A 70863-nucleotide genomic window follows, 5' to 3' on the forward strand; every position below is an offset into this window, starting at 1 on the left:
CCTCCCAGTAATGCCGCCCCTCGGTGAAGGCCTCTCGGCCCAGCACACATGGCCACGAGTCAAATCTCTCTGGATTCTCAGGCAGCTTCTGACGTGAATCCTCCAGTCGAACAGATTTTGCGTCTTCGTACAGAAAAAGGTGAGGGTGGGCTGTGTCTGGATCCAGAGTCACATCAACTAGAGAAGAGAGTGTGACGGTCAGTGGCAGTCAGTCACAGGACCTGTCCTCCCTCCTCCAAAGAAACAGCAGTGGGATAACTTGGTGGTCTCCTGTGCAGGTCTGGAGACCTGTCTGGCCTCCCAGGTGCCTGCTCCCTCTGATCAGCAGCCACAGTATGGTTAAGAGCTGACTGTCCCCAAGGAGACACTGTAGGAAGGGACTGGCATCCTAGCCATCTTCCAGGGTTCTGCTGGGGGCTCAAGGAAAGTGTCACGGCCATGTGCCATTGAGGTCCCCTTCCTAGCCTCCTCACTAAGTGAATGTTAATGTTAATGTTCTCAAGTCCACGTCTCACAGGACCCTGAATTCCTGGAGTGGGACCTGGAGAAGTCCTGAGTCACTGACCTGCATGCAATGCCGCCTTTTTCCAATCTGCAAAGAAAGAGAGACTATCAGCAACTGGTTTTGAACAAGAGCGAGAAAACTGGATGAAATCACAAGAGGCAGAACTTACTGAGCTCTTCCAGGAGTTTCTCTGGAAAACAAACAAAAGCACCTCAGTGGCTTTTTATAATGGACTTGAGGGAGGGGATGGGACTGGTACAGGGGACCCATAAAGAAGGAACTGTTTAACTTACAACCGACTACCTGACTACTGAAATACCACCGGCAACCCTACAACAGGGCTTTGTTCTGTTTTGTTTTCTGAGAAGTAATCAGGATGTTCCTACTGGCTTGAGATCAGATCTTCCATGATAAGATCCTTACTGGGAAATTGAGTTAGAGGTGGGGTTGGGCAGAGGAAGGGTGGTAAGTAAATTCAGGTCTCAAATGCCAGTTGGAACGGTTTGACTCTGCCTGTGACCCAAACTTCTCTTCATTGTAGGTATCTATGACTTCAGAAGCCTTAACATTTCTTCTGACTTTGGGAATTCTAGAATCGAGGGTCTTCCTGTTGGAAGTTGTCCTAATGGGTGGGCGTGGACCCAACCTTCCTCTGAAGCACCCCTGGCGAGCAGCCCATTTAGGATCTAGGACTTGCCTGTAGAGCTGGATTTGCTCCTCCTCTCTCTGGGTCTCTCCTGGTACAATCTCCAGATGAAAAATATGGATCCAGTGGTGAGCAGCCCTAAGACCACAAGGATGGCCGCCACAGACACCATCCAGGGAGTCAGCCTGGGGGAGATGGGAGCTGAAACAAAGTCCCCAGAGGAACATTGGCCGAAAGCAGAGCAGGTTCCACTCGTCTCCTGATGCCAGATGGAGGCGGAAGAGGAGACAGAGTGGGTCCCCTCTATCTCTGCCATGGCACAAACAACCCCTCCAACGCCTCTCTAAGCTTTTCAGGAAGTTTTGATCTTGGGCAAGAGAGAGCAGAGAAGGAGAAGAAGAACCGAGTCGTTTGGGGTCAGGACATGTGGGCTAAAGGGTTGTGTGGACCAAGCTGTGCTATTATAGAATTCCTACTTTACTGTCAATGCAGAGGGGGAGTCAAGGGGATGCGGGAGGGAAATAAGGAAGGAGAAGGGTCACTTCTGTGTGTGACAGAGTGAGACTCATTGGCTGAAAAGTAAGAAAGCGTTCCTGCCTGGGGCAGACCTGGCATCCAGGGACTAGTGGCAGGTTGTGCTTCTGAGGCCCCTGGAAGCCTTGAGGAGCCCTGGACGGGAGGGCAAGGGTGGAAAGGGTGAGACCAGAAAAGTAGTCTCCTTATTTACTCAAGGCGAGAATAAGGAAGGCCGCAGGCACGGAGCTTCTCCATCTCAAGTAGATCTCCCAAAATGGAAAGCCTGAGACTACATGAAAGACAGGTAGAATTTGTGACTTCTGAATTTTTATTCTTCTGAAGAGGCTGGTGGGGCTCCTTCGAGTCAGTGGGCAAACACTCAGATGGGAAAGTGGGCAGCTCCACCAGGAAGTCACATCGGGGCAGGTGCCAGGTCAGGGAGCCCCGAGGCTGTGTCCACACAGGAGTCAGCACTGGTTCTACTCACCTGGAATGGAAACCCCTACTTCCTTCTCCTGGCCAAGAAGGAGGTTCCGGATGCAGCAGGACACACTGTCCATGGAGCTGTCCCTGAGGGTCACTGAGGCTGCCACAGTGAACAGGCCTTCCTCGTCAGGACTCCTGGACTCTGACGTGGTCGGGAACTCCTCTCCCTTGGCAGATCTCCACTGCACCTGGGGCTCTGGATACCACCCCACGGAGGTGCACTCCAGCCGGACCTCGCCACTCTCCTGAACTTCCATGGTGATGTGAGGCTCGGAGCCCAGAGCTGAGGAGGGAGAAGCTGGCTTAATCTCTCAGTGGTGCCTTCTGCAGACTCACAATTCCAGTTTGAGAAAGAGAGAAAGAGGCCAAGTGGATTGGGAGTTCCTCTCCACATTTCACTACACCAGGAGACTGAGGTGTCAGTGAAAGGAATTTCATTCACCTTATCAGAGGAGGGTATCTTATTAGCATCTAGTTTTCGAAGTGTGAGCAGGAAGGAGCTCAATGGGCAGACCTGGGGGAGCTTTTCAGCCAGCAGGAACTGCCCCACAGGCAGCTTGGGCCTGGACTGGGAGCTCCAGATCTGCAAAAGAGCTCCTTGGTTAGCAGTATTACAAGAAGGGTCTGGGAAGAGAGAACTAGCACTGGAATATTTAAAGATGGATGAAAGTGGTGTTCTGCAGGAGAAAGGAGGCTCACAGTTGACTGTGGATCAAAGCTTAAGCTTCTTTACCCATGATGCTGATTCAGGAATTTTCTTAAATTGCTCCAACCTCACCTTTCCCCACAAAATTATGCCTTAACAAAAACCAACATAAAGCTGTTTTTCCTACCTCTCTAGCTTAATTCTTAAAAAAAAAAAAAAAAAAAAAAAAAAAAAAAAAAACAATTCCACAGGGTACAGAAAAAAACAGAGCTCCAAAGAAGTAACTTGAAATACATGTCCATGACTGTCTATATTCTGAATTTGTGTGTTTAGTAAGAATGTGTATTTTTGTCTTGAAAGGGACTACCACTAGTATCAGATCCTCACAGATATCTGACCCTTATAAAAGGTAACAACAGTTTTATGGCATCAAATATGTGGGCTTTGAGCACCATCCTTAAACTTTAAGATAGTCTTCCCTAAAAATGAAATGAGAGCTGGGTGTGGTGGCTCAAGCCTGTGATCCCATGGACTGGGGAGCCTGAGGCAGGAGGATTGCAAGTTCAAGGCCAGTCTCAACAAATAAAAATTTGAAAAGGGCTGGGGATGTGTTTAAGTGGCTTAGTGTCCCTAGTACAAAAAAAAAAAAAAAAGAGTTATACATGATACATATGAGAATATATTTGTGTATTACGCATTTAGATTAGTTCAAGACATGGTCATAATATCTTACGAGGATATCCTAATTTTGCTCTTATAATTGACAAAGCAGTTTTTCATGTGTTGTCTAATTTCATTTCATTCTTGCAAAATCATGTGGAATAAATGCTTCCTCAGTTTTACAGTAAATCAGGAAGATTTCCTTGATGCAATCACCACTGGTGAGTGGAAAGTCAGACCTCAGTGCTTACTGTCCTCCAGAAAGCTAACCACTCTCCTTGGTATTTCACCCAGAATTTGGGCTTGAAGAAAAAAAAAGAAAGAAAGAAACTTCTGCAGATATATGAAGAGTGTCAGCAAAAGGCCATGCTCGAGGATCTTAGGAAACCAGTCCTTGGAGACTAATCCACAAAGCAGCCTCAAGTATATGGGATGCTCACTGCAGCCTTAGATAATGATGAAAAATAGACACATCTTCAAAATCTGATTCTGGGAGCTGGTCGAGTAATGACGGTGTCCTCATATGACAGAATGCTATGGCCATTACACCCTGGGTGCTTAGCCTGTCGCTGAAGGAGGGGGCAGCAGGCGGCTGAATACAGGGGAGGGCATTCCGCTTGCTGTCCCCTACAGCTCATGCCCCCCCCCCCCCCCCCCGGCCTGCCGACCCCGCACCTGGAAGGAACCGCGTGGCTCCGAAGTAACCCGCTCCGCTTTAGGGAATCAGGCTCACCACGGGGGACCCGGGCCGTCACCCCGCTGCCTCTCACCTGCCACTCGGAGGTGCACTATGGCCTCGTCGTAGCTGGCGTTGTCCCTGAAAAAGCAGCGGTACTCGCCCTCGTCCGAGGCGCGGACGCCCCGGATCCGCAGGGCCGCGCGCCCCGCGGCGATGTCGTCGCGCCGCAGCGCCACCCTGCCGCGGTACTCTGGCATCAGCTCCTGGTCGGGCCGCAGCGCCACCCTGCCGCGGTACTCTGGCATCAGCTCCTGCTCCCGCTCCTGCGGCGCCTGGTACAGGAACACGGCGGGCGACGGCGTCCGTCGGAACCACCGCAGCTCCAGGTGCTCGGCGCTCACGTTGGGGGAGAGGTGACAGGGCAGCTCGGCGTCTGCTCCCACCATGGCCAGGATGGGCTCCGGGGGCCCCATCACTTCAAAGTGAGCTGTCAAAGCGAGCGGAGTCAGAGCGATGAGACTGGGGGCGACGCAGCCCAGGCTGCTGTTGAAGGTCAGGGGCCCTGCAGCGCCCCCATGCCCTCGACAAGCTGAGCAGGTCCATCCAGCCCGCTGGACATGGCTTGGGAGAACCAGATGGTGTCATGTACAGGTACTGGGACGTTCCAACCCTGCAGGACACAGAGCGAGGAGCAGGGAGACCTACCTGAATCCAGCTTGGGCAGCTGCAGGAGCACGAGGGTGAGCAGACACCCGGGGAGGCGGGATTTCCGGACCACTGCCATCGCTGACCTTTCTGCGGCTGCAGGGTGCTGATGCACTCATCCAGGAGCTTCGGCCTGGAGAAGAATGTTCAGGAAAAAACTGTGGGTGGGCAGACCCTGTGCTCCACAGCCCCCCACAAACCAAGGCTGGAGAGGTCGCAGCTGAAGCCCGCTGTGCCTCCTCTCGCCATCAGCACCTGCCTGCACACCTCCCTAAGCTTGGTCAAGCACCGCAGGGACAACAGTCTGGGTCCTGTGGTCCCCAGACTCACCTCGTATTAAGAAGGGACTTGTGATTCATAGAGCCCTTCAATAAGTTGAGTATAAAGGAACAAATCGTGGAACCACTGCATTAAGGAGAAAAGTCGTCTTCACAAAACGACAATTTGCTATTTGCTTTTAGAAATGATGATACAGATAAAGCCATGGAGACAAAGGAAATGGACTGGAGAACAAAGAAAAAGATGGGAGGAGATGGAGCAAGAAAGGGGTGATTCTTGAGGTGCCGAAGGCCTACGGCCAGGGACAGAGGAAGGAGCAGGAGGGAGAGAACTGTGCCCTCCCGGGCTCACACCAGGGGACACCTACCAACCCGATGATCCTGGAGGACAGGGCACAGGGAGCCACTGCTGCCAACTGAAGAAGCTGGTCATGGCCCCAGGTGCAAAAGTTAAAAGCCCTCGGCAGAAGGAAGGGGGCGGGCCCTCAGGAAGCCTGCTGCCAGCTGGCCTGCTGAATTTGCTTTGGAAAAAAAGGGTTTCCAGAGAGAGGGGAGCCATGGATCTGCCGCCTTTCCCTCAGTGAGCCGGATAGACATTGTTGAGTTGGACTCAATAAAGCGGGTGGAAGAAAAAGGAAGAGGGCCAAGGAAACATGAACAGAGACGTGAGACCTTCTCCAGCTAATCCTCCTCCTATGCCTAGTGGATTGTGTCCCCTGGCTGCTGGAGGCCTTCAGAGCACCTGAGAGTAAGCAGGCCAAGGGTTTAGCACACTATCCGGGCTCAGCACAAGGCAAACTGCTACCCTGTTATTATTCTGTGAGTTGATAAGTGAAGGGCAGAGGCCAAGGTGCTCGGCAGCCCTCTCCTTCCTGGGTGCCCACTGAACCCACTGGGCGGGTGGCACAACCCTGGGAGCCAACCTTGACGGTAGGCAGAAAGGTGCCAGCTGGGGAGGGGTCACTCAGTCCCCAGCTCAAAGTCACCTCCTGCCAAGGAGGGTTCCTGGAAACGATTTATGAGGCCAGCAAGCCCTTATTTTGGGCTAAACCTATTAATGTTATGGAAACATTGAAAAATATAGAAAAATGTTTTTATAAAGTGAAAATCACCCTCAATCCACAAACTAAAGATAGCTTTATGTTGGTGTATTTCCTTCCAGTATTTACTGTGTCCTTATAGAGATGGTAAAAATAATCAAAAAGGTTTTCTGCACAATTTGAAACATCATTAATAGTTGCATGATTGTCAAGATTGTTCTTTTTCTCCCATTAAAACAGTGTACTTTATACATAAGGCTTTGCTCACAGTGTTGTTAACTTCCTGATAAACCACCTGGTAAATTTCCAGAAATAGAGCCACTGGGTCACACAGTGTGGGTCTGTTGCCTAAAACCCTTCTAAAATGTGGAGCCATCATATCACACTTCAACAGAGTGTCCTCACCTGATCCCTGCCAGCGTCAAGGGCAGTTATCCCAGAGTCCCAACATGGGGATGGGCAATTTTATCAGATCATTATTTTGTTATGCTATGCCTTCATATGTAGTGAGGCTGGTCATTTTTCATGTGTTAACTTACCATTAAATATTTCCCAGAAATGAGCTTTTCAGGCCAGTTGCCCACTATTTTAAAGACTGGTCTTGGTGCTGTTTCTTACCAATCTGTGTAAACTGTTTAGAAATTAAAGATTACAACTCTGTATTTTGTTTATGATAGAAGTCCTTCCCAGTTTCATTGTTTGCCTTTTATTAGGGTTATGATTCAGACAAAAGGTGATTTCTTCAGTTTACCCACCACACTTCTAGGAGAATGAGGGTCCCAAACACAAATCTGTGTCACTTTTTGCTTGAAAATCCGGCACACATGAATGTCAATCAGAAAGGAAGTGCTCTTCTTATTCACATTTAGGGGAAATGGATATCATCATAAAATATTTGGGGTCTTTAAATCTGAATTCATGCATGTATTATCAATTTTGGTCAATTTATGTTTAAGAATAATTTGTATGCTGGGTGTGGTGGTGCACACCTGTAACCCTAGACAGTTGGAGGGATTATAGTCAGGAGGCTGAGGCAGGAGGATCACAAGTTTGATGCCAATCTCAGCAACTTAGCAATGGCGAAAGCAACTTACGAAGACCCTGTCTCAAAATAAAAATAAAAAGGTCTGGAGATGTGACTCAGTGGTTAAGTATACCTTGGTTCAATTCTGGTACCAAAAAAAAAAAAAAAAAAAAGACCAAATCCAAAACAAAACAATAAAACTCTCTGTTTCCCTTGACCAGCAGAATCACAGTCCCTTGGGGGGCTCAGGATATAGCTCGTTGTAGAGTGCTTGCCTTATGCACAAGGCCCCAGTCCCCAGCACCACACACACACACACACACACACACACACACAAAAGCCTCTGGGACAGGACTCCCCTGTGCTTCTCCTTTGTTAGCAAAACAATAAAACTTTTTCCTTTTTCTCAAAACCTTGTTCTCATTACTGAATTGGTGTCAGGGACAAGGACCAAGCTTTCAGTGACATTTCTGTACCCTGTGTTGGATTATGATTTTGTTGTCTCATACCATAGTGATGCATCACAACTTTAGTTCAGTTTTCCCAAGACTGTGCTTATGTGGCTGTGACTTTTTCCACATGTTTATCGGTGCACTCTACCTGCACATGTTCCTACAGGCACACAGTAGAGCAATGTGCTTGGGCCAATACCACTCCCCGGGGTTTCTCCTTGCCCTCCCCTCCTCCTGTCCCCTTGTCCCTTCGCTCTGCTGCTCTCCCTCCAGTTTTCTGGGGACACCCTCCAACACCTTTCATTCCCTTTTCCCTCTCTATGTGGCTATAATTTACAAAGCCAAGGATCATGTACAACTGCATTTATTTTCATTTACTGCCTCTTGTGTTTTTTAGTGGGAGAGTGTGGGGGAATTAAATAGCTCATTTTTTCTTTATTTGTATTTATTCTCATCACAGATTTTTCTCACCCCTCAAACAGCCTCCTAATACGCTCTCCATTGTCCAACATAAGATAATCATCAGTGCCCCTGTGGCAGCCACCCATGAAGCTACTTAAGTGGTCTTTTAGTGGGTACCCAGCCATGGGGGACTTAGGTCCTTCCTTGGGAAGGATCCGGGCTTTCAGACTGCCCACGGTGTGGCATCTCTGCCCTCGCCCTACTAGTGGGACAGCTCTCCTAGCTCCACAGTTTGGCATAACCCATTGGGAACTGAACAGCTCTTATTTGGCAAAGAACAGTCCATGAAAAACCTTTCATGTTCCCCAAAGTAAATAAGGCAAGCGTGGGCTCCATCCCTCTCTCTGCAGTGGGAGCTGATCCCTCGGGTCAGAGAGCCGTCCCGCCCTCACTGTTTGGTTCACTGTTTTGTCTTTTGGCTTTTCTTCCACAGCCAGCCCACTCCAGGGAGAGGATCCCCCAATTCCACCGCCTGCCTGATGGGGGACGTGGGCGGGACGTCCCTCCTCCCAGAGCAGCATTTGAGTCTTATTTCAATCAGATTCTGAGTTAGTGGTTCCAGGGACCTGGATGGTCCCTGCTGGACCACAGTCTGCAGCAGTTTTCCATTCCTCCTGTTTGTGCTGGGGACTGACCCCAGGGCTTGGGCACACCAAGCACTGGCTCTCCTGCTGAGCAACGCTCCAGCCCTCGGCAGCTTTCTGTCTTGCTCCTTATTCAGAAGCCTCAGGTGAAGAGGTGGCTGCAGGCTCTGCTCTGGGCGGGAGGCCTCTGAGCAGTGGCTCTGGCCCAGGGGCTTGTTTTGCATGGGGCCAAGTGGGGCCTAGAGGGAGGACTGGAGTGAATGGGCACCAGGTACACTAGGCATTTGTGGCCTGTGGTGAGCTTTGGGGTTTGAGGCTCTTTCTTGAGGGCAAATGCAATTGACATCATCATCATCATCATCATAATCAGATAGGATGTAATGACATTTTGACACTATGATACTGAAGTCATCCCCCACACACACACCAAGCCCATGTTAGATTATGCACTTGGCGGTCAGTGGACTGTGCATGTGGAAAGGTGGGTGGGAAGGTGAGGGTGGTGGAAGAGGGGCAGGTGGGGATGAGGAGAGGTCTAACGTCCCTGGGCAGCAGGAGGCTGAGAGCTGAGTCATATTTCTGGAAACACTTTTGAAATGGAGAGTTCCTAGAGCACCAGGAGGGGAGGCGGGAGACTTAGGGGAGCCATGAAGTGAGGTTGGTGAGCAAGGTGGAAACGGGGGCACTCTGGGAGGAAGAGGGCGGTGGCGACCACTCGGAGTTCTGCCCAGGATTTACCCACTGGGGCCCCTCAGCTACCTTCTGTCCCTGTTTGTCGACACTTTTCTCTCTTCCTGTGACTTGTGAAACCCATCCAAGCTGGGGTGCCTTCTCCCTCTGGAGGACAGGCTCCAGGTAATGAGGACAGGCAGGATCTGGGCATTTGAGAAGCAGCCTGCAAACTCCTTATGGGCCGACAGGACCCTGCCTCCTCCTCATCACAGCTGCCACTGCGTTTCCGTGGCCTGTCTGTCGTCGTTTGGCTTCCCCTAAAAGTAGGCCCTGAGACAAAGATTCGGGTGCAATTAATTGGGGGGTGATCACCCAGAACACTGTGAGGAACTGAAGGAATGGGTTGAGAAACTGCTGTGTCTCCATTTTTGAGAAATCAGCCTCTACCTCAGAGCAAAGCCTGTCCAAGGAAGGGAGTGGAAAAACCCACAGAGCACTCCTAGGCACATTCCCACCCTGCTGAGTTGTTTATCTACAAATAACAGGAGAGATCTGCTGCACCAGGTGTCCCTGGATCAGTCAGGCTAGGTGGGGACCCATAGCAACCCACTAGCAGCCAACAATCAGCATGAGACAGGGAAATACCTGGGATGCCAGATGACCCTCCCAGTAGTTTATGGTGGTGGATAATGTGTTGGGAAACCATGTAGTTCAGCAGTACTCCCCTCGTGGCCTAAACCAATCAGTTCAAAGGACTCCCCCTCTTGTACTAACCAATCACCCCTACCCAACTTGTTCCCGCCAGTGAATGTGCTAATCAATGTTAAGAGTTGTTGTTTGATTTTCCCACGGAGTGGAATGATTTGCTGTGTGATGTAGTGACGCATAGAGTATCCCCCCAAAACCTATAAAATCTCACTGAACAAAGGACGGGGACTCACTCCCTGGGACCACTGCTAGGGAAGGGTTGTGAGTCCAGGCTCAAGCTTGCAATAAAGACTCTTTTGTGATTGCATCGGATTCGGCTCCTGGAGGTCTATTGGGGTCCCATGAATCTGGCATTACAGGGTCAGGGAAGAGCCCAGTAAAGGGCGTGGGCACACTTGGGCTAGTATCATGGGCTCCGTTTTGCTGGAGATCCCAAGTGACTGGGTGGGACTAGTAAACCCCCAAGTCAGAATTGTCATAGAGGGGGAAGAGAACTGAAATCTCGCCACTCACTGGGGACATTCTAGAGGTGCAGGGAGCCATCAGTGCATGGGAATGGCCTGCAGGGAAGGAGAGAGAGGAGACAGAGAGAGGAGGCTGAGGAATGTGAGAGAGTGAGAAGACACCTCTGTCTACAGAAATGGGACAAAGGCTGGGAACTGTAAAGTGTCTCAGAAGGACTCTCACTGGTCTCAGCTATCAGCTCCAGGCCTGTTCCCTTGCTGTCCACCCAAACACATTCCCTCCCTCCAAATTATCAGCCACAGCATGCCCTCAGGCCACTTGAGGAAACAGAAATGTCTCTTCCAAGAGAACTGCTGTGTCCCCAGGAAGAGGTTCAAACAATTAGCATGGTCCCTTTTCTTTGGGTGCTCCTCAAGGTTGGAAAAGCTATCAAAGGCTTCTCACTTTCACGTGTCCTGGGGCTCAGAACCCTCGGGAGTGTGAAGAAGAGGTAGCCTTCGCACAACTGCAGAGGCTTCCTAAAATGCTTATTGCTTATGATAATTGGGAGAAGAGCTCCAACTTCCAATGAATGAAACTAAACTAATAATGGTTTGTGTTACGATGTGGGAAGGAAGATGGCTGTGTTCATAAAACATACAATGAAGCAACTGTTCCCTTCTGTGAATAGCTGATCGTCAAAAAAATAATCAAAAAATCGTCAACATGCTTTTTGTTTCAGTTTTTTTTTTTCTTCTTTTTCTTAGAACGCTGCAGGAAGTTCCTTTTGGCTTCAGATTCTAAAAGATTTTGCTATACCTGGGAAATGGAAGTCCAGGGCCAACTTTGAGGCAGGTAGTGTGAGTGCCCGCAGGCTGGCAGTGGGGTCCTGACTGCTGCCCCACCAGGTGGGCTCTGGGAGTCCTGGGAGCTGCATGAATCCCACACCCTGTGGAGGGGTCCTCAGAACTGGAAGCAGGAGTCTGACTCTGAGAGAACAGGGAAGAATTTATTATAAGAGGAAGAATTTATAATAAGAATTTATTATAAGAATTTATTATAAGAGGAAGGATTTATTATAAGAATTTATAATAAGAATTTATTATTTATTATAAGAATTTATTATAAGAGGAAGAATTTATTATAAGAGGAAGGATTTATTATAAGAATTTATAATAAGAATTTATTATTTATTATAAGAATTTATTATAAGAGGAAGAATTTATTATAAGAGGAAGAATTTATTATAAGAATTTATTATAAGAGGAAGAATTTGTTATAAGAGGAAGAATTTGTTATAAGAGGAAGAGGAAGGCTTGTAGCCGGTGATTCAGGGGGTACTTAAGGAAGCAAGGGCTTTGCTCTGCATGAATGCTGTCAAGAACTAGGGGGAGTTCTAGGACTCGGTGTCCCAGCGCTTTTTATTAGGAAGCAGGAGGAGCAGCTGGGCACAGCGTTGCCCTTTGTAATCCCGCTACTCAGGAGGTGGAGGCAGGAGGATCCCGTGTTCAAGGTCAGCCTGGGCAACAGGTTTTTATTTGAGCCTTTCTCAGAATAAAAGGTGTGTGTGGATGGGGTAGCTCAGTGATAGAGCACCCAGGGTTCAACCCATAGTACAAGGAAAAAACAAGCAAAACCCCCATAATTAACAGAAAGATGTGGCGGGGGGGGAAGGGGGGGGGAAGGGAGGGGAGAGGGAAAAACTGGAGGAAGCCAGAGGAGTAGCTGGTGGGGCCGCAGCTGCTCTGGCTGGCTGAGGGCCGGGGTGGTCACTGCAGGGGTTACAGGTGGTCTGTCCCCTCCGTCAGTCACAGAACAGTCTTTGTGCTTGGTGGTGTGTGAAGCCATGTAGGCGGAAAGTGGGGAACTCCAGTTCCACTGAGTGACTGGCCAGGGCTGCCTTCCCTTCTCCAGCAGAGCCTAAGCTGCCTTTCAGACCCACAGGCGTGTGTGTGTGTGTGTGTGTGCTGCTGGGGACTGAGCCGGGGCCTCACATGTGTGAGCATGTGCTCCACCACCAGCCCCTATTTATTCCCTTTATTGTCCCTTTCAATTCTGAAAGAGCTAAAATTACATTTCTAGACTATGGATCTTTAGATTTAGATGATTTTTTTATTGGAAGCCAGCATGAAGGGATTATAAAATCATTATAATCCAAGCACCTGCTGAAACAGGGTTCGTTTGATGCTTTGACTATATCCCTTGCGGCTTTGAATCTTACATGTTTTGTTTGCTTTTTCCCAACCTTCTTCTCCCTGATCTTCTCCTTCCTGATCTCTCCTCCCTAATTTGATTTTCTCTGAATCATCTCTATAAAAGCCCCCTGTTCCTGCTGATGGGCAGAATCATAGCCTTTGGGGCAAAGCAATAAACAGTCTTTTTTCTTTTTTTCTCCAAACTGTGTCCTTGATATTTGACTGGTTCTGGGGACAAGGACTGAGCTTTTGGCAACATCGCCTTAAGTTTAAATGTCCATGAGATCAGCTTCACAGGAGTTGACCAGCCCCTGCAGCTGAAGAGCTCCGTGGACAAGGGATTCCCTTAAGACTGGGTTTCAGGTAGACGGGAACACAGGAGATGGCCCTTCCTTGCATGTTCTGTCCCCCAGGCGCTGTCAGTTTGAGGTCAGAAGTCACATATGTGGGGGTCTTGTTTTCTGAGCGCTAACATGGATTAGTGGTCCAGGTTGGAAGCTCTGCCGGTGGGAGGAGCCCTGGCCAGCAGTGTTACTAGAAGGCTTTGGGAAGGTGGACAGGTGGGTCTGAAAGGATGTTGTGATAGGTTGGACTGCTGGCCTCAGTCCCCCCAGCTCCCGGCACGGCACCCCGGTCCTCCATGGCCCTCCATGTGGTCTCACCAGGGCTGAGGCAGTTCCCCTCCCCGCCACACTGCACCTGGCCTTGCGGTTTGCCCTGCTGCAGGGCAGGTGGGTGGAGGTGAACAATGCCAGATCAGGGACCCCTTGAGAGATCTTGCCTGTCTCCACCCACCCTCCCTCTCGCACCTAAGCACTGCGCTGAAAGCTGTCTGGTCTAGGAAAGAGGACAAGGTGAAACAAGGGAAAGCCTGAATAAGCCCTCTAGACTCAGCCTGTTTCACTTGCACTTAGTTGACTTTGAAAGTCGCCAATTTTATTTTTAGCACCAGAGATCGAACCCAGGGGCTCTTAAACACTGAGCCACATCCCAGCCCTTTATTATTGTTATCTTTTTTGTAATTTCTTTTGGCCGTAGATGGACATACTACCCTTATTTTTATGTGGTGCTCGAATCCGAATCCAGTGCCTCACATGTGAGAAACAAGTGCTCCACCACTGAGCTACGTACAATCCCAGCCCTTTTTATTTGAGACAGGGTCTCTCTAAGTTGCTTAAGGCCTCGCTAAGTTGCTCAGCTGGCCTCCAACTTGTGACCCTCCTGCGTCAGCCTCTTGAGCTGCTGGGATTGCAGCTTCTTGTTTCAGGGTTCTCATGCTGTGCAATGGGCAGCACAGTCTGGTTCAGGAACAAATGGGGCAGAGCTGCCCGAGCAACGCAGATTGTCCTGCCAAGCCAGTCACCCGGCCACTGCAGAGAAGCCCCACTGAACCCATCCTGGCCAGCCACACTCCACCCAGGTGTGGTCTAAGTCAGGGGTTTGGGGTGATCTCTGAGAAGTCAGGAACAGCCACCTATATAGAAACCAGTACCTGGAAGTGAGGTTTCACCGCATTATCAGAACAAAATGGGTGGCCTCGGCTTGACAGGCCGGCGCTGAGGAAGTTGTTCCCAGAGCTAGGAATGGCAAGGGAGCGCCTGCAAGTCCTAGTGGCTCTGTGATACGGCTCTGGACCCTGTCACAGGGCAAACACACCAGGCCTTTCCTGAGAAGTCCTGAGTGCACCCATCTGACAACACTTGGGTTTCTGCCAGTGAAGTGACATCAGGTGAGGCCTCTAGGGAGCCTCAGCATCACCAGGAAGATGAAGAGATTAGAGGACAGCGGACAGGGGCCTGAGACTAGCAAAGTCCAGGAGCTTCTGGGTGGCCAAGCATGTGGAGGCTCCTGGGGGTGGCCGCAGAGAGCATGGAAGCTAAGTGACTCTTGTCTTTGACAAGAAGGAAGCTCTGAGATGTCCTGGGGCCTGGGGCACGGAGGCAGGAGACAGAGGGTGTCACTGAACTGACAGCTTGGGGCCAAACCGACACCGACTGTCTCACACTGCCGCAGTCTGTATGGCTGCGGCAAACTAACGGGGGGGGGGGGGGTGACGAATAACTTGTGTACGTTGATACAGCAGGAGTGGGAGCCGTTTATTGTAGGACAGGAGCAGTATTTATACATTCCACACAGCTTATCTAATACATCAGTCAACCAATAAGGAATCTCCACACTTAATGGCTTGTTTTTGTTACTTCTCAAACCACTCCCTCTGGCATTTTGCCAGGCACCATCCAGACTTGTTTAGGAACTCTAACATTCCCCTGGCAAAATGCCAGGTGTTATTTTGACTTGTTTACAGACTCTAACATCACACTGACCTGAATCCTGTCACTGACCGCTGATACTGACCAGCCCAGAAGTAAATGCTGGCTTGTCCTGTCCCCACTTTCCCTCTTGAGGTCAGGGTGAGTGTGTTGAGGGACATGGTTGACATGGCGGCAGACGGTACCGGCCATCCCTAACCGTCTGCCATGCTTCTTCACGGGTGGAACATCTGTCCCCACCTTTTGACTTTGGGTTGGCCTGTGTGGCTTACTGTGGCCAGAGGCAGGTGGGTGGGAGTGACAGTGTGCTAGTGCTCATTATTGCTTTTAAAAGGCCTCAGAGTGTCGCCTTCCATCCTCTATTCTTCCAGGAGCATGAAAGCTGCGTGGGCAGAGGACAGCAGGGGCTCACAGATGTGAGCACTGCGATTTTTTTTGGGGTGGGGAGGGGGCCAGGGATTAAACCCAGGTGCTTAACCACAGTGCCACATCGCCGGCTTTTTTTATTTTGAGACAGGGTCTCACTAGGTTGCTAATGATAGACCCAGTCTGATTCCCTCTTAAAATTGGAGCCATCTCACCGCAGACATAAAAAGCTAATTTCGGCTTTACTATAAATTACTGCGGGGGCTGGGGATGTGGCTCAAGCGGTAGCGCGCTCGCCTGGCATGCGTGCGGCCCGGGTTCGATCCTCAGCACCACATACAAACAAAGATGTTGTGTCCGCTGAAAAACTAAAAATAAATAAATAAATTCTCTCTCTCTTTAAAAATAAATAAATAAATAAATTACTGCGAATGCTGAACTTGCTTGGAATGCCTGCCCGTGCCTTGAACTCACCCATGCCTGGCTTTCCCTGACCAGACAGCAGCCCTCTCTGAGGCTCTAATGACCTTCATAAATTCTGATGTCGGGGCCAGCAAAAATATAAACTAGCCTTTGTGTTATGCTCGTCAGAGCAAAAATATAAACTAGCCTTTGTATTTTGCTATCTGTAACCCCCCTTTGCGTAACTTTCTGGACTACAATGCTGGGCTGCAGGAAAGCGGCAGTGCTGTCTTGCTCCCGTGGTTTTTGTTGGGAGAGGCAGCCCGGCCAGTCGAAATGATTAGCTTGCTTTAATTTGACTTTAATTGGAATCAGTGGTCTTTTCTTTGCGTCCTGGTCTAACACTAAGGCTGGCTTTGAATTCTCAATCCTCTTGCCTCAGTCTCCCAAGATAGGGGTTTTGATCTACAATAATGAATGTGCTTTATAATATTTTTTCCAGCATATTGCAAAAAATGATTGAATCTCTTTAAATCTAAAACATTACTCTTTAGGTCAAAGTTTTAGATGCCTGGCCCCCTCCCAGCCCCTCTGGCCCCTGAATGTGAACCTCACACTGCCTGGGTCTAACCTACAGCTCTCCAGACATAGGCTCCAGACGTGCCCCGGGGCCTGTAGAGCCTTATGTGCTACAGGAACAGGTCAGCTAGTCATGGCCTGTCCTCCTGGGAGGTTAGGGTACAGTATTTCCTCCTCTCAGTTCGAGGCCTGAGGGCCTTACTGTGTAGGCTGGACATCTTTGGCATTGGGCAGAAACGTGCCATCAGCCTCAGGCACCCCGTAGCTGTCACGGTGGGGCTTAACCACAGCCTCGCCTGGCCCAGCTCTGGTCTCCACTAGTAGACTCTCCTTCCCTGAGGAGTTGCTGTGGTTTTCTCACACCCAATATGTCCTATTTTCTTCACTCCAAGTCCACAGCATCCAATGCCAGCTGAAGCATCACCTGATGTTAAAGCAGTAAGTTTTCAACGTCACTTTCTCGTACTTGCCTCCTTGGCGGAGTCCTGTGGCAGCAATGGCTTCCCTGAGACTGGACACTGCCCTGTGGACACACACACCACTGCATCACTAAAGCAAGAGCTCCGGGAGGGGTGGTGGGCTGGGCCCTGGAAGCAGCTGGGAGAGGGCCTTTCACGTGGAGAGGGAAGAGCTCACGGGGGGGGGGGGGGGGGGGGGGGGGGGGTGGGGGGGGGTGGGGCGGGTGGGGGCTTGTGCTCTGTTGGCTGAGAGGCCGTGACAACTCTATGGGGCTGAGCCTAAGGAGCTGGTCCTGGCGGTGGGCTAGGTCCCCATCCTGCAGAGGATCAGCCAGTGAGGGCGCAGGGCCTCCTCGGGACTTTCCAGAGCTGGGCACCACTTACGCTGTACATGGTTCCTAGAACCCCACCCTTCCCTCGGCTCTTCTGCCCGGCGGGTCGGCATCACCTCACGCAGCTGTGATGTTCAAAGTGTTCCCACAGAACAGGCTGTTGATGTGGGGGCGCTGAGTGCTGTCAGGTCTTCCAGGTGTTGGGGCTCAGGATACACCCCCCAAAACCACCACAGGAGGACAGAACACCCTATTTCAAAATGCACCATGCTGACCCTACTTTGAGTTAAAGAAACTGAGAACCATCCAACACAAGACAGGATCTTCCCTTCCCCATCAACTGTCCAAAGACCAAAATGCCCCTTTTGTAAAGAGAAGTTTACATTACAGGGGAAATTCTCCCTGGTAAAGGTATCTGGGCCAGGAAGAGCTGCTCTCAGACAAACCTCGCACCTGAGACCCCATCTGCAGAATGAGGCAAGCCGTCTCCTCCTCGACCGTCCAGGGTCCACCGTCCCTCCCTTTCTGTAGTGTGGGGTGCGGTGTCAGCTTCCATCACCTGGCCCTTCCTCCAATCGTTTATTTTGTGGGACTCCCTAATATATATACATATATGGTTTTTCCACTGTTAATCTGCTTTGACATTTTAACTCATAACCCAGCCAAATAACCTAGAGGGGTAGAGGGAAGCACATATCTCCCTGACCTACACAAAGAACCACAAGGCAGGCCCAGTGACCATTAGGGTTAGGGTTTTTTGGCAGTGCTGGGCACCCAGGGCCTTAGGTGTGCTAGAGCAAGCACCCTATCACTGAGCTACACCCAGCTCAGCAAAGGGATTTTTTTTTTTAATATTTATTTTTTAGTTTTCGGCGTACACAACATCTTTGCTTATATGTGGTGCTGAGGATCGAACCCGGGCCGCACGCATGCCAGGCGAGCGTGCCACCGCTTGAGCCACATCCCCAGCCCAGCAAAGGGATTTTAAAGGTTGCGGTGGGTGAACCCTGTCATTAACATGACTTTGCACAATGTCAGAATTCACAGAACACCAATAAGGGCCCAGGCGACCCCACATTCCTCAGTGCAGTTCACTGGGTACTGTGGTCACTTGGTCGTCATAAGCTAGGCAATCACTGGTCTTTTATTCCGATCTCAGTTCCTAGTACCTGTAACACTCAAGTCATACCACACTTCATACAATTAGACTTCCAGGATCCAGAAGGGCTAGGAAAGGGCTGAGGCAGCTGGGTCCAGGAGGCTGCAGAGAGCAAAGGCAGAGGCAGATGTGAAGGAGCCCTGTAGGTGGTCAGGTGAGATCACAAACCTGCCAGAGCTTGCTCAGGGCGCAGAGCTGTCAGAGCCCAGAAATCTACTCCAGGCCAAGTTCCAAGACAGCACTTGGAGTAGGACTTGTGTGGTCATCATGGGCAAAGCGACCCTCTGCTGAAGCCCGAGGACAGAGGTCCAGAGGTTCTTCAATGTGGCCATTTTTCTGGTCAAGACTCACGATGAGTGACCATGACCAGGTGACAGGGCCAATTTGGGATGTCCCTCATTTTATGGGTCTCAAGTAAGGGGGTTGCTTCTTTTGGTGGTCTAGTGTGCTCACTAAGCTTTTGGGCCTGGTTTTTCCAACGAATTTGATATACTCGTGTATCCTTTGCTTCTGATTAATTCAACAAGTTCATGGGCAGTCATTCTTATCAGCACAATTAACTCGACAGTGTGTGCTTTATGGAAGTGCTGGCAGGTGGTGGTTGTTCACTGGTATAAACAGGGTGTGGAGTCATTCCACATCAGCACTTGTGCTCAAAATGGAATAGCTCAGGGCAGGGAGGGGGATCATGGGAGGAACAGATGAACTCTAGAAAGGGCAGAGGGGTGGGAGGGGAAGGGAGGGGACATGGGGTTAGAAATGATGGTGGAATGAGATGGACATTATTATCCAAAGTGTGTGTACGAAGACACGAATTGGTGTGAGTATACTTTGTATACAACTAGAGATGTGAAAAACTGCTCTACATGTGTAATAAGAATTGTGATGCATTCCGCTGTAAATTAAAAAAAATAATTAAAAAAAATGGAGTAGCTTGTGGCAAACTCCCTGCTTTACAGGATGGAGTAACGCAGGTTTGGGCACAGTCTGAACGTGGCTGCTTGATACCATGGATCCACTCAGAGGGCAGATGGCACTCCAGGGAGGTGCATCAATCCCTTAACACCCTGATGGTGGGCTATCACCGATGATTTGAGGGATATCACCGATGGTGGGCTGATGGCCTCAGGGCTACGGCTGTGCAGTGGTGGTGGGCAGTGGTGGGAAAGACATGTTAAAACAACACAAAACCTTCTGAGACCATTGAGGTCCAGCTGTTTTTCCTGAGTAAAATTCTTCTAGGATAGCTGCAGGTAGACTTCCTGTAAACAATAAAATCATGCCCCCAAACACCAGGGCTTATGAAAAAACAGGTAAGCTCAGACAAAAACCCGTAGTGCCTTCTCCCTAGGACACTAATAAAACCACCAATAATAGTAATAACTTTGGCACACTTAGCCTGCTAATAAGTAAAAGGCATTTTACAGCCAGTGCGGGCTTTCCCTTAAAGTAGGTGAATATAGCTTGACAGAAATATAACATAAAGTGTGTTTGCTGAGTTACAGGAATGAAGCAGTGGCAGGTTGATGAATCATGAGGGAAAAAAGTCAGTCTTGTTTTATATTGTTTGGCTACTCCCACTAGGCATAATTTTGGCTGATAATATTCCAGAAATAAAGATATTGTGTCCACCTAAAACTAAAAATAAATATTAAAAAAAAAAAAAGCAGGAAGACTGAGTCTGACTCAGTTTCAGTCCAAGTTTGCTTGGCCCTGATGTTCCTGGGGCTGGGGTGGGGCAGAACCTCATGGCGACCAAGAAGCAAAAAGCGCGGAAGGAGCCAGGGTTCCAATATCCCCCTGGAGCACACACCCGCAGTGACCTGCTACATCCCACTAGTGCCACTAGCTGGGGACTAAACCACCAAGACTCGGCCCCCTGGGATACACTCCAGATCCCAAGCAGAACATCTGCCAGGCCGTGCAAGCCAGCTCAGCACACCAGGGAACAGGGCTGGGCCGCGGCCAGCCGGGGAAGTCACAACCTCTGTACAAAGCTATGGCTTTGCTTCCTGCCCTGGGGTTTCTTTTGGACTGTGAAACTGAGCCAGGAGGAAGCCTGGGGGGAAAGGAGCTAGGTGCACTGGTGCACATCTCTGCAAGTGGTCGAGCTCCACTCGTGGCCAGTGATGCGCTCAACGACCTTTTCAATTCTTTTGTAGTTGTGGATGGACCACTGCCTTTATTTTGTATGTGGTGCTGAGGATGGAACCCAGTGGCTCAAACATGCGCAACTGAGCCACAAGCCCAGCCCCGCAACGACCTCTTCATCCACAGCATTCCCCACCGAGACAGGGAAAAGGAGTCAAAGGGAAGCTGACAGAGCTCCAGGACTACCAGACAGCGTGGGAGCTGGGTCCCCTCACAGAGCAGGGGTCATCTGGGAAGGGTGGCCGGGAGACCAAAGTGGAAGTGCATCTGTGGACAGTGGTGGGTCAGGGGACTGGAAGCTAGGGTCAGGGGTGACGGCAGGCTCATCACGTGGTGAGAGCAGACAGGACCTCCCAATCCCAGGCAGCAAGGTCAGGCCTGCAGGCAGGCCAGGGAGGAGGGGGAAGGAGCATCAGGGCCACATTCACCATGCAGGTCACTTCTGAGTGCTGCTCAGTCTCCCTGCACTGCCACCTCAGAGGTCCTCCCCACCCCTCACCTGCTACACTGCCCCAGAAGAAGGGCTGGATTCTGTTGCCCACTCAAATACGGAGACAAAACCCTGAGAATCCCAAAGCCTGATCCTGACACTGGCCTGGCTCCACCTGACCTCTCTCTTCCCTCTGCAGACCTCAGTGGCTACAGCTTGGGGTCTTCTCTTCCCACAATCTTTCTGCCCCTCTTCTTTTCTAAGACGAATCATTTTTAATACACTTTAATTACACAAAACACTTTCACTGTGGCATTTTTGTACATGAATAGAATATGCTTTGATCATATCTGCCTCCCTTAACTTCTACTCCTCCCTTTCTTTTTCATACACACAAGGCAGAGCATGTCCCTTCACACCACTGATTCTGGACACCAGGACGTTTCCTGCCGCACTCTGGCGGCTCAATAGTCCGTGTGCCCTCAGTCTCTCTACCTGAAACCCATCTGACCTAACAGACTGTCATCTGCCAGCCCAGCTGCACCCCAATCGTTTTAGACCTGATCCCTGCCCAAGAGAAGTAACTGAGGTGTGGCGACAGTGTCTGCTCAGCCTCAGGAAAGGGGACAGATCTGGGGGAGAGGGGTTGGAAAGCCATGACCACAGGTTGATCAGAGGTGGCTGCTGAAGGGCCTGGGTCTGGACTGTGCTGTTACTTGTCTGGAAAGTTGATCTCTATCCCACGAGGTAGAATCTTCCCCCACAGGGGACAATAGTGTTGTCCCATGATTAAACACTCAGGGTCACTCCAGGTGAGCTGGGCTGCACAAAATAACCACACAGAGACAAGAGAAGTACCTTTCCCTTTAGATCCTGTGACGGCTCCTCTGACTAAGAGGTCCATGGAAAGAGAGAGAGGAGCATGCACTGAACCCTTTTATTGGCAAGAAGCCATTCAAATGAGGCTAGGGGTAGGATTAGCTCACCCCAGGGGGTGATGCCTGCACATGAGACCTACCTTGCTATCCCAGCTGGGACAATGTCCAAGTCACCACGAAGTGATTGGTTAGAGCCTCTGCTTCAGGACTGGAAGGCGTGGTCATTCAGGGCAGCTCCTCATACAACAGAATCTCCATAAAGGGCCTAGACATCAGCAATAATGGTGACTTCCTGAGGCCTGACCACTGGGTACATAGTCAGGGGCTTCTTATCACAAGACCACAGGCAGAATAAAGGACGAACGGGGCCAGAGAAAGAGGCCTTGGAGAAGGTGAGGATGTGGGACCTGTCGTTCACATTGTAGAAGGAGACAGTTCCTGACTCATAGTTCAGGAAAATCCCAACCCTGCGAGGGGCTCTTGCCAACTGGAGAAGGGTCCGGAGTGGAGTGAGGGCCCAGTACCCCTTTCCAAATAATTCCAGGACCCAGAAGCCAGCCATGGGAGACATGAGGATGAACCCCTTCTTCTTCACATTCTCCCTACACACCACAACCAGCCAGTCGGTCCTGTCCCCCACCTCCACCTCCCAGTCATGCTGCCCCTCGGTGAAGGCCTCTCGGCCCAGCACACACGGCCACCAGTCAAATCTTTGGGTTTTCAGGCTTCTGGCGTGAATCCTCCAGTCGAACAGATTTTGTGTCCTCATACAGAAAAAGGTGAGGGTGGGCTGTGTCTAGATCCAGAGTCACATCAACTGGAAACAGAGAATGTGACCGTCAGTGGCAGTCAGTCACAGGACCTGTCCTCCCTTCTCCAAAGAAACAGCAGTGGGCTAACTTGGCAGTCTCAGGGGGAGTTGCCTGGCTGCTGTGCAGTTTGGGTCTCCTGTGATGCAGGAACTGACTGTCCAGGGCATACAATGCCTAACGTGGCCCTTCACAAGAGGGGACTTGTCTCTGGGCCCCAAAGCCCTCTGTGTCCCAAGGAAATATCAGGATTTCCCCACAACTTAAAATTTCCAGTGCTTGTGACCATAAGTGTATCAGCCTCTTCTATTCTAGGTCTTTGAGTTCCGGGGAGGTTATATCTCAAAGCCCGGAGGTACGAGTGCACCTACCTGCATGTGAACGAGCCAGTTCCCATTCTGAAAAAGCAGAAGTGTGAGTCAGTGCCAGGTTAGAGGGAGAATATTTTGTGTATTTTATAACAAGGAAAGGAAAAAAAGAGTCAAATTTTTATGAGTTTCTCTGTAAGATAAGAAGTACCTCAAATGCTTCCTGAGGCCTGAGAGGTAAGGAGGAAAACGGGTGTGGGGGACACAGTGTGGAGGCCTGGTCCACCTGTGATCCTCAGTCAAGAGCAGGAAGTGTTTTTTGCTTCTGCAGAAGTAACCCAAGTTCTTGGTGGTTTGGGATCCGCCTCCAGCTACTAAGACCACAGCTCCATCTAGAGGGCGAGCGAAGGCAACGCAGCCAGCCCAGCACCCACTGCAGGCCAAGGGCGCAGCCCAGCTGGGTTCAGGAGGGCGCAGTTCACACCCTCCGCCTCACACCTGCTGGTCTGTGGCCCTGTGAGGACATTACCTGTTCTTATGATCTAATTCAGGAGCTGGGTTCCAGCTCTGATGAAAACCCTCCTTCCTCTTCAAACTCCTGGTTTGTGTGTTTATGCTTTCAGCTTTGAAAATTCCGAAACAACAGGTTCCAGGGACAACAATTCTTCTTACAAGACATCCTATCCAACCACCTGTGCAAAACAGATTCCTCATTTGACAAATGTCCATGATAATCTGATGTTCTGTGACTTACCTTATGGGACCAGTTTTGCCATTTCTCTTTCTCCTTCTTATATAGTTTCCAAGCAAAAATTGTTGCAGCGATGAAAAGTCCCAGGGGCACTGCAGGACACAGGAAGGTTTTCTAAAATGGCCAGGAGGGAGCTGAAACAACTCCATAACAGGTTTGTTGAGGCTTTTGGAGAAATGCAGCTCCTCCAGGGCCCTCAGCCCCACTCCTGAGTGCAGTCCCCACGCCCACCAAACCTGTCTTGGTTGGGGACAGTGGCTGTGCTCCGACCTCAGCACTTTCAGAAATGGTTCCACTCCAGGTGGGAGAAAGCAGCAAAAGAGAAGTCATTCAGGTTAGGACCTGTGTGATCCTAGAGGAATTCTCACTGAGTTCAGTGCCCGAGTCCAGGTGCATGTGGAGGGACAGAGCACCTGTGAAGGCCCCAGAATGGCTCTCAAGAGACAACCTTAACTAGGGAAAGATGCCTGCCTTCCAGGGGTCCAATTAGAACAAAGCAGCCCCCACAACACCCCAGTGCCCATACTGCTTGGTGATCTCACCTGCAAGGTTGGTTTTTTGGAACTGGTGCTGTTTGAAAACACTCTCCTCCATTCCTGAGAGCTACAGAGACACTCTTGAGAAGCACTGTTTCCTGGACGGAGGGCCAGAGAGCTTCCCTCAGACAAGGACCGGAGCAGGCCGGGAAAACCTTTTGTGTTGGACTAAAATAGGGGCCAAAATGTTCATGCAGGAAACATGGATAAACACAGCCAAGGATCTTCGGCTGTCAGGGCCCGATCCTTTGGGCTACGTCTCTACCTGTCAGGCCCAGGAGAACTCTGAGTCGTGGGGTCACCTTGTCATTTGGTTGTTCCTTACTTCAACTCGCACTGTGTGGCCGGCGCTGTGGAGACCCAGAACACAGGCAGTAAATGTCCATTACAACAGTTCTGGCTTTCCTGGCACCCACACCCTCACTCCCCACCTGGGTGACTTTTCACCCATTTCCTCTGAGGGCTGGGAGAGTGCTCTGCAAACACATACGCAGGACGTGAAATCATTTGTTATTTGTGTAAAATTCGTTCTATGTTACTGAGTTGACTGTGTCTTTTTGTAGCTCCCTACCCTAACCATCATAGCTGGTTTGTCCAGGTAAAACAATCAGAATATCAGGGAAGATTAGTGTGATTTGCCAACACTGAGTTAGACATTCTCCCACAAATCATCCTACCTAACCCTCAATACAGTTTTGTGATATCAAATTTTTATTTTATATTTTTATGCCCTAGAAAATGAGGCTTAATAAAGTAACTTCAGGTCCTCTGAGTCACTTGACTGGCAACTGACAGAACTAGATGGTCATACCTGGGCATGTCAGATCTTGGAATGAGGTTTTGTGTATATTTTTTTAAAAAAAAGAAAGAAAGAAAAGCAAAATTTGGTGCTGGGGATCAAACCCAGGGCCTTGTACAAGCAAGGCAAGCACTCAGTATACTAACTGAGCTATATCCCTATCCCTTCTTTTGATTTTTTTTTTTTAAGAAGTTATATGTGAGCTGGGTGCAGTGATGCACACCTGTAATACCAGTGACTCCGCAGGAGGATTCCAAGTTCAAAGCCAGCCTCAGCAACTTAGATGGCCCTAAGCAAATTAGTGAGACCTTGTCTCAATATAAAAAGTAAAAAGGGCTAGGTGCTCTTGGGTTCAATCCCCAGTACTTCCCACCCCAAAAGAATCTATGTGTGAAAGAGAAATTTTGATGACAGGGAATATTAAGTGAAGTTGAAAACTTAAGTTGCTACTGGTTAAAGGCCAGATGCGTCCAGGATTCCAGCCCTGTTCTGAGGTGCAAGGTGGAATATTATGTGGAGAGCATCATGAAATGGAACAGAGGCATTAACGACATTAGGGGAAAGCAAGGGCTGTCAAATCTGCAGCCAGAAAACTGAGTTGAAAGAAGGAACTTGGAAATGCCAGGGTAAATACTGCTTCTGGTTACATTAGCTAACTTAGACCCTCCTTCTCTTCTTTGAAATAAAGTCTCAAGTGACAAATGTGACATATTCATCAAAACAGGAGTAGAAGGAAAATATTCATTCATTCTTTGACTTTGGTACTGGGGACCGAGCACAGGGACACTCTACCACTGAGCTACACCCCAGCACTCTTTTTCATTTTTAAATTCTGAAAAAGGGCTTGCTGAGTTGCTGCGGCTGGCCTTGAAGTTGTGATTCTCCTGCTTCAGCTTTGCCAGTAGCTAGGATTATAGGTGTGCACCACCATGCATGGCCAGGACCTTCCTTATTTTGATGAGTATCCATAATAATTCTATAGTTATTGTTATTTTAATAGTGAAATTTTGAACAATTCCCCTTTGAAGGAAGAGGTAAATATTTTAACTATCATTATTCACATTTAACCTTGTATGAAACATCTCAGCTTTTGTATAAATAAACAAAAAAAAAAAAAAAAAAAAGAAAAGAAAAAAGAAAAAAGATTGAAGAGAAAAAAAGGTCAAACTTTTATTTGATGAAAAGAGTTTATATAGGAAAATTGGAATTCATTAAAATTATGACCTTGTATTCATCAAAAGGGACTGAAAAGGGAAGTTGCTGAGAGAAAACTACTAGTACATAATAAGGAATGTGCCCAGACTATATGAAAAATTACAAATCATTAAATGAAGAAAAAAACAACTAAACAAAACAAAAAACCAGACAATTCAATTTAAAAAAAAAAATTGTCAAAAATTCAAATAGGCATTTAACAGAAATAAAATGTTCAAAAAGTATCTAAAAGGTATGGAACATTTGTTTTTATGGAAATGCAAATTTAAAATAGAATGATGGTTTCCAGGAAAGTGGAGTAGATGCATATAACATAATCTGGCTTCCATAAGTCCCTTAGGATCTCAGAGGTGGAGAGTCCTTTGCATGCCAAGGACCTGTTTGGTGGCAGGGGATGGGGGGTACTCCTGCAGAGCTCAGTGTGGGGGCTGGAGCCAGGGGAGCCAACCTCTTGCTTAGAGGGTTGGAACCTTCAGCCCTCCTCCTGTGAAGGGAGAGGGACTGAAGGTGGAGTGGTCACCAAGGCCAAGACTCCGTAAGACCCCTGGAGGCCCGAGGCAGACACTTGAAGGCCTGTGGGTGTGGCATCTGAGAGGGCACTGACGCTCTGCACCCCTTCCCACATAGTTTGCCCTCTGTTTCTCTTCCATTTAGTTGTTCCTGATTTGTATCCTTTTTATTTGTATCCTTTTTATAACAAACCAGCAATCTAGTAAATAAACTTTCCTTTTAATATTTATTTTTTAGTTGTAGTTGGGCACAATACCTTTATTTTATTTATTTATTTTTATGTGGTGCTGAGGATGGAACCCAGGGCCTCACATGTGCTGGGCAAGTGCTCTACTGCTGAGCCACAACCCCAGTCCCAAACTGATTTTTTTGTTTGTTTGTGTGAGTCACTTTAGCAATTACTGAGCCCAAGGAGAGGATTGTGGAAATTCCTGAATATGGTGGGTCAGGGCAAAGCACAGGTGACAAGGGGGAACTGCGACTGTCATTGCAAGTGGGGCATCTCATGGAATGGAGCCCTTTACCTGTGGACCTCATGCTCACTCCAGGTAAACAGTCAGAACTAAACTCTGGTTTCTGCAGAGGAATAGAGAATTGCTTGATGTGGGAAGAAGCCACATAATCTGGTGGGCAAAAGCGTAATGAAGTGCTGTGAATTCAGAGGAACATTCTCCCCTGTGAGATGTGAGATGCACTTTTCCTTTTGCTCCTGTTAGGCGCACTGAGAATCCTAGACGTTATACACACACACACACACACACACACACACACACACACACACACACAAGGACACTCTGAAGAGGGACTGGCTGGGAACATCAGGACCCAAGGGCGGCACAGTGACGAGTTTCCTGGGCTTTCTTTTTGCCCCATTAACCAAAAATCTGAGCTAAAGATGTTGGAAACCTGGAAATATCAAAAGAACAAAGGAAGTCCGAACAAAGCCTGTTCTTTTAGCCAGGAAACCATCAAAAGAGCTGCCTGTTTGGTAGACCCTGTCCTCTCCTCCAGCCAAACAGCACAGAAGGAGAGCCATGTCCACCCACACACAGGAAGAAAAGGCTTAGAGAGGACTGGACTTCCACCCTTACCTTGCTACATCAGAGAATGCAGAGTAGGGAGCCTGGGTTTCATCCCAATGGACTGGCGAGGACCCCAACCCAGGAGGCAGTGGAGACCATGCAGGGAGTCCAGGCTTCCACGGGCACAGGCCCTCTCCCTCTCCATTAGGGTGGGCCGGAGGAGGCTTATGGAGAGTCAGTGCTGTCATCAGCCCTGCTCAGCCAGGAGGCCTCCTGGAGCCTGGGGGTGGGGAGTTGGGTCTCCTATCTATCTCTGCTGCGCTCTAAAGAGGAGGATGCTGAAGTAAGATCCAGAGCCTTGTAACACGATCTCTACCTTTTAACTGAAAATCATTCACCACACTAGGAACTAATAAGATTTCATATGGAAGGAAAAACAAGCAGTAAATGCCAATATTAAGATACTAGAGGTCCGGCAAATATTTTAAGCCTCCGTCACAAAGATGATTAAAGAGCAAACATAAATACTATGAAACAAGTGAAAAACCTGAATATGTCAACAAAGATACAGAAAATCTCCACACAGAAACTGAAGCGGTAAAGAAGAGTCGAATGGAAATGTTACACCTGAAAAATACAATAACTTAAGCTAAATAATCAATAGAGGCAACAATAGAATGGAACTAAAGACAGGTGGCCTGGAACAGAGAGCAACAGAAATCACCCAGCAAGAGAGAGAAGACACTGAGGGGACAGAGCAGGGCCCTGGGACCTCTCCGAGCTGACCTGAGTGCTGAACACTTGCATATCCAAGGAATGTCACAGGAAACAAAACAGGAGACCTGGAGAAATACTACAAGAAATGACGATGAAAACTTCTCAAACTTGGCAGAAGACAGGAGAACTACCCTAAAAGAATACCTACAAGAAATTATCCAAACAAAAAAGAGATACACCCAAAACACCAACGATAAATCAAAATGGAATTCTAAAAAATGTTCATGTAACACACGGGCTAAAAGACAACATGAAAACTAGAGAACATGTATAGAAGGAAAATACGAAACGGCAGGCTTAACCCTAACATAATGATCACATTAAATGTAAACAGTGTAAATACATTAATTAATACAGAAATTGGTAGAGCACATTAAAAAAAATAATTATACACTGTAAAGAAACTTTAAATCTCACAGTATAGGTGATTTAAAAATAAAAGAATGGGAAAAAATGTATAAAATTAATAAGTCTCTAGAGAAATTCACTGTGTAATGATAAAGGGTCAGGTGTTACCAATCACCTGTGGAAATAAAGGCCAACAGAGTGGAGAGAGGAAGAACTAAAACCGTCTCAGGGGCTGGGGGTGCAGTTCAGTGAAGCAGCACTTGCCCAACATGGATGAGGCCCGGGTTTGATCCCCAGCAACATAAAGCAACATACCAATCTGTTCCTAGTTGTAGATGACATAATTAGCTACATGGACATTCCCAAGGAACTGACAAGAAACATCCTATAATTAATAAATTATTCAATAAGGTCACAGAATACAAAATAAACATTTAAAAATTAATTTGATTTCTATATACTTGCAATAAACATGTGGACACTGACATTAAAATCGTATTTATTTTTGTTCATTTATAATTGTTCAAAAAATAATGAAAAGCTCAAATGTCAAGCTGGCCAAACACATCTAGGATTTGTAAGCATAAAACTATATAATGCTGGTGAAAAATCAAAGAAGAGCTCAATAAATAGCTGACTCAACAGCCCATTCATGGGTTGGAAGATCCACCTGGTAAAGGTGTCAATCCTCCTTAAGTTGATATACAGACTTAATTCAATTCTGAACAAAGTGCCATCAAAAGTTTTGTAGAGGGGCTCAGGTGGTGGCTCAGTGGTAGAGTGCTCGCCTGGCATGCATGAGGCACTAGGTTTGATCCTCAGCACCACATAAAAACAAACTAATGTATCCACCTAAAACTAAAGATACATAAATAAATAAATATTGAGTTTTGCAGAAACCAGGCACAGTGGCCCATGCTCGTAATCCCAGTGACTCAGGAGGCTGAGGCAGGAGGATTGAAAGTTCAAAGCCAGCCTCAGCAACTCAGCAAGATCCTATCTCAAAATAAAAAAAAGGGCTGAGGATGTTGCTCAGTGGTTAAGTGCCCCTGGGTTCAATCCCTGGTACCCCCAATCCCCTAAAAAAAAAAAAAAAAGTTTTGTAGATTATTTTAAGATTATATGGAAGGGTAAAAGTACTATCATAGCTAAACAGTTTTGAAAAATAAGAATAAAGCAGGAGCAATCAGGCTACCTGACCTCAAGCCTTAACACATAGCTATAGTGATCAGAACCATAGAGGGACAGACACATGACCAATGGAAGAGAAAAAAACTTGGAATGCACCCACAAAACTATACCCAACTGATTTTGAAAAATATGCAAAAGCAATTTGGTCGTGGAAAGAACCACCTTTAACAAAAGGTACACAAGCACTTGAATATCCACATGCTTGACACCAGACGTACAATTCATATAAGGATGAATTGATACATACACACTGAACTTCAAAACTCAAAACTTGCTGAGGATGTGGCTCATGTGGTAATGTGCTCACCTGGCATGTGCGGGGTGCTAGGTTCGATCCTCAGCACCACATAAAAATAAAATAAAGACGTTGTGTCCACCGAAAACTGAAAAATAAATACTAAAAAATTCTCTCTTTAAAAAAAAAAAAAAAAAACCTCAAAACTTACATTCTCTGAAATATCTTGTCAAGAAGAAAGAAAAGACCCTGAAAGCACAAGAAATCAAACCAAGCATCAATAAATGGGATGCCATTGAACTAAAAAGCTTCTGCACAGCTAAGGAAACCATTAAGAGCATGAAGAGAGAGTCTACAGATGGGGAATAATCTTTGCCAGCTACTCCTCCCACAGGGGATTAGTATCAAGAATATATAAAGATCTCAAAAACTTAACATAAAAAAAAAACCCCAAATTTCCCAATGCACAAATGGGCAAAAGAACTAAACAGAAGATCTTCTTTCAAAAGAACACAAATGGCCAACAAATACATGCAAAAATGTTCAACACTTCTAGCCATTAGGGAAACGCAAATCAAAATTACACTAAGATTTCACCTCACTCCAGTCAGAACGGCAATGATTGAGAACACAACTACAGTAAGTGCTGGCACGGTGGTGCAGAAGAAGGTCCTCCTGTACACTCTTGGTGGGACTGCAGACTAGTCCAACCACTCTGCAAAGCAGTTTACAGGTTCCTCAAAACCTAGGGATGGAATAAATAAATAGGTAAAAGAAGGAAAAGGCAAACTACAGACTAGAAAAATATTTGCAAGCCACATCTGATAAATTGCTCACGCTGAATATATAACAAACTCCCCAAATTTAACAGAAAAACCAAACAAGGGAACATCCAATTAGAAAACATGTGAACAAATATTACTAAAATGATAATTCATAAGGCAAATAAGTACATAAAGATGTTCAGCATCATTAGTCAGGAAAATGAAAATTAAAAAGCACAACAAGCTTTCACTACACATGTATCGAATGACTAACATAAAAAACATGGGGGGCGGGGCTGGGCTCAAGAGTAGCACACGCACTTGCCTGGCATGTGTGAGGCAATGGGTTCGGTTCTCGGCACTGTATATAAGTAAAGGTCTCTCAACAACTAAAAAATATTAAAAACAAACAAACAAATAACAACAACAACAGGAAACTCCAAATGTCAGTGAAGATGCAGAGACAGATCACGGACACATTGCTGACAGAAAGGCAAAACACTAGAAATGACAGTCATTTCTTATTAAAAAAAACCTACACACCAACTAATTAAAGACCCAGCAATTACACACCTTGGCATTTATCCCAAAGAAATTAAGACTTGGGTTCAAAACCTTGCACACAAATTATAGCTGTATGTGGTAGTAGCCAAAAGCAAGAAACAACCAAGGTATGCTTTGACAGACAGATCGCTGAACAAATGGTGGCACACTGAAACCAGCAATGGACAGGTACGAACTACCCAGGGAGCAACCTGGCCAGGCCTCCAGGGAACCAGACTCAGAGCAAGAGCCAATCTCAAAAGGTGACACACAGCGATTCCACCCACACAGCACTTGTAATCGACCAAGTTATGAAAATGGAGGTCAGTGGCTGCTGGGCGCCTCAAGGGAGTGCTGGGGGAGGCAGGCGGGTGTGGCTCTCAAAGGGCAACCCAGGGATCACTGTGGTCCCTGGAGTGTTGTCAACACGGACCCTATGGCTGTATCCTGGCTGTGATAACTGTATGCAGCTTTACAAGATGTTATTATTGGAAGAAACTAAGTGAAGAGTACACGAAATGTCTGTCTTATTTCTTACATCTAAATGTAAGTCTAAAGTGATCTTACAATAAAACATTTATTTAAAAAAATACATAGGTGCTGGGGTTGTGGCTCAGTGGTAGAGTCTTGTCTGGCACGTGTGAGGCCCCGGGTTCAATCCTCAGCACCACATTAAAAATAAGTAAATAAACAAAATAAAAAATCGTGTCATCTACAACTAAAAAACAAACAAACAAACAAACAAACATACATACATAAGAGCCGGGTAGCACATGCCTGTATTCCCAGCAGGATGATCACAAGTTCCAAGCCAGCCTCAGCAATGGTGAGGCGCTAAGCAACTCAGAGAAACCCTGTCTCAGAATAAAATACAAAATAGGGCTGGGGATGTGGCTCAGTGGTCCAGTGCCCCCGAGTTCAATCCCCAGGACCCAAACAAAACAAAACAAAACAAAACATAGGTACTATTAGGCACACTTTCCAACCATGAGAGAATGGCCAAAGTTCAACTCTAATTAGTGAAAACCAGATGTGATATGTAAAAACTCATCAAGCTGTACAGCTAAGAGTAATGCTATTCCTTTCATATAGTTTTATATAAGTTTAAAAAAAGGGGAGGAGTATATCTGAATTAGATGTGGTCCAAAACTAGTTAAAAGTAGGTGTTGGCACATGCCTGTCATCCCAATCGCTAGGGAATCTGAGACAGGAGGATGGCAAATTTCAGGACAGCCTCAGCAACTTAGCGAAACCCTATCTCAAAATAAAAATAGATGGAGACATAGCTCAGGGGTATAAGCACCCTGAGTTCAATCCAAAACCAAAACAAACCAAACAAGCTAGGCTGAAAGATATGGGGTGAGATGGCCAACAGGAAGCTGGACCCAGGTACGGTTCTAAGACCCACCTTCATACAGGAATCATTTACGTCTTCAGGATGGCTCTCCAAGATAAAGGGAGGCCGGAGGATGAGACTGTGAAATGCCCCCTCGGGCCCTGTGTCTCTTTCCTGACATAAACACTTGGGATCCTGGGAGTGGAAGAGTGCTGGCTTTTGTTTTTGGCATGCTGGGGATCAAATGCCCCTACCACCGACAGACGCCCCTAGTACCGATGAATGGCAAGCGCTCGCTGACTCCCCACCCTTCCTCTGAGACTGCTCTGGACTGTCTCTTCCATAACCTTCCTAATTCAGTTCAATGGCACCTTGTCTCTCATCTTTCTTGATGACTACTAATCTTGGTGATTCTGACCCTGATAAGTATCCTCTCCTTCTGGAAATGTCTCCAAATAGACCATCTAAAAATTCCATTTTCCTGTAGCTTTTATGATTGATTGTTCTCTACCCTTACATGCAGATTATCCAAGGATCTACTTTATATAACTTTAGGTTTGTCCTCTGCTCAACTTACCTTTCAGCTCCTCTCCTCTCCCAGGAGGTGGGGCTGAAAGTTCCAACTCTCTACTTATGCTTTGGCTTGACCAGCAATCCACCCTGAAGCTCTCTAGGAACCCCAAGCCAAGGCATAAGTAGCATACAAAAAACACTCTTGGGCTGGGGTGTGCTGGGTGGAAGAACACTTGTCTTGCAGTTGTGTGAGGCCCTGGGTGGGATTCCCCAGGAGTGCGTATGCATGTGCGCACACACATGCACACACAAAATAAATAAAGCCTTTTTGAAGATGAATACCAATTCCTAGGATGGAGGAGAAATCAAGGAATAAGACAAACTAAAAACCAAAGGGACTCAGATGTGGTGGCACACACCTGTAATCCCAGTGACTTGGGAGCCCAAGGCAGGAGGGTCACAAATTTAAGGCCAGCCTTAGCAACTTCAAGATTCTGTCTCAAAATAAAAAATTAAAAGGGCTAGGGGGTGTAGCTCAGTGGTAAAATGCTCCTGGGTCAAATCCCCAGTACCCAAATAAATAAATAAACAAATAAGACCAATGGGTAAATGGAGAGAGAGATACTGAATGCACCGGTGACCTAGATAAGAGATGGGTGACCTGGATAAGAGATGCCATGGCCTATGCGGGAGATGGTATCTAAGGGATAAATGAGGCTGCCCTCCCTGAGGACCCTGGGAACCTGACAGAAGCCCAACAGAGTGACAGTTAAGGATCATTTGGAAAACCAGAAAACTAATGTGAGATTTCTGACTACCCAAAGAAAGGAGTCTATGCATCAAAACTGAACAACACCCATATGCAAGGCTTAATAATAATTAAGATGTCCTCTCTCAGTGTCCTTGAGGGATTGGTTCCAGGATCCCTTGTGGAGTCTAAGGTCCATAGGTGCTCAGCTCAAGTCCCTTATAGAAAAGTGCATAGTATTTGTACATGATCACGCACACCCTCCTGGTATGCTTTGTTATCTCTAGATTACTTACAATACCAAATAGAATCTAAATGCTGTGTAAATAGCATGTTATACTATATCATTTGATGAAAACAAGAAAAAGTTTGTATATGTTCATACAGAGGTATTTTCCTGTACATTTTCTATCCTTAATCTATTGAATTCATAGATGCAGAGACCGCGGATAGTGGGCCAACTCTATTTCTATGTGTAAAAAGCTGGAATCTCTTCAGATCTATATAATTTATACCTTAAGTCCTCACATATTTGGGCAGCAGACTTTGTACAACCCAGGGTGGGAAAGTGGGCAGCTCCACCAGGAAGTCACATCGGGGCAGGTGCCAGGTCAGGGAGCCCCGAGGCTGTGTCCACACAGGAGTCAGCACTGGTTCTACTCACCTGGAATGGAAACCCCTACTTCCTTCTCCTGGCCAAGAAGGAGGTTCCGGATGCAGCAGGACACACTGTCCATGGAGCTGTCCCTGAGGGTCACTGAGGCTGCCACAGTGAACAGGCCTTCCTCGTCAGGACTCCTGGACTCTGACATGGTCGGGAACTCCTCTCCCTTGGCAGATCTCCACTGCACCTGGGGCTCTGGGTACCAACCCACGGAGGTGCACTCCAGCCGGACCTCTCCACTCTCCTGAACTTCCATGGTGATGTGAGGCTCAGAGCCCAGAGCTGTGGAGGGAGAAGCTGGCTTAATATCTCAGTGGTGCCTTCTGCAGACTCACAATCCCAGGACTCCAGTGTTTATAAGGAGAAACAGTTACCCGAGAAATCCAGAAGTGGGTACAGCACAACTCATCATTTCAAAGGGACTGAGGTATCAATATAAAATGGCACTTCAGGGCTTGGAAAGTAGCTCAGTGGCAAAGCACTTGCCTCGAAGGCACACAGCTAGTTTGATCCCCAGCGCTGCAAAACAAACAAAGATCATTTCACAGACCTCCTAAGAAAGAGGCCATCTTGGAATCAGACACAAGTCCTGCCCCTGGGGATGATGGTCATTTGAGGCAGCTGCTGAAACGTGGACAGCTGGACAGAAAAACCCCAGAACAGCTCTTCCAGGCAGAGGGAGCAGCAAGAACAGACCGAGGTGGGCAAGCAGCCTAATTGGGCGGTTCCGGCGGAGAGAAGGGAGCTTTGCCGCTGGAAGAGAAAGCTGAGAGGAGGCAGAACAGGGCTGCTCCCGAGGGCGGCCCAGTGGGGAAGGGAAAACCGTTTCCTGTGCTCTTCTCTGGATGTCTATGGGAGAAGCTCTGGGAACCGGGGCAGGAGACATCCTTTGCTGTGATGTTCCAGGGATTCTCTGATTCTTATAACTCTAGAGGGCACAGAAAACACTACAGAGTTTAACAGCAAAGCCATTCAAGAGGCACTTGCTCAAATTTAAAATATATGTAAGAATGTGTATTTCTCTGTCAAGAGAGTTCACACAGTCTGGTGTTCTTAAAATTAGAACAGAGCGCGGTGGTGCATGCCTATAATTCCAGCAACCTGGGAAACTAAGGCAGGAGGATTGTTAGTTCAAAGCCAGCCTCAGCAATTTAGGAGGCCTTGTCTCAAAATAAAAATGAAAAGGGCCGGGGATGTGGCTCAATGGTTAAGTGCTCCTGGGTTCAATCCCTGGCAACAACAAAAAGATAAAATTAGGCCTGTGACTTAAGAACAACAGTTTCATCCTGTAGGTTTTAGAAGCAGTTGTCAAGATGATCCTTCTTCACTACACATTAAGCACATGGGCTACATACACTGTTGCCAGCATGGAACTGAGACCCAGATCTCATTAAGATAGTTTAAATTATTTACAGAGCGGTGTCACCGAAGCAGCCAGAACCTGTCTACTCACCAGCTACTTTCAGATTCACGAAGGCTTCTCCCTGGGCTTGCTTGTCTCTGAAGGAGCACCCATACACCCCTTCATCAGAGGTCCTGATGCGGTGTATCTGCAGGGCCACGTGTCCCTTGGTGATATTGTCTGCACCAGCATCACCGTCCCACGATACTCGGGCATCTGCTCTCCCTCCTGCTCCTGCCTGTCCTGGAGCACCAACACGGCAGGTAAGAAGGTGTTCCGGAACCACCGCAGCTCAGAGTCCTCACCCATGAAAGCTAGGATGGGCTCCTGAGGTCCAAGCACTTCAAAGTGACCTGTTAGAGAATGAGCAGGACCTGCAGGATATGAGAGGTGGGAATCACAGAGTGACAGGAATGACTCCCTCTTACCATTCCTCTGGCTGCGTCCCAGTGGGGGGTACCTGGGAAGAACCTCTGGGGTCGTTGACATCTGCAGGCCAGAGGTGCAAGGGAGCGGGTACGGAAGGGAGACCTACCTGAGTCCAGCTGGGTCAGCAGCAGGAGCACAATGATGAGCAGACACTTGGGGAGGGAGTTTGGGAGCACTGCCATCTGTGTCCTTTCTGGAATAGCAGGATACTGGTGGCTGCACACCAAGAACAGCTTAGAGATGAATGGTCAGGAGAAAATATGGGCTCCACAGACACTCTGTCCTTCATAGTCACAGTCCTTCTAATCCAGAGTGTGCTGGTCATTTGCATGTGAAGCTCTTGTGCCTCCTCTCCAATGGGGATTTTCAATGCACACCACCTCAGCACCTGCCCAGATGCACCCTAAGTTTGGTCAAGAATAGATAGAACAACAAACTGGATCCCAAAACCATGAAACATAGGCATCATACACCTTGGTGGGTTGCGTATAAATGAACCAAACTTGGAATCAGTACACTTAAAAAACAAAACAAAACAAAAATCAAACCTTCTAGACATCGCAGCCTGGAGATCTAGAGAGAGGCCTGCTGGCCCCTCACCCCTGCCAGGAGATCTGGAGAGCCCCCCACCCTCCCCGGGAAGAGAGCCACCCCACACTGGGGTTCCTTATTCACCAAAGTGTGGCTCCACAGCCCAATATCAGGGTACACATAGGCTTGAGGCTGCCACACCACGAAACCGGGATATCGCTGCTTCTATCAAGGGACAACGATAAGGACCCAGTAAGACATCACGAAGGTCCCTGTGGGCCTGGCTGCACCAGAGGTTTCTCTACTAGGGGTGCTAACAGCTATCCTGTTGCTGAGGTAACAGGGAGTCTTGCATGGGGTGGCCTCTGTCTTGTTTCTCCTCCTAACAGCCAACTTCCTATGATCACTCTCTCACTAGTCATATAATCTAATATCTCCATATTCTCACATCCTACCTCATAAATATCTCAGTCAACTCTCCACACCCCTTCTACCATCAGAAACTGTAAACCACTATGCAAACCTATTGACTACATGGCAGAAGATAACGAACTCATCATTTCTGATTATGGTGACAAAACTGTAAATGTAAAAATAGAAGCTAACTGATATATGGCTGCATGTTGGGCACACTCAGTGCTGTAATATTAATCTCTCCCTTAAAAGTGAGGAATTGGTAACCTGTAGGCACACTATAAGACAATAGGGCAGAAGCTATAATACCTCAGATCTACACTGCAAGAGAGGAAGACTCAAAGACATCATGAAAAAACAAGGGAGGAAAGTGTCCCCAACAAACCAAGACACCTCAACAATAGAATCCATAGATAGCAAAGTAGGTGAAATGTCAGAGAAGGAGTTCAGAATATACATAATTAAAATGATTTGGGAATTAAAGAACGACCTATGTGGGCAGATACAGACAAAAATAGATCACTCCAACAAAGAGACAAGAGAGCAAATACAGGTTGCAAGAGATTACTTCAAGAAAGAGAGAAAGAGTCTGAAAAAAAGCCAAACAGGAATCCTCAAAATGAAAGAAACAATAAGCCAATTAAAAAACTTAATAGATAGCATCACCAACAGATTATATCACTTGGAAGATAGGACCTCACACAATGAAGACAAAATATACAATCTTGAAACAAATTTAAGATTTATTAGGATAGAGGAAGGTTCAGAGATTCAAACCAAAGGAATGCATAATCTCTTCAATGAAATAATATAAGAAGGGTGGGGATGTGGCTCAAGTGGTAGTGTGGTAGCGCGCTCACCTGGCATGCGTGGGGCGCTGGGTTCGATCCTCAGCACCACATAAAAAAGTAAAATAAAGATGTTGTATCCACCGAAAACTAAAAAATAAATATTAAAAAAAAATATATGAAAATTTCCTAAGCATGAAGAATGAATTGGGAAATCAAATACAAGAGGCCTAGAGGACACCAAATGTACACAATTACAACAGATCTACACCAAGACATGTTATAATCAAAATGCCTAGTATACAGCCCAAGGATAAAAGTTTAAAGGCTACAAGAGAGAAAAACCAGTTTACCTTTAAGGGAAGACCAATTCAGATCTCAGCAGACTTTTCAACCCATACTCTCAAAGCCAGGGGATCCTGGAACAACATATACCAAGTTCTAAAAGACAATGGATGCCAACCAAGAATATGAAATAAAAACCTTCCATGATAAACAAAAGCTAAAAGAATTTACAGCAATGAAGCCTGCACAACAGAACATTCTTGGCAAAATACGCCACGACAGGAAATGAAAAACAACAATGAAAATCTGCAAAGGGAAGAACTATAGTAAAAGAAAAGCCAATCAAATGAGAAACCAAGTCAAGCTAATTACCAGAAATAAACAAAAATGACTGGTAATACATATCATGTCTCAACAATAACCCTGAATGTTAATGGCCTAAACTCATCAATCAAAAGACAGACTGAAGAGAATAAAATCATGGCATTTGCAGGTAAATGGATGGCATTGGAGAAGATAACGCTAGTGAAGTTAGCCAATCCACCCCCCAAAAATGCTGAATGTTTCTCTGATATAAGGAGGCTGACTCATAGTGGGGTAGGGAGGGGGAGCATGGGAGGATTAGATGAATTCTAGATAGGGCAGAGGGGTGGGAGGGAAAGGGAGGGGGCAGGGGACTAGCAGGGATGGTGAAATGTGATGGACATCATTATCCAAAGTACATGTATGAAAACCAAATTGGGTATCAACATATTTTATACACAGAGATATGAAAAACTGCGGTATATATGTGTAATAAGAATTGTAATGCAAAGAAAAGAAAAGAAAGTACATGTAAAAAATAAAATAAAAACCCAAAAGACATAGACCGGTAGATTGGATTAAAAAAGATCCAACAATATGCTGACTTCAAGAAACTCATCTCATAGGAAGAGATGCCCACAGATTGAAGGTGAAAGGTTGGGATAAAACATATCTGTTGGAGTCCAGCTCCGGCAGGGGGTCTCAGGAGACCAATGAATGGTGAGGGGTCCCCGAAAGGCGGCAGAGAAACAACACAGACACAAAAGTGAAGGTGCTGAATCTGATTCTTTACTTGTGAAGTTAAACATATATACTTTTCATTTTGGCAGGTTCACGGTATTTTGTGGTTACAAAACAGGAAACTTTATTCAAGGAAACAAAATTTTACATATCTACAATTAGTTAAAAAAAATGTATCTTGGCTTATGTATAAGCAAGCATTTTTACTTTCAGTTCGTGTTTTGCTTTGAGCTGCTTCCACTTAGTTAGCTTTTAATAATAGTTAGAAATGTCCCAGACTATTGACCTATACCTTGACTATTCTTTCTTGACTTACTGACTAGAACCGGCGCCGAAGTTATGGCAAGTGGTTAACTTGAAAAGAGAGGCTACTAATTTTAATAAAACAAGAGTAAGAGCATCAAACCATTGTGCACAGGAACAAGAACAAGTTACCCGGTACCAAGCACTAATCTGTCTTCTTAATATTAATTTTTCTTCTCTAAATTTTAATTTAATTTCTCAAAAACTTCCTTGACTGTTTTTCCTACAGGTTTTTTTTTTTTTATTTTTTATTTTTTTTTTATTAAACATTAACAACTTATGTTCCACAGCTGAATCATTGCATCAATTGGGAAAATCATGTTTTTTTCCTTTATGCTTAATGGTCTATGAGACGTTACAATTATACTTATGAACAGAAGTGCAAAAACAAACCATCCCATTCCCAGAAACATGCTGCGCTCCTCCAGAGGATGGACACCTTGCACCATCCACCTCAGCAGGGCCTTGCTTTTGCCTGAGTCAGGAGAGGGACGCAGCACTACCATTCACATGGCCTACGTAAGCAAGCAGTGTTTCCACCCTCGTATCAAATAAAGTAGCCTTCAACCCAAAGTTAATCAAAAGGGATAAAGATGCACATTTTATACTGCTCAAGGGAACCAACCATCAACAAGATATAACAGTTATAAATATATATGCCCCAGACAATGGAGCATCTAAGTTCATCAAAAAAACTCTTCTCAAGTTCAAGAGTCAAATAGACCACTACACAATAATTCTGGGTGACTTTAACACACCTCTTTCACCACTGGATAGATCTTCAAAACAAAAGCTGAACAAAGAAACTAAAGAATTCAATAATATAGTCAATAACTTAGACTTAATTGACATACATAGAGTATATTATCCATCAATGAGAGAATACACTTTCTTACCAGCAGCACATAGATCCTTCTCTAAAACAGACCATATATTATGCCACAAAGCAACTCTTAGTAAATACAAAAAAGTAGAGATACTACCCTGCATTCTATTAGACCACAATGGAATGAAATTAGAAATCAATCTAAAATAAAAGATACTCCAAAACCTGGAGACTAAATTATATGCTACTGAATGAACAAGTGGTTACGAACGATATTAAGGAGGAGATTAAAAAATTCTTAGGGGTAAATGAGAACACCGATACAACATATCGAAATCGCTGGGACACTATGAAGGCAGTTGTAAGAGGAAAGTTCATTGTCGGGTTTCTGTTCTCGCAACTAAAAGGCTCAGGGGTCACTTCAGGTATAACTGGGCTGACTGGGTTGTGCAAAATAACCACACAAGAGGCACAAATACCTTTTTCTTTGGAGTCGCTGTGATGGCTCCTCTAACCTTAAAGGTCCACAGGAAGAGAGAGAGCGAGAGCACGCGCTGACCCCTTTTATTGAGGAGAAGCTATTCAAATGAGGCAAGGGGTCAGGTTTCAGGGGCTGAGTCTATCTTCATGATGTCCACTGTCAGCAGGTTGACTGACACCTGGGTAGGCCACACCCAAGGGCATAGTAAGAGAAGGGGACATACACAAGGCACTTCCATGGACATTCTATCCTAACAGGGCAAGGGGTTATATTACATAGGAACAGGTGAGCATAGCTCCACCCATGGGGCTGTAGCAAGACACAGTCACTCGAACCCTAGAAGAGCAGGACAGTCTAGCAGCATGGGTGGCTGACCGCCACATCATCCAACATGAGATTGGTCTCCCACAATGGAGTTCATTCCTTCAAAGAAGAAAAAGTCAACAAATAAATGACCTAACATTACATCTCAAATAAAAAGAAAAAGAAAAACAAATCAACACCAAAAGCAGTAGAAGGCAGGAAATAATTAAAATCAGAGTTGAAATCGATGAAATTGACAAAAGAAACAAATGAAAAAAGTTGATTAAACACAAAACTGGTACTTTGAAAAAATAAATAAAATTGATAAACCATTAGCCATGCTAACAAAGAGAAGGAAAGAGAAAATTTAAATTACTAACATCCATGATTGAAAAAGGAAATATTATGACGGACACTATAGAAATACAGAAGATAATTAGAAATTATTTTGAAACTTTGTACTCTAATAAAATAGAAAATATTGAAGGCATCAACAAATTTCTAGAGGCCCAAATTGAATTTGCCTAAATTGAATCAGGATGACATACACAACTTAAACAGATCAATTTCAAGCAAGAAAATAAGGATGCTATCAGAAGCCTACCAAACAAGAAAAGCCCAGGACCAGATGGATACACAGGTGATGTGTATTCATCAGCTTTAAAGAAGAACTAACACCAATACTTCTCAAACTATTTCATGAAACAGAAAAAGAGGGAGCACTTCCAATACATTCTGTGAGGCCAATATCACTGGGTTTCTAAATCCAGGCAAAGACGCATCAAAGAACTACCTCAGACCAATACCTCTAATGAATGTAGATGCAATAAAATTCTGGCAAATCAAATACAAAAACATATCAAAAAGATAGTGCACTCTGATCAAGTAGGGTTCATCTCAGGGATGCAAGCTTGGTTCAACATACAGAAATCAATGTAATTAATCACATCAATAGACTCAAAGATAAAAATCATATGATCATCTCAATATATGCAGAAAAAGCATTTGATAAAATACAGGATTTCTTCATGTTCAAAAATGCTAGAAAAACTAGGGATATCAGGAACATACCTCAACATTATAAAGACTATCTATGCTAAGCCCCAGGCCAACATCATTCTAAATGGAGAAAAATCGAAAGCATTCCCTCTAAAAACTGGAACAAGACAGGTATACCCTCTTTCACCACTTCTATTTAACCTATTTCTTCAAACTCTAGCCAGAGCAATCAGATGAAAGAAATTAAAGGGATACAGATAGGAAAAGAAGAACTCAAATTATCACTATCTGCAGACGATATGATTCTATAATATCTAGAAGACCCAAAACACTCTACCAGAAATCTCCTAGAATAAATGAATTCAGCAAAGTAGCTGGATATAAAACCAACACCCATAAATCAAAGGCATTTCTGTACATCAGTAACAAATCCTCTGAAAGAGAAACTAGGAAAACCACACCATTTACAATAGCCTCAAAAACAAAACAAAAAAACAAACTTGGGAATAAACTTAACAAAAGAAGTGCAAGACCTGTATAATGAAAACTACAGAAGAACATGAAAGAAAGAAGTTTATGAAGACCTTAGGAGTTGGAGAGATCTCCCGTGCTCCTGGAGGCAGAGTTAATGTTGTCACAGTGGCCATACTGACAAAAGCACTATACAGATTCAATGCAATACCAATTAAAATCCCAACATCGTACCTCACAGAACTAGAAAAAGGAGTCATGAAATTCATTTGGAAAAATAAGAGAATCAGAATAGCCAAAGCAATCTTTAGCAAGAAGAGTGAAGCAGGAAGCATCACAATACCAGACCTGAAACTATACTACAGAGACGCAGTAACAAAACTAGCATAGTATTAGCACTAAAATAAACATGTAGACCAACGGTGCATAATACAAGACAGAGACAAACCCACATAAATACATTTATCTCATACTAGACAAAGGTACCCAAAACACACATTGGAGAAAAGATGGCCTCTTCAACAAATGGTGCTGGGAAAACTGGAAATCCATATGAAGCAAAATGAAATTAAAACCCTATCTCTCACCATGCACAAAACTCAAATCAAAGTAGATCAAAGACCTAGGAATTAGACCAGAGACCCTACACCTAATAGAAGAAAAAGTAGGCTCCAATCTTCATCATGTTGGCTTAGGCCCAATGTTCTTAGCAAGACTCCTAAAGCACGAAATAAAATTAAGAATCAATAAATTGGATAGATTCAAGCTAAAAAGCTTCTTCTCAGAAAAATAAACAATCAGTGAGGTGAATAGAGAGCCTACAGAATGGGAGCAAATTTTTACCACATGCAGATCAGATACAGCACTAATCTCTAGGATATATAAAGCACTCTATAAACTTAAGACCAAAAAAACAAATAACCCAACTAATAAATGGACCAAGGAACTGAACAGACACTTCTCAGAAGAGGATATACAATCAATCAACAAATATATATAAAAAAATGTTCAACATCTCTAGCAATTAGAGAAATGCACATCAAAACTAATCTTTCATCTTACTCCAGTCAGAATGGCAGCTATTATGAAGACAAACAACAATAAGTGTTGGTGAGAATGTGGGGGAAAAAAGCCACTCATACATTGCTGGTGGGACTGCAAATTGGTACAGCCAATATGGAAAGCAGTATGGAGATTCCTTGGAAAACTTGGAATGGAACCACCATTTGACCCAGCTATCCCACTCCTCAACTTATACCCCCAAAACTTAAAAACAGCATGAAAGAAGAAGCGACGCGAGACAAATCACCGGAGAAGTTCCACTTTATTACAAAAGGCTGTGGGCTTATATAGGTCTAAGGAGAGGTGGCAGGGCTTAGGTAAATGATGGGTCACCCGTTTATTGGTAAGTTCTTCCAGATGTCAGTTCCGGAGCCCACGAAATTAGTTCTTAGTGGGGCTAAGGTTTCCCGCTAGCGGAATTTGAATATTGGCGCTGGCGGGAGTTTTTGGCACCGGTGGGAAAGGGAGAGGCAGGAAGAGAAGCTCCTCAGGCGCCATGTTGGGGTTTTTTGGGGTGCAGCTGCAGTTATACCTTTTCCCACATTCCTCCCTTTTTGTTTTCTTAGGAACTGGGGCGTCGTTGGTCAGATCTGGCTGCTTCCTGCTGTGCGGGGGCGGCGTGGGATCTAGAAAGGGAAAGTGGAGGAATGTCCGGGGGACAGGTCTGGGGATACCATGGCAACCAGAAATAAAACCCAGTGGCTATAGATAGCTACTTCGGTAGGGGTGAAGTCTATAAAAGTTCCTTGAAGCCACAAGTCATCGATGGCATCGAACCAGTCCTGGATGGAGGAGATTGTTGGTATCAGCCACTGGTCTTGTAACAGAGACTCTAGGAAGTATTGGAAGCGTTGCCTCGACATGGCGTCACGAGCACCTGAAGAAGATCAGAGCGAACAAAAACAGGATGAAGATAAAAATTAAAGCAAAGGTCAGTTTTTGGCAGAAGTTCCATGTTGGGGGACTGACAGAGAAGAGGTCAAGGGCCACGAGGAGGCTTAAAAGGACATAAAGGCTCAAAAATCCAGGATGGCAGGCTAAGAGGTCCTCCGGGCTCGTTGTCTCCCGCTGTCCGATGTCCGTTGTTTTCCATTGTGCCTGGTAGTAAGCTTCAGCACTGAGTGAGCTGTTCTCTTGAAGATGTTGGGGGTTCATCGGTCATCAGAGGCTGGTAGTGCCTAAGCAGAAGCTGGTTGAAAGTTTGATTAGAAATTTTCTGTAATTGGGTTTGAAGGAACTTCGTTATGCAGGGCAAGAGAGGGCAAAAAAGGAGCATCCCAATAAGGGGCCCCAAGAGAGGTAGCAAGTATGTGGCGAGAGAGGATTGGAAGAACCCCGTTATGGGATTAGGGGAGGTGGATTTGAACAATTGGGTCGACAATTCCTGTAATTTAACAACATTCTTTTATATTAGCCCAGATTCATTAATATAGTAGCAACATTCCTCTCTAAGGAACCGGCATGTACCCCCTTTTTCTGCAGTGAGGAGATCAATCGCCCTTCGGTTCTGTAAAGCCACCTGTGCCAATGAAGTAACCTGCTGCTGCAAGGAGCCCAGAGATTCAGCAGTGGTATCGAGCGCTTCTTGCAGTTTTTGTTGAAGCTCATTGGATGCCCATAGAGAATGACCTATAGCTCCACCAGAGAGTCTGAGACTCGCTACTGAGGTTGTTAATGTGAGGCCTACCAGTACCGGCAGAAAGACTGCCCTAGGGGTGCAGGAAGGTGGTACCAATTGTTGGAATTTGGCGGAAGTGTACAAAAAGACAGCTGAGGAACTACAGTAACCAAGAAACAGGTGCCACAGAATTGGTTGTTGTGGTACTTAAAGACCCGTTACACCAGAGGAAATGTCCAGGTTGCATAAATGCAGGGCTCGATGGGGTGTCATAGTTCAAGGAACAAATGGGTAAGGGATTCATTGTTGGCGGGTGGAAACAGAAGAAAGGGAATGAAGCATTGGTGGAATAAAGTTCCCACAGTGGGATGTGTGCCACGTGTAGGGGTTGTCCTTTCTTTGAGAAATTATAGGTTTTTGCTGAAATATTTCCTGCTGCTAATGGGACTGCTGCTAAAAGTGGACAACTAAGTGAAGCACAGAGGAAGCACTGAGAAGTGGGCACAGAAAGAGGGGTGGAGTTTAATAATCGAAGGGTTTGGTGCATCAAATTAAGCCATGTGGGAGGGGGCCTGAGGGGGTTGAAGGCTCTGAATCCCCTTGGGATGGGCTATCAATAAGATTCTGACTCCTTGATATGCTGGACTACTTGGAAGGCTGCCTTAGGTGGCGTTATCAGGGAGCGGGAAACAGTCATCCATCCTGTGGGTTTGGCTGAGGTTGTCCGAGCATAGACAGCAAACTCAACATAGTCCCAGTGTTTGGCCTTGGGGTCAGATATATCTAAAGTATACCATCCACTGTTATCGGATAAAGAGCCCTCATGCCATTTGAGATAACTAGAAGTCCACCCTTCGGGGTAGCCAAGTGAGTGGTAAGAATAACTACCGCGTTCATCATGGAGCCTGCATGACCAATAGGGGCACCCATTATATACCTCAGGCCACCAATGGCAACAGTCTTTGGTTTGATCAAAAAGGAAGCAAATGAAAGGCCAGTTCCAGCTACCGGGAATGAAGGACCTGGAAGGTGACAATATTAGGGACACAGAGGTGCAGTTGTGGATGAAGCAAGTTTTTTCATCAACTGTGCGGACCTTCTGCATGCCATGCTCCGAGTATCGTTCCTGAAGGGTGAATTTGTACATAGTAGGAGGGGGAGGTGAAGACCAGGCCCAACAGAGCACAGAAAACAAGCAAAGAAAGAGAATTAGAGTGTTGGGAGAGCTCATTGTGCCTTCTTTAAGAGGAACTGGGCTGCAGGGAACACCGTGTGAGCCGCAATTTAAAGGGATGAGATGGTGTGGAGAACAGGGGTAAAGGGGAGGTTCAGGAGGTGACTCTTGGAGTTCCTCTGGGATGGTCCTGTCGTCAGTAGATGAGACCTCTTGATGGTATGGCTTCAACCTAGAAATGTGAATCCAGGGGGTGAGACGGTTGTCTGGTAAGGAAAGTTTGGCGCGGTGGGGGTACAAAGAATGACCAGATAAGGGCCTTCCCATTTTGGGGCAAGAGGCCCTTTTTCCTCTGGGGTATTATAATAGACTAAACTCCCAGGTGTTAAGGGAGGAGTGTTTGGAGAGGAGACTGGGTCTGGAAGAAGCCAGTCTTGATATTTCCAGAGTTCCGAGCATGGATGAAACAAGAGAGGTAAAGACAAATCTCATGTGAGAGGTCCTTGTGAAACGACCAATCCAGGGGGTATAAGAGGTCTTTCTATATTATCTCAAAGGGAGACAGTAGAGATGGTGTCTTAGAGAAAGCTCTGATCCAAAGCAAAGCCAAGGGAAGGAGCTTGACCCAGTCTAAGTTTAATTCCATAGTTAATTTGGTGAGAGCCTCCTTCAGGGTCCGATTTACTCTTTCCACTTTTCCTGAAGCCTGGAGGCGATATGGACAGTGGAAATGCCACTTGAAGGAGAGGGCTTGAGAGACCCTTTGTGTGATCCTAGAGATAAACTCAGGGCCATTGTCGGATTGTAGGGAAGTGGGCATAGCAAACCTGGGGATGATGTCTGTCAGCAAGATTGAAGCTACAGAGGAAGCCTTTTTATTGGAAGTGGGAAATGCCAACCAGAGAAAGTGTCCACAAAGACAGGCATGTTGGTGAAGTCTACCTGCCAGTCAGCAGCAGGAACATGTCCCGGGCTTGGTGGGAGGGAAACGGTTTAGGCCTTAAAGGAGTATAAGGGTTGGTCCGCGGACAGATCTGACAATTAGAGGCTATATTCTGTAGCATGGCTTTGTCAGAGGGGGTGAGGGAGAAGAAGCTCTGTAAAAAGAGGGTCAAAGACTGAGAATTGGAATGGAATAGAGTATGGAGGAACTCAAAAAGGTCCTTGTTCTTACTGGAAGAAGTAGGGGCTTCAGATGGACAGTCTAAAGTGGCCATTATATGTCCCCCAGAGGGGGTCATAATTGGAAGTGGTAGCAGCCGTCCGTGCCGCCTGGTCAGCTTTGGCGTTGCCCTCAGTGATAAGAGAGCCGTCCTTCTGATGGGACCTACAATGGACAACTCCCAACTGGGTGAGTAATTGGGAAGCCTCTATCAGATTGGTTATAAGAGCCGAATTAGTGATGGCATTACCTTTGGTGGTAAGTAGATCTCGCTCCTTCCATATTGCAACATGGGATAATAGAATATGGAAGACATATTTTGAGTTAGTATAAAGGGTGAGGGATTTGTCCTGCGCAAAAAGGTAGGCACGAGTGGCTGCTACAAGTTCGGCCTGTTGGTTAGTGGTTCCTGAAGGCAGAGCTTTGGCTTCTATAATCTCAGTGGCCAAAACTTCGGCGTATCCAGAGTAATGAGTGCCGTTCTGCCTAAAGGAACTGCCGTCAGTGAACCACATAAGGTCGGCCTTGGTGAGTGGTCCCTCAGAAATGGAAGAATGACAGGGGAAGAAATCATCCAAGGTTTCCAAGCAATTATGAACTGGTGCGTCAGGTGTGGAGGTCACTGGGAGCAGGGAGGCCGGGTTCAGTGCAGGGCAGGGGAGGAACGTAATATTGGGGTTTTCCAGAAAGGAAGTGAGGAGCGACAGAACTCTGGATGGTGGAAGGGTTTGAAGGCCCTTATAAGCTAAAAGATCCTTCAAATAATGTGGGGAGTGGATAGTTAAAGGGGCCCCAAAAGTCAGCTTAGAGGCTTCTTTGTGTAAGATTTGTCCAGCAGCCAGAGCTCTTAAGCAAGGGGCCCACCCACGGATGGTAGGATCTAATTGCTTGGACAGATATGCCACAGGTGCAAATGTAGGCCCATAAGTTTGGCCCCAAACCCCAAGTGCCTGTTCCCCCTTTTCATAGACATATAGATGAAATGGTCTTGAAAGATCGGGAAGGTGAAGGGCAGGTGCCTTTAAGAGGAGTTGCTGAAGTCTGCGAAAGTGGTAGCGGGGGGAGGAGGCAAGAGGTTCACCAGGGGGTCCCTTTGCTAGGTCATACAGGAGTTTGGCTAGAAGAGAATGATTTGGGATCCAGGCCCTAAAATACCCTGCTAGTCCTAGGAATGATAGTATTTTGGCTTTCGTACGAGGTACCAGAAGATTAGAGAGGAGTTGCCTCCTATCCAATGTTATTTCCTTTTTTCCCGGTGCAAGGCGAAAACCAAGGTAGGTGACAGTAGACTGGGAAACCTGGGCCTTGTGGGGAGATACCCTATATCCCTTATCTGCTAGGAAATTGGGCGGTGTGGGATTGAGACTGTTTCCAAGAAGGACTACATAAAAGAAGATCATCGACATGTTGAAGGAGGGTAGAGTCAGGACAGGTAGGGTGGAAAGATGTGAGGTCCTGGGCAAGGACTTGGCCAAAGAGATGGGGACTATCCCTGCGGAAGGACGGTCCAGGTAAGCTGACGAGAACGGCGGGTGTGAGGATCAGTCCATGTAAAAGCAAAGATATCTTGAGATTCTGAAGACAAGGGAATGGAAAAGAAGGCATCCTTTAAATCTAGGACTGAGAAGTGGGTAGTAGTAGCAGGGATCTGAGAGAGAAGGGTGTAGGGGTTGGGCACTAGTGGGTGAATGGGAACCACAGAGGAGTTGACGAGGCGAAGGTCTCGGACCAGTCTGTAGGACTGGTTAGGTTTCCTAACTGCCAGAATGGGGGTGTTGAAAGGAGAGTGTGTAGGCCTAAGATACCCCTTCTGTAATAAATCCTGGATGATGGGTTCTAATCCGAGGAGGGCTGTGGTTGTAAGTGGATATTGTGGTTGATTAATATATCTTGAAGGGTCCCGTAAGACAATATGAATAGGACTGCACTTAGCCGTAGAGGGTGTAGTTGTGTCCCAAAACTCAGGGTTAACTGGTTTAGATAGTTGTGGGAGAATGTGTAGAGGAGGTGTATCTGTTCCCAGGAACATCATGAGGAAATGAGAGGTGGGAGAAGTGTGGGGTGATATGTGAATGGTGACCTTCAGTAGTGAAAGTATGTCCCTTCCCAGAAGGTGAATGGGACAGTGGGTCATAACAAGAAAGGAGTGTGTGAAGGATAAAAGGGATCCCTGCATATAACATGATTAAAGGGGGGGGGGGTTCTGGGGAAAAATCTGTTTACCTCCTACCCCGACAATAGGAGTTTTCGAGGGTGTGGTAGGACCCCAGTACTCCCTCAAACCCGAAAAAGTGGCACCAGTATCCAAGAGGAAGGTAATGGGGCGTCCGTCCACCAGGAAGGTGACCCTAGGCTCTTGCTTCTTGATGGTAATATGTCGGGAAGGAAGGCCCAGGGCTCCGTCAATCCTCCTCTGCCAGGCCCAGGAGAGGCTGGGGTTGTAGGGCGGCTGACCAACCTCCCCTCCGGGTTGTTGGACAGTCTGACCCCCCAATGTCCCCTTTGGTGGCATTTTGGGCAGGGGATGGAGGGTGTCCTCGGCGAAGGACAAACCCTGGCCCAATGTCCCTCCTTAGCACATTTGAAGCAAGCTCCAGGGGGTGTCTGATTAGGATGATGTTGTGATGACCTTCCCTGAATGACCTGGGCCAACATTTGGAATTTGGCGTTTTCAGCCTTCTGTCTGCGGCGTTCGCTTTCGTCCTCCCTACCATGGAAAACCTTGAAAGCGACTGCAAGGATTTTGGTCTGAGGGGTAGCAGGGCCCTGTTCAAGCTTTTTAAGCTTGGCTTTAATATCAGGGTAGCTTTGGGCCAGGAAATATGTCATTAAGACATGACGGCCGTCAGGGGTTTCTGGGTCGAGGTTTGTGTACTGTTGGAGGGCCTTGGTTAGTCTATCCAGAAATTCTGAAGGTGTTTCTTCCTTCTTCTGAATGACCTCCTGCACTTTTTGAAAATTAATGGCCTTGTGGGCGGCCTTCTTAAGGCCCGCTGTGGGAAGCCATTCTCACACGTGACTGGGCAACTCCCGGTTTGGGTCTGAGGCCCTCTGGCTAACTGTGTCGGAGCTTTCCCGGCCCTCTCCTGATGCGAGAGCCTGTCTGTGTGACTGACCACTGACCCCGGGGGCCAATCACTGACCCTGACCTTGGAGTGCTGCCCCCCTCAACCTTCATTGGATGGAATTCTCCCCTGAATTTCTTGTTCCCCAATAAAAGGCTACTCCCTGGCGTGCTCCGTCTCTCTCTCTCCTGCTAGCCCTGAGTAATCCTTGCTGCCCTGCGGGTGGTTCGAGGTGGGAACCAGAGAGGGGAGCCGTCTCGGACCTGGTCATAGAAAAAGGTAACTGTAACTGAGTCTGTGTGTTTATTTCGATCTCACTAGTTAACTTTTATGCCAAGAACCTCATTAATGAAACCAGTGCGCTGGTCACATGATGGAGCCCGCCAAGAGGCAGGATGCAAAAAGGTCACGAGAGTGTAAGCCTCCAGGGGTGTTGTAATCCCATAGAGGTTCCTGCTCCGGGACAGCGTGTAGGCCCGTAGGGTGGTTGGGATTGGTTCTATGATTCTCATCAGCATGGGCCTGGGCTAGTTCCCAGACCCATCGCCTTTCCTCAGGGATAAGTGTATTGGCCAGGAGCATGTAAATGTCGTGATGAGTGAGGATATATGCTTGCAGGACCCATTGAAACTCCCGAATGTAAGTGGTGGGGTCGGTGGTGAATGAGCCTAACTTCCTCTCTAGCTGAGTAAGGTCTGACAAGGAGAAGGGCACATGTACTCGGATAACACCCTTGGGACCAGCTACCTCACAAAGGGGTGCTTTCATCATGGGAGCGGGAAGGGATCCCTTAGATCTGGTAACAGGAGGACTGAAAGAGGCGGTCGGCAACGGACAGGAAGAAGAGGGAGGGGAAGGGGATGTCTCTGCGGAGGCGGAGGAGGAGGTGGAGGCGGTGGCAGAAGAGGGCGGAGGGGAAAGGGATGAAACGGAAGGTTGAGGATCCGTGGAATCAGGCAGAGGAAGAGGAGGGGATGGCGGGAGGGGAGGAGCAGGTGGGGCTGAGGGATAAGGTGGGGGTTCGTCTGCCGGGTCAAATGAGGAAGAGTCCTCGAGGTCAGGAGTAGAAGTAGGGGAAGGGAGGGGTTTGCAAGCAAGGAGGACCTGAGAGGGAGAGCAGGAGGAGCAGAGAGCAGGGTGCTGTGCGAGAAGGCTAAAACCTTCAACGTAGGGAATCTCCTTCCACTTTTTCAGATGCCAGCAGTAGTTAAAAAGGTCCCGGAGAAGATTTGGATCTAATGAGCCTTCTAGAGGCCAATGATTGCCATTATCCTGAGGATATGTAGGCCAATCTCGGGTACAGAATTTGATCAGGAGTTTGGGCTTGATGTCTGGTGCGAGGGAGAGTGTGGTCAGATTTTTCATTAGACATTTGAGGGGCGAGGTTTAGACGAGGAGGTACCCATGGTCACAGAAAGAGATGGAGAGAGAGAGAGAGAGAGAGAGAGAGAGAGAGAGAGAGAGAGAGAGAGAGAGAGAGAACACGAATGAGAGAACCTTTGGGCCGGAAACGATCAGCAAGGGCAAAAAGGGTGTCCCCCTTTAGGACCTTGGGGATCGCAGAGACTCTAAGAAGAGCCGGGAGACGAGAGGCAGTGAGGGTCATCACCCGAACTGCAGCTCTCAGGAGGCAAAAAGCCGGAGGCCACGAAGAACCTAGTACTAGGATTTACTGATTTCAGAAGGAGGAGAAGGAAGAAACCGAGGGGTCTCTCGCCTAAACCCAGAAGCCTCACTCCCCAAAAGGAGAACGGTTCGCCAGAGAGTCCACTGCAGTCATAAAGGCCTTAGTGGGGTGGGTTCTCTCCCCTCTATCGGGCGTCAGGAGTGTGCCAGATGATCACGGTCACAGTTCCTGCTGTAGCTCAAAGAGGGTGACGAGCCAGAAGGGGAAATTGTCTAAGTCCGATTGGTGGTGGGTGTAGGGAGCCAGCGCCTGAAAAGGTGGATGAGGGCGAGATGTCTCGGTGGAGCCGGAGATGGGGCTCTGTTAAAATGAGCTCACCCATCTCCGGTTTCGGCACCAATGAAAGAAGAAGCAACGTGAGACAAATCACCGGAGAAATTCCACTTTATTACAAAAGGCTGTGGGCTTATATAGATCTAAGGAGAAGTGGCAGGGCTTAGGTAAATGACGGGTCACCCGTTTATCGGTTAGTTCTTCCAGATGTCAGTTCTGGAGCCCACGAAATTAGTTCTTATTGGGGCTAAGGTTTCCCGCCAGCAGGATTTGAATATTGGCGCAGGCGGGAAAGGGAGAGGCAGGAAGAGAAGCTCCTCAGGCGCCATGTTGGGTTTTTTTTGGGTGTGGCTGCCATTATACCTTTTCCCAACACAGCATACTACAGGGACACAGCCATATCAAGGTTTATAGCAGCACAATTCACAATAGCTAAATTGTGAAACCAACCTAGATGCCCTTTGGTAGATGGACAGGGAAACTGTGGTATATATACTGAGTAATGGAACATTACTCAGCATTAAAAGAGAATAAAATCATGGAATTTGCATAGAATGGATGGAGTTGGAGAACATAATGCTAAGTGAAATTAGCCAATCCCTCAAAACCAAAGGCCGAATGTTTTCTTGGATATGAGGAGAAGATGCTGACTCATAGTGGCGATGGTGGGGGACATGACCCATGGGAAGAATGGAGGAGCTCTAGGTAGGGCAAAGGGGAGGGAGGGGAAGGGAGAAGGCAAAGGGGTAGGAAAGATGGGGGAATGAGTTAGACATTATTACCCTAAGTACATGTATGAAGACAGGAATGGTGTGAAAATACTTTGTGTACAATCAGTGGCTTGAAAAATCATGCTCTATATGTGTAATATGAAATGAACTGCATTTTGCCAGCGTGTATAACAAATTAGAATAAATAATTTGATTTAAAAAATCAGCTTTGAAAAGCTAGAAGATTCCCTACATCATGGTAATAAAAACTATGCAACATAAAAGTACAGAGCCATTAGCAATTATTAAGATTTTAAAGTTACCTTGCTTTCATATAAATAAGTTTTGCTCTATCCATATTTGCTTCATGAATGAGGCATGAAGTTATCAAGTATAAAATAAGACTGTGTACTTTAATATCTTTTTACATAAAATAAAGCCAGTAGTGTATATGTGTCTCACAAATATTACTATTTAGTGATAGAATATATCTCCAAAAATGAAAACAAAAAATCTTCCAAATATAGTAATTTGCCATTTGCAAATTGAAGTCAGTCAGGAACTAAGTCTAGAAAATTAATGGAAAAAACAGCTGGGGGTGGTGGTGCACACCTGTCATCCCAACGGCTTGGGAGGCTGAGGCAGGAGGACTGCAAGTTCAAAGCCAATCTCAGCAATTTAGCAAGGCCCTCAGCAAGACTGTCTTAAAATTAAAAATAAAAAGGGATAGGGATGTGAACAGTGAATAAATGTCCCTAGGTTCAATTCCTGGTACCAACAAAACAAAATAAAACAAAAGAAACAAACAAAAAACTGATCTCCACTACAATCTGGTACAGATAAGCACTCAGACCTTGCTGTGGGGTAATTCTTATGGTAAGAATGTACAAGTGACGATAGAGGAACAGAGGAAGATCAAAAGATGGGGGGTGACGAGGTCCCAGTCAGGGGGTAGGTGTGGGTGGAGCAAGAAGGGGAACCTGTGGCAGGGTCAGCCTTGTCATGGTGCACTTAGCTGCTTGTGCCAGGTGTTCCAGACCCTGGGAACATGGAGGCTTTGGGAAAACAGGAAGTTAATAAATTTTTCGATATACATAGAAATCTTTAAACACACTTCTTGGGGAGGAAAAGGGGGAATAAAATCAACCAGATTATGCTACATGCATGTATGAATATACCACAATCCCGAACTTTTATGTATGATTATAACGCACCAAATAAGAAATAGTTAGAAGGAAGACCAGAGGAGTAGAGGAAGGCAATCAGTGGGAAAGAGGAGGCGAGGGACAGGGGAAGTAAGGGGACAAAATGGAGCGGATGATGCTATGTGCACACACGAACGTCACACTGACCACCACTACTGTTAGGCAGCTATTCAGTCAGGAATGGTGAGCAGGACAAAGACAGCAGAGGGCAGAACCACAGGAACCCTATCTGACAGATGGGGGCGTGGTCGGTAAAACCTGCCTCATTAAGGAAGTCGGTTCCTGACCTACATGTGAAGTGTTGGGCCTGCATTTTCTTCTAGCGTGTGCAGGGTTTCTGGTCTAATTCCTAGGTCTTTGATCCACTTTGAGCTGAACGCTAGAAATGAAATTAAAAAAATCAACAAACTAAAAATCTTCACAGCAAAGGAAACAATCAGGAGAATGAACCAGAGAGCCTATAGAACGGGAGAAAATCGTTGCCACCTGCACCTCAGATAGGGTGTCAACCTCCAGGATACACAAAAACTCAAAAAAGCTTATCATCAAAAAAAAAAAAAAAAAAATCCAATCAATAAACAAATGGGCAAAAGATCTGAACAGATACTGCTCAGAAGAAGAAATACAAATGGCCAACAAATACATGAAAAAATGTTCAAGGTCTCTAGCAATTAGAGAAATGCAAATGAAAACTACACTGAGATTTCACCTCATTCCAGACCAAATGGCAATTATGAAGAATAAAAGTGACAAATAAATTTGGTGAGGATGTGGTGAAAAAGGCACACTCATATATTTCTGGTGGGACTGTAAATTGGTGCAACCACTTTGGAAAGCAATATGGAAATTCCTCAAAAAACTAGGAATGGAACCACCTTATGACCCACTATCTCACTTCTCTTTTTATATCCAAAGGATTTAAAATCAGTGTAATACAGTAACATAGCCACATCAATGTGTATAGCAGCTCAATTCACAATAGCTAAGCTATGGAGCCAACCTGGGTGCCTCTCAATAAATGAATGGATAAAGAAAATGTGGTGTATGTATACACAGTCGAATATTACTCAGCCGTAATTAAGAATGAAACATGGCATTTGCTGGTAAATGGATGGAACTGGAGAATATAATGCTAAGCGACATAAGCCAATCCCCCAAAACCAAAGGCCAAATGTTCTCTCTTGATATACAGATGCTAATACACAATAAGGGAGGGTGGGTAGGGGAAGAATAGAAGTTCAATAGATTAGACAAAGGGGACTGGAGGGAGGAAATGGGGGATAGGAAAGACAGAACGAATCTCACATAGTTTTCCTATGTACATATATGAAAACACCACAGTGAACGCCATCATCCTGTACACCCGTAAGAATGGGGTCCTAATTAGAATAAGATATATCCCATGTTTGTATAATTATATCAAAACAGATTATCACATATAACTAAAAAGAACCAATTTAAAAAAAATGTTTCAGATTTAATTAAGAAAAACTACTCTTTTACCTCTAATAACTAAGTCTCTAGGACCCTCCCTTATCACCAAAACTATGTCACAACCCCATCACCCCAATTGCCCAAACATCAAGACCCTCACAAAACTTGACGGGGACTATTCAAAGGGTAATGAGCTGATTAAGGAGGGTCAGGAAATTGAGACAACAGCAGCAAGAGACTCAATTTCCTTAAAAGCTCCTACTCTCAAATTGCCACACCATGCTCTTGGAGGTGGTCCATGCAGCTCCTACAGTCAGAAGTCAGAAAGTGGACTGGGCTCAGGACCAGCCTCAGCACCTTAACGAGGCCCTAACCAAATGGCCTGGAAATGCAGATGTAGCTCAGACTCACAGTATCTCTGTTCATCCTCTAGTCTCCATATACAGAGAAGCTGGATCGAGCGGGACTTCCCCCAGAAAGCAGGAGCGGCGCGGCAAACCTCTCCCCTTCGAGAGGGCCCAGGCTCTCCCTTGAGTGTCCCCTTTCCCTTCTAATAAACTCTTGTCTGTCACTCTGAGGGACAGATCTGAAGTCTGACCCGACCGCCAGAGGGCGGCTTTGTTCCCGAAAGGCCCCGGCTCGGCAACACTGCTGTGCATAATCCTACTGCACGAATGAAGACATTTGAAAAGTTGATTTAGGGAGCTGAGGACACAGCTCGGTGGTGGAGTGCCTGTCTCGCATGCACAAGGTCCTGGGTTCTAATCCCCAGCACCATTAAAAATTTTTTTTAAAAAGCCGCACTTTTTGAGCCCTGTTGAACACAGAGGGCCAGCAGACGGGTAAGACCCTCGCAGCTTCCTCACTCGGGCTGTCCAGCTCTGCAGGAGCGCACTCCCGCCGCCTCCGCGCGAGCCGGCGCTTCCCTGCGCGCCCACCCGGCCCTCGGCCCCGCTCCTCCCGGCCCGCTGCCCTGGCTGGGGTCCTTCCCCACTCACCCCCGGAACTCCATCTGCAGGTCGCGGCCCCCGGACGAGGTAGCCCATAGTGCGCCCAGAGGAAACAAGGACTTGAGGCAAACTTGGCAGAGTTGAAGTAGGCAGGGCACGACTCGGAGCGGAGCCGGCCGGGGAGCTCCGGGCCCCGCGAGGACGAGAGCAGCCGCAGCGCGCCCAGAGACCGCCAGGCCGAGCCCGCCTTCAGCCAAGGCTGCCTGTGATTGGCTGGAGCTTGGCTGCTGTGATTGGCTGAGGCTTCCCCACGTGAAAGCGGTATCCTGGGGGCTGTGATTGGCTAAGAGACTACGGTAACAAGGATGTACCGCTATTAACTTCTCGTTACGTTGTAAGTTAGGTTGCAGATCGTTACGTAAGGACTCGGTACGGGGGCGCCCTGAGGCCAAACTTGGTGTAATTTTGCCCATCCTTCCGGTGGTTCAGATGCGGTGGTGCAAAGGAAAGGAGATCGAGAAAGAAGCTGAGAAACAGTACCGGCCTTCTTCCTGGACAAATCAGGGTTTTGTATGTGTGTATAATCAGCGTTTTTTGTTTTATTCCGGCCGCTCAGCTCATTGATCCCAGGGGCGCTAACCGCCGAGCCACATCCCCAGCCCTCCTTATTTATAAGGCCTCTGGATCCCTCAGCTGTGCCCCCGGGCCCCGCTGATCAGTGTTTCTCTACATCCACCTGCTTTATGTCTTACGCTAGGCACAGCAAAAACGAGTAGGAGAAGATTTCAATGGGTGAAGAGAGGAAGAGTTATTGATTAAAATGACACCGCAGTTTTCTGTTTTCTCCTTGCATGCACGTGGGCACGTTGAGGAGGTTATACCTTCTACAGCAGAGCCGAAGGAAAGTACTAAAGCCCAGTCCACCTATCTCAGTACTTCCAGAATTCAAGTCTTAGCTCCACCACATTATGTAGTTTTACCGTTTCCAGAGGCAATGCTGCCAGTGATTTCTTGGTAAGTTTTTCCATAAAAATATCTTCATTCACCCATGGCTCCTTGTTTGTGCCGCATTATGTCTCCATATATTTCTGTTTCTCACTCTGCCAGTGTAGTATGCCCTGAGGTTAAACTTCAGGTAGACTGTGAATGGTGTCATTGTAAGGGGTCCTTGGAACAAACTTTGTCACCTTGCACTCAGGACTTTTATTTGAATAAACAAACCAAAAATAAGTCCTCACTTTATTTAGGTCATAAAATAGACCCCTAAAGTAATTAAATCTCCCAGGACTTAGCTGTTATCTTGGCTGATTGCTGAGAGCCACAGCCGAGTCTGTATGGCCCCTGGCATTTTGCCAACAGTATTGACAGGCGAGGCATTACTATCGGCCTCTGCCGCAACTTTTGAGTTCTCGCACTATTTTGGAGTTCTCCTGGGGATTTCCGGGGATTCCCCGAGAGTTCCCATTGGTTGGGGAAGTGCAGGAGGAGGGATTTCCGGGAGAGATATTTCCGCTGGGGGTTCCTGGACAAGCCTCTTGGAGTTGGGGAGGATTCCCCGGGAGCTGTGTGTAGTGTTTTCCTGCAGTTTAAAAATAAAGTTTGTTCCTGCTTCAGTGGCTCTGATTTGTGCCCAGCCAGACTGTGGCAGCTGATGGAAGTTTATATCACAACCATTTTAATTTAAGCTGTGTGGAAGGGATGGCTGGGTTGTTTGTGTTCTGTCCAGCACTCAGTGTTCAGTGTTCTCAGTAATAACCACCTCCCCCCACTCAGTGTCCAGTGTTCTCAGTAATAACCACCTCCTCCTCTCGTTATTGCCATATGCTCATGCCTCTTACACAGGGGAGGCCAAGGGGCTGAATTTGACCCAATGGTTTGAGGGTGGCAGTTGTGCTTCTTTGAGAGATCCTTAAAAGAGGAGGTTGAAACAGCTAGGAGACTCTTACATCCCTCCTCCTTCCTCCTGTCTGGAATGTGGACTTTGGAGCTGGAGGTACAGCAGCCACATGTGGAGGCACTAGAGAATAATAACAGGACACTAGGGTGTGAATGACACCTCTGTCATTTCCAGATCAGCTCTGGACAGCTACCTCTGAATTCATTTATGTGAGAGGAAGGTAAACTCTTGTTAAAGCCAGTGGTATTCAGGTCTCTGTTATCACTAGCAAAGTGCAATTCTTCCTTCTAAACCCAGTTCATCATGAAACTTTTCAAACAGCAAAGCTGAGCATACTGTTTCATCTCCAGCTCCCATGCTCACCGGGACTGCACCACTGGTGTTTACTCACCTACTCCACATCTCCACGTGAATCTCTAAGGGATCCCTCAACCTTGACACAGCCATAACTGAATGCTTATTCTCTCTTGCTCCTTGTCTCTCCATCTTTCCAATTCAGAAATGGATAACCTCATCCTTCTGGTTTCTCAAGACTACAACCTGGAGTCACCTGGCTCCACTCTATTCACACCCAAGGCCACGTCCACCAGCAAAGCCTTCAACTCTGCCTTTAAATTATTAACCTAGCACCAGAAACTCTCACCTGTCCCACAGCTCCGCCCCTCGCTGATCATCACCTCACTGTGGGGTTCCCGCTGGTCTTCAGGTTTCTGCCTGCCCTCCTCTAAGATAGCCCAGGCCCAGCCAAGCATCTGAAACAATTTCTGAGTCAGCAGTCAGAGCCCGACCCTTCTCTGCTGGACACTCCAGTGACTGCCCTCCAGAGGCCACCAAGGTCTGTGCATGTGATCTGCCCCCAAGACTCTGACAGGCCACCTCCTTGCTCCGGGGCACTTCCTGTCTGCAGCCTCAGCAGGCTCTTTGTACCTCTGCACCACCTGGGAGCCCCTGCCTCTGGGCTTTGTTGCTGCTGGTCTCTATGTGGGGTGATTTTTACCCCCAGAAATTGTTATGGTTTGCTCCCCTACTTCACCATCCTGTTTTAAATTCCAACTTTGATGTCCCTTACCCTGGTTTATTTATCTCTCAAGTGCTGGTCATCACCATATACCTTGCCACTGTAATGCCAGATTCGTGGGACCCCAATAGACCTCCAGGAGCCGAATCTGATGCAATCACAAAAGAGTCTTCATTGCAAGCTCCAGCCTGGACTCACAACCGTTCCGTTCCCGATGCAGCGGTCCCAGGGAGTGAGTCCTGGTCCTTTGTTAAGTGAGATTTTATAGATTTTTGGGGATACTCTATGTGTCACAACATCATACAGCAAATCATTCCACACCACGGGAAAGTCAAACAACAACTCTTAACATTGATTAGCACATTCACTGGCGGGAACAAGTTGGGTAGGGGTGATTGGTTAGTACAAGAGGGGGATTCATTTGAACAGATTGGTTTAGGCCACGAGGAGAGTACGTGCTGAACTACATGGTTTCCCAACATGTTATCCACCACCATAAACTACTTGGGGTCATCTGGCATCCCAGGTATTTTCCCTGTCTCATGCTGATTGGAGGTTGTTAGGGGGTTGCTATGGGTCCTCACCTAGCCTAGTTGAGTCAGGGACACCTGGCACTGCAGATCTCTCCTGTTATTTGCAGACAAACAACTCAGCAGGGTGGGTATGTGCTTAGGAGTGCTCTGTGGGTTTTTCCAAGGACAAGGGTCCCGCCCCCTTCCTTAGGACAGGCCTTGAGGTAGAAGCTGGTTTCTCAGAAATGGAGTCACATCAGTTTCTCATCACATCAGTGAATATTCTGTGTCTGTCTCCTCCACAAGCTTGGTCTCTGTGACCTGGGGGGTTCTGCTCTCTTCACTTCTGTGCCCAACATCTGCCCAGCAATGCACTCGTGTTGAATGGATGAGTGGACGGCATAGCTAAATCCCAGGGAAGCCGGAGAGTGGGTCTGGATGAGGGTGAAGGATCAGTGTCTCACAGGAGAAAGGACACCTGCCCACTGGGATCAGAAGAAACCATCAGGAGGGGCAGTGCCTCAGGGCAGCAGGAAGCTGGGGACCTCCTTGTTTCCTCTCTGGTTGCTAGATTGTGCTGCCTCTGAGAGGTGGACAAGGGTGTGCTGAGGAGGAGCTGTGCCCTGCACAGGGTGCTGAGTCCAGGCCTGGTCTCTGCATCGCCTGCCGGCCCCTCTGCCTTTCTCTGGCACCCAGCCTCTTTCTGTTCCTTGACTCACGGCTGCTTCCTGTGTTGATGCCCAGGGTTTGCTGTCCTACAGCTCAGCCTTGGCAAAGTGACACCTCCTCTGGAGGCCCTCCCTAGCTGGCCCTGTAAAACAGGCCACATCCACGGTCCTCTCTCCAACGCAGCTGTGGTTACACCTGGTGGCACCACCCGCAGACTGGCCCATGCTCCTCCTTTCTGTTTAACACATGGCTCTCCAAGAAGATGCAGGTCTGTGTCACTCACCAGTGTTTCTGCACGACTGGTGCTAAGTTGGTTCAGGGGGCAAATGGGCATCTGTGCTGTGGGTTAGAGGCGGATCGAAGGAGGGGAGGGATTGTGTCTTATGCTGTTTAAGTGAACAGAATTGGGTTCATGTCTAGTGTCAATAAACACTTCAAATTTATCAGTTTTATGTTCGGGAGGCACCTTAGAGATAAGGCATGATTAACTGAAAAAAAAAAATTGAATGTGAACTATTATTTTCCTTGAACAAAAAATACAACTTCAACTTGCTAGACCCCAGTAGGTTACTGTGAAATGGGATAAATGTGTCTGCTGTGAGAACTCAAAGATACAGCCTACGAAAAAGTGCTCTGTATATAGATGATAACAAAAGACATCCAAGCTCTCTTAGAATCTTATTTTAGGGCAAGAGGTATAACTCCGTGGTAAAGAATTTGCCCAGCATGCCGGAGGCCCTTGGTCGTATAGAACAATGAAAATCTATAAATGTCTTAAATTAATATACAGCCCATTATTAGCAATACTTGACTCCTTATTCACAGTATGCTGCTTTTATTTAAAAATGTTCAAATAAAGCTGGAGGTGTGGCGCATGCCTGTAATCCCAATGGTGCTGGAGGCTGAGACAGGAGGATTGCAAGTTCAAGGCCAACCTCAGCAATTTAGTGAGACTGTCTCAAAAAATTTTTTAAAAGAGGTGGGGTGGGGGCTGGAGGTGTGGCTCAGTGTAAAGAATCCCTGGATTCAACGCCTAGTACCAAAAATAAATAAATAAAGTTCAAACAACAACAGAAGTAAAAGTAAAAACAATACATACACTTCGACGACGGACTGAATGTTTTGTGTCCTGCCAAAATTCATGTGTTGAAATCTAATCTGCAGTGTGAAAACGTTTGAAAGTGGGGCAGTTGGGAGGTGACTGTGTCTTGGGTGTGGATCCCCCATGAGGGAGAAGAATATCTTCTCATAGAGAGATCTTACAAAACTCCTTTGCTCCATCCTCCAGCTGAAGACACCACAAAAAGAGTGTGAACCAGGAAGTGGGTGGCACCTTCATCTTGGACTTTATCTCTCTCTCTCTCTTTCTGTCTTTTTCTCTCTTTCTTTCTCCCCAACTCCCACAACTGTGAGAAATAAATTTCTCTTGTTTAAAAGCTTGGTTGAAAGTATTTGAATGGACTGAGACATGCACATAAGTAACAACCCAGTCTTCCATCTTAATGATCCGCTATCTAAATGTGTCCTGATTCTTTCTATAGTGTGTGCATTCGTGGTTCCAGGAATACAATTTTAGGCTTATAATTTTTTTTCAGCCCAGTTTTTCAACTGGATTACTAAATTGTCTGAACTATAAAATATGGCCATTTAAGACAGCAAATCGACTTGGATTCCAGGATTCTCTATCCTGGTTCCCAAAATATGGATTATGGGTTCCTGGTTGATGTCTGATACAGTTTCAAGCCATCTGCAAGATTAATATCCCTTTCCTAGTAGTAATAAGGCATTCCTGTTGCTCTCACTCTGATTCTCTCACCAGTGTACACTGTAGCTTTCTAGATCCTGTATGATATCCCGGCAAATTAAATGCAAAGGCAATTATGACAATTTTGCCATCTTTTATTAAACCAGACATTAGATGTGCAATAACTTAAATAATTCCACAATTCTCAATAAAATCTATTTTTGCTTAGGAAGTAAGTTATTTTTCTTAAGAGAGCTATTTATGTTTACCCATGGTTGGTTTATTCTTGTTGTTTTAATAATAAATATACTTTTTAAATTTCTCAGTTTCAATCTCAAATGCCATAAATAATAAGAGATATTAAGCCAAAAGAATAAAAGCTTTTTGGGTTCCTCAATAAATTTTAAGTGTCTAAAGTCATCCTGAGACCAAGAAGCTTGAAACAGCTGCTGTCCCCACTTGCCCTGAGCCCTGTGGTGGATTGGGTCACCTGCTCAGCGGGACCTCATCCCCTCATCAAAGACTGAGTACAGCTCCTGGGTTGCTGCAGGGACTCCTGAGCCAGACTGACCAGAGGTACTACTGTCCTTCATTCCTCCTCATCCAGGTCCAGGCCTGCAGATATGTGGTGTGGACGTCCTTGTGTGGTCTGGAAATCCTGGAGTGGGGTGGGAATGCCATCAGCTCCAGGGGCCACGGTGTCAGGGCGGGTCTTAACCTCACCCCACCCAGCTCTCTTGTTCCTGGGCCACCCGGGTGGCCATCTGTGGTCCCTCCTTCCTCTTACATCCTGGTGCATCCTATTGCCCTTGCCCCAACTGCCCAGTGTCTGGAGTGTCGGGCTCAGCCTTGTCACCTTGATGCTGAAGCCACAGGTTTTTTGTCCTTTCAGCCTCTTACACTTTGCTCAGGAGCTTAGTTCCCAAGCCCGGGGCCCTGCCTGTACTCACCAGCAGCCCGGCCTGTGACAGCACTGGGGTGGGCCTAAGGAGGAGGAGGCAGGGCAGCTGAGTTCTCAGGGGACCAGAGGGAGGAGGACTGTTTTCCCAGGGTGCCTTAGGGTAGTGGACAAGGCCCTGAGACCAAGGAATTGGCCCTATGAGACACCCCTCCTAGGGGTCCCTGGGTTGTGCAGGATCAGGCCATCCTCAGGAACGGTGGCCCCCCGGGCCCCGGTGAACACCGGGCAGATGGAGAGGGGGCCGTCATCGGAACCCAGCCTGAAGAAGGGTCTCAGAGGTCCGGAGAAGGTGGAGCGCGGACAGGTGTAGATGTGGGACCTGTCTCTCATGTTGTAGAAGGACACGTCTCCGGCTTCGCAGTCCAGGAAGACGGCCACGCGCTGGAGGAACTCCCCCAGAGGGAGGGTCCTCTCGGGCGAGGACAGGGCCCGGTACTGGTTGCCGAACCTCTCCAGGGTCCAGAAGCCATTCTGGGGCAGCAGCAGGGCGTCCCCCTTCCTCTCCACGCCGTCGGCGCACACGCCCACGGCCCACACCATGGCGCGGCCCACCTCCACTTCCCAGTACTGGCGCCCCGAGGAGAAGCTCTCGCGGCCCAGGACGCACGGCCTGCAGTCGAACCTCTCGGGGTTGTCGGGCACGCTCTGCCGGGAGGCGTCCCGCCACACGCTTCTCCGGTCCTCTGACAGGAAGAGCTCGGGATGAGCCGTGTCGGGGTCCAGGACCACGTCAGCTGCGGGGAGACCTCGGGCTCAGTCCTGGGGGCTCCCTGGTCCTCAGAGGGGTCCCCGAGGGCTGCTGGGGGATGAAGCAGCTCACTGGCTGGGACCACTGAGGCCACAGCTCTGCCTCTTGGTGACAGCCGCGTTACCCTCTGTAGAGGGCAACTGGGCCTCTAAGAAACCCTGGAAGTTTAGCAAATGGGCCAAAATGGGAGGTTCCTCCGTCCTCAGCATTCTCAGACTTGCCTTCTTGTGGACCTCCGGGACTCTAGTTAGAAACCAGCCAGTTTGGCTGACACCAGCACAGAGGCTCTATCTCCCACTCCCCCAGCCCTGGGTCAGCTAGGGAATCACAGGGAGTGTGTGGGGGGTAGAGGGTCTCTTCCTTGGTCCCCTGCATCCCTTTGACGAGGTGACAACTGATTAACAGCTGACGTGGGCACCCTTCAAAGGGAAAATGAGGAGGACAATGTCTCCCAAAGACAACCTGCTGCCTGAGAAGTGTTTGGCTAACATATATACTTCCATCCATTTTGTTCTTAACAACATGGTTCTGAAGTCCACATTGACGTCCTTTCTGGGGGCAGGAAATACTTCAGACCCCCCTCTGCGTGAATTACTGCTGATTCTGTCTATCTTTTTTACTATGTTAAATGATTTCCTCCTTTCCCCACGTTGATATGTCTGAATGTGATGGTGTGCCAAATTGTGACAATTTTGGATATCTCCTAAAGTGTCAAGATCCACACAACATGGCATCTGGTGAAACCTGCATTTATACTGTGTGCTTAGGGCAAAGTGCTCATTCAGAGTAGGGTCTTGGAGTCCGCTTGCCCTGCTCGCCTTTCCTGGAAGGCTCAGAGTGTCAACACGGTCTTGGGAGCACACAGGCATTCTGGACACCCAGTTGTTCACCCTCTAGTCAGGCACAGGAAGCTTATTGCCTCTTCCCCACGCCAGGCTTCAACTGTGCAGAGCCTAACTATCTCTCAGGTCATAAAAACAGCACCGTTTAATTAATTCAAATTAATCCAGGATCCAAGAGCAACCAGTACTGAAGTGTAACTCTCAGGGAGGGCTGCTCTGTATGCATACTCTGGTAATCATGGATCAATTTTTTTCTTTAAAAGGAAGTATCGTGAGAAGCAGACTGTGGGGCTGATTAAACCCTGCAAGGATTCCCTGACAAAGCAGGGATCCAGTGTTGGTGGGTCTGTTGGCCAATGGCCCTCAGCCACCTGTGGCGCACCCCAGCCAGCCTTGGCCCTGTTTATCTCCTCTGGAGTCCTGCAGGCTAGTGGGGAGAGAGCCCTGGATGTGAAGGGATGTCAGAGGCACTCACCAGCATGTAAGAGCGTTCTCCTCCATCCTGCAAGCAACAGACAGAGGTCAATGTCCCCAGATAATAGCTAACCAAGCAAACTCAAACCACAGAACAATTCAGGAAAGGCTACACTTACGCAGTTCCTCCTGAAGTTGCTCTGAAAAAGAAACAGAAACAAAATAACTTCCTCATAGCAGCACTAAGAGAATTTGAATTTGTATTAAAGCCTGAAGGATCCGCCCCTTCTGTAACACCAACATCGCCTGCCCCCCAGGCCTGGGCCACTGTCAGAAACCAGAGATGATGTACAGTCTGGTGGTGGGGTAGCATTGGTATGGTTTTAGGCTTCCTTTTGTGCAGCCAGATGGAGGAGTGTAACCCTTGCCTGATGGAAGAGAGTGAGCTGCCAGGGCTGCCTTACTAGGACCTGGTCACCAGCCCTTGGGGCTGCTTCTGTGCTTCCTCTGCTGAATGCTGTCCCTTTGTGACATGAACCCTCCTCAACTCCTTTACCTTTTGCTTGGCGTTCTTCCTCTTTTTCCATACATTCTTTCCTCAGTTTCTTACGTGCGGCTTCTTTCTCTTCATGTTCAGTCTCTTTTTCCACTGACAGAATCTTTTTTTCCCTGTGGAGTTTCTTGATGAGACTGACACTCCCGAACAGGAGGAGGATCAGAAGGGGAAGGATGAAAGCCACGGCCACCATCCAGGCAGATACCCTGGGCATGAAGGATTCTGAAAAGGGAGCCAGGAAAGCCCCGTGAGTGACAGATGGGACACTGGGGAGCAGTGAAGAGTTGCCGTAGGGACCTGCTGTGTGGGTTTCTGAGGATGCCAGAGAGAGACACATGGCTTATTTTTTCTTAATGTTGAAAATTTGCTGCTGCACAGGGATCTTACTAGGGAAAAAAGGACCAGATTTCTGCTCCTGAATTCCCTGTGATCAGGGAAGAGGCCTTGGCTCAGCTGCAGCTTAGCTCTTCCCAGCCTAGGACCCTTCCACCCACACTCCTGTCCCCCGTCACCACTGGGCTTCACTCTCTGCTGAGGATCCTACCTTCACAAGTCGGAGTCTGCAGAGGGCAGAGGGCTTACCTGGAATGAAGATCACACTTTCCATCTCCCTGCCCAGCAGAGTGTTGTTGACGGAGCAGGTTGTGTTCCGCATGGAGCTGTCTCTGATGATCACAGCCAAGGTGACTGTGAACAGGCCGTCTTTGTCAACTGTGTAAGCCTTCTCCAGCGCAGGCAAGACCCCACCATAGGGGTCCTTCCACACCGCGTGGGGCTCTGGGTACCACCCTCCAGATGTGCACTCCAGTAGGATGCCCCCGTCTTCATGGCCCTTCATTTCAATGAGAGGCTTAGAGCCCAGGCCTGGGGGAGAGACCAGGGCTCAGCTAAAAGGTGGTGGTCTCCCAGCCCTGGTGTTTTCCATCAGCTCTAATGTTAGGAGCCAAGGCAGCGGGAAGAGAAGTGGGCAGCTGCACATACAAGGTCCGTGCATTCCTGCAGGGCTCTTTCTGAAGTCAGGGAGGAAGGAAAAGGAAGAAGGGAGGAAAGGAAAGCTGAAAGAAGGAAGGAATCCCGTGCTGGACATCACCAGGAGGCCACAGTGCCAAACAGACCAAGAAGACTTTTGGCGCCACCTACAGGCTCATGACAGCACAACACTGCTGTCTGCTGTAATCAATAGTGGTTTATTCCCACCCAACTTTCTCACTTCCAAGGGGGTCTACCCAGTGCAACCCACCTGGGCAGGCTTAGAGGGCTTCACTTTCTACTCTTTGGGATAGCTTCTCAGTAGCCCTGGCCTCCTGAAATTCTAGAGTAACACAACATGGAGAGACACTGCCATTTTGACCTCAAGACATTGTCCTTCTCTTCTCTTTAGGGTTTCACTTAACGCTTTCCTTTGCCTGGCCAAGCAGTGCCAGAAACCACCCACAGATGCTCACCTCCATAGGACCTGCTGTTTTCAGGAGAGTGGATAAAGTGATCCTGCAAAGTCAGCCCCTGGCCCAATTCAGAGATGCTGCCTTCCCACAGGCTGTCAGTCAGGTGCCTTTGAACATACCTCCCAACAGTTACCTGTTTGGAAGACCTGAATGCACCTGAGACACTTAAAATAACAATATCCCTTCCTCGGTGTATGCCACCAGAACATCCCGAGAAATCCAGACTCTTCCAACTATATTCTATCTTTAAATTAGAGTCTTTGATGGAAGAGAATTCTAGGTGAGAGGAAGGTGCAGACACATGGTCCTGGAGCCCTTTGTCCTGTTAATCATGTGTCAATCAATGATCATTCGAACTTCCATTGAATAATTCCCTTGTTAAATTCACCCAGAAAATTATATTAAGGCCAGGAAATTAAAGCACTCATGTAAGTACAGTGCTTCTTGCTCAACTTGATTTTTTGTCAAGGAAAAAAAAAAACCTGTAGATTTTAAAGACTTACACAGAAATAAGACTCAAAAATGACTCAGAAATTTGGAGATAATGATACAAAACATTCTATGGGGTTCGATAAGCACAAGACAGTAGTGTAGGGGACAGATCACCCAGCCAATCAACCCAACAAACAAAAAATCAAGGGAAAAACAAGCAAACAATCCTATGGCAAGGGTGACGCAGGGAGAGTCGAGTTTCCAGCACCCAGGTGGCCAGCAGTGGAACTGCCTTCAGGCAGGGCCAAAGGGTCAGCAGAATTTCCTTCCCCATTGTGTACTGTCAGGCAGAAACAAGGCTTCCCTTACAAGCAAAACAGATGGGGTCTTTTACCAGTTACCATTTGACTCAAAACTCCCTTCCTCAGGTCTAGTGAATGGAAATGCCAATATTGATTCCTCTATGTCTCAAAGGCCCTTCCAGTCATCAGATCTTTATTTTAAAACCTAATGTACTGATGCTGAGGAGTGATGTCATTCACTCCTAGAAATCCCAGTTCATCCCACTTTCATGCTGGAGGCTCTTGGAACTGCTCCTGGCAGATTTCTCCCTCAGTTTCTCTGTGGGACCCAGGCTTAGTATATAATTTGGCCTCTGTACTTAATCACACTGGAATGATATCATCTGCTTACATGTCAGTCACTCGCTTTGCAATCAATATTTGGGAAAAGGGAAAAAAGACATTAATATTTATCCACAAATGTGGCTTAAATGTGAGCTTGCTTATTCCAGTTGCCTGGTGCAATTACCCACAGGGCTTCTCTTTTAGCCATAGGCAGGAATCTGAACTGTCTTCCATTCTCCCCTGCCAGGGCCACAACTGAGCCTGTGTGTGCCCGCGGCTGAGCCGACCCAACCCCTCCATGTGGCCCGAGGGTAGAAGAAGAGGAAAACGCGGCAGAGTCTTTAAAGGGATCCAGGCAACGATCTGCTGCTCTGCAGAGGGCCTGAGATTCAGAGCGCAACTCCCCCAAAGTCACCCTAGGAAAGGCAGTGGAGCAAAGCAAGGGGCTCACCTGCCACCAAGAGGCGCATGATGGCCTCGTCGTAGGACCTGCCCTCCTGGAAGTAACAGCGGTAGATGCCGTTCTCCTGGGCCGTGACGTTGCGTATGACCAGCGCCGCACTGCCCTTGCTGAGGTCCCTGCTCAGGAAGGTGGTTCTTCCCCGATACTCCTCCATCTGCTCCTCTGTTCTCGCTCGCCTGCCCTTATACACGAACACCGCGGGGGAGAACTGAGACCGGAACCACCGCACCTCCATGTCCTCGGCGCTTTTCTCGGGCAACAAGTGGCAGTGTAATGTGGCGTTTTCTCCCACCAGGGCCAGGATGGGCTCAGCCGGGCCCACGACAGTAAACTGGGCTGTTCGACAAAGGGGAGAATCAGCAGGGGGCTCTTCTCATTTGGATGGATATTGCCATCCGATATCCAAGATGGGAAGGGAAGTGGATATTCCAGAAAGAGGCAAATTCTTTCCAAGGCCAGAGGGGATTCCTGTGCTGAGGATTCTGGGGACCAGCAGCTGTGGCTGGTGGGCAGCATACCTGGGAGCAGACCCAAATGAGGTTGCTAATGTTTTCTAAAAGGAAAACAAAAGGGCAGGGGGAGGGCAGCGAGGAGCTCACCCTGAGCATCCTCTAGACTCTGTGCTCACAAGGATTTGGTCTTCTATCCCAATTTGGTCTTCTATCTAGCACAGTGCCTGAGTGCAATATAAACTTGAACTGCCCAATAGGGTACCCACTGGCTAGTTCTAGTTAAAGCGGGGTTTAAGGATACAAAACGTGTACACAGGATTTTGAAGATTTAGAATTAAAAATATTAAATGTCTTGTTAGTAATATTTTGTATTCAGTAAGCATCTAAATATTAATATCTGATTGGGGTTAAATAAAATATATTATTATGTTTATTTCATCTGTTTTTAACGTTTAAAAAATGTTGCTTCTTGGAAATCTGCAGCTCTCCTTTGTGGGTCTCATTTCTATTGGACATCCTGGGCGTAAATGCAGTGACCATGTTCAGAATGAAAGGACGGATCAGCACTGCCGCAGTCCTTCCGGCTGTCCTTTCTGAAGGCTGAAGTGTTCTGTCCTCTTTGAAAAGCTGATAGGAGCAAGTGGGACACACCCTACCTGAGACCAGTGCCAA

The 70863-nt window shown here is 47.2% G+C and overlaps 2 protein-coding genes and 1 pseudogene across 4 annotated transcripts in view; all 3 read right to left on the reverse strand.

Moving 5' to 3' along the window:
- Btn1a1 (butyrophilin subfamily 1 member A1) overlaps nt 1–4937 on the reverse strand; it is a 6455-nt gene extending 1518 nt beyond the window's left edge. The window contains exons 1-7 of the mRNA XM_046452480.2: nt 4844–4937; nt 4230–4625; nt 2155–2436; nt 1203–1352; nt 675–695; nt 566–592; nt 1–177 (exon numbers count right to left, since the gene is read on the reverse strand). The exon at nt 1–177 is cut by the window's left edge and continues 1518 nt beyond it. Of these exons, the coding sequence (XP_046308436.1) occupies nt 1–177; nt 566–592; nt 675–695; nt 1203–1352; nt 2155–2436; nt 4230–4625; nt 4844–4922 (1132 nt within the window). The 5' untranslated portion in view covers nt 4923–4937. The remainder of the gene's footprint in view (nt 178–565; nt 593–674; nt 696–1202; nt 1353–2154; nt 2437–4229; nt 4626–4843) is intronic.
- A 17565-nt stretch (nt 4938–22502) lies between these two features.
- On the reverse strand, nt 22503–57664 carry LOC124097851 (butyrophilin subfamily 1 member A1-like; annotated as a pseudogene).
- Nucleotides 57665–63386: 5722 nt separating this feature from the next.
- The window catches only part of LOC124097842 (butyrophilin subfamily 2 member A2), a 7592-nt gene continuing 115 nt past the window's right edge, over nt 63387–70863 (reverse strand). Inside the window, exons 1-7 of one of the 3 annotated variants that reach the window (XM_046452408.2) lie at nt 70848–70863; nt 69728–70075; nt 67356–67637; nt 66774–66995; nt 66397–66417; nt 66279–66305; nt 63387–64947 (exon numbers count right to left, since the gene is read on the reverse strand). The exon at nt 70848–70863 is cut by the window's right edge and continues 115 nt beyond it. In XM_046452408.2, coding sequence (XP_046308364.1) covers nt 64349–64947; nt 66279–66305; nt 66397–66417; nt 66774–66995; nt 67356–67637; nt 69728–70075; nt 70848–70863 — 1515 coding nt within the window. In that variant the 3' untranslated portion in view covers nt 63387–64348. Of the gene's footprint in view, nt 65013–66278; nt 66306–66396; nt 66418–66773; nt 66996–67355; nt 67638–69727; nt 70076–70847 lie in introns of all 3 variants that reach the window. The other 2 variants (XM_046452411.2, XM_046452410.2) reach the window with 2 other exon arrangements.

Source organism: Marmota monax, unplaced genomic scaffold (assembly GCF_021218885.2).
Source record: "Marmota monax isolate L192 unplaced genomic scaffold, Marmota_monax_Labrador192_F-V1.1 WCK01_AAM20220418_F8-fsc00141, whole genome shotgun sequence".
In the NCBI taxonomy this organism is placed as follows: Eukaryota; Metazoa; Chordata; class Mammalia; order Rodentia; family Sciuridae; genus Marmota; species Marmota monax.